This window comes from Triticum urartu, chromosome 6A (genome assembly GCF_056163025.1).
Source record: "Triticum urartu cultivar PI428250 chromosome 6A, HENAU_Tu73, whole genome shotgun sequence".
Lineage (NCBI taxonomy): Eukaryota > Viridiplantae > Streptophyta > Magnoliopsida > Poales > Poaceae > Triticum > Triticum urartu.
The window spans coordinates 119,093,732-119,165,820 of NC_141878.1; positions in this window are offsets into that span (position 1 = coordinate 119,093,732).

The window sequence follows — 72,089 nt, forward strand, 5'->3', positions numbered from 1 at the left end:
GCATCCCAATCTCGCTGACACTAGTCCGGCCAGGGCTCTCCTGATAAAGAGAGAGACTTTAGTGATTTTATAATATCGCCAAAGGGCGAGTGCTGAAAGATGTCCGCGGCAGTAAACTCCATGATCGGCGCCCAATCGGATTCGATCGGCAGAGGCGCGAATGGTTCAGAGTCCGGAGAGGAGTCCGGCTCCTTGGAATCATGAGTCTCGCGGAGTGCGGGGCTGGTGTTCGGCTCGATTGCCGTTAGGATCGCAGCCCCCGAGGCGGCGTCCAACCACCCATCCTCGATCGGTGCGGTTGGCTCCGAATTAAGGGTCGAAGCTGATGCGGGTGCAGCCTTTGCGGTACTGTTAGGCGGCAGAGCTAGATCATGCTCGTCGTGGCAGTGCGGCGCGCTCGGCAGTGGCTCGAATCCGTCGAAGATCAAGTCCCCGCGGATGTCAGCCGTGTAGTTTAAACTTCCAAATCTAACCTGACGGCCAGGGGCATAGATTTCGATCTGCTCCAGATGGCCAAGTGAATTGGCCCACAGTGCAAAGCTGCCGAAGACAGAGATCTGTCCGGGGAGACAAGTTTCACCCTGGACCGCATCACTATCGATGATCGTAGGAGCCATCAAGCTTGACAGCGACGACACGGAGGAACTCTCAATGAAAGCACCAATGTCGGTGTCAAAACCGGCGGATCTCGGGTAGGGGGTCCCGAACTGTGCGTCTAGGCCATATGGTAACAGGAGGCAAGGGACACGAAGTTTTACCCAGGTTCGGGCCCTCTCGATGGAGGTAAAACCCTACGTCCTGCTTGATTAATATTGATGATATGGGTAGTACAAGAGTAGATCTACCACGATATCGGAGAGGCTAAACCCTAGAAGCTAGCCTATGGTATGATTGTTGTTGTGTATGTTGTCCTACGGACTAAAACCCTCCGGTTTATATAGACACCGGAGAGGGTTAGGGTTACACAAAGTTGGTTACAATGGTAGGAGATCTGCATATCCGTATCGCCAAGCTTGCCTTCCACGCCAAGGAAAGTCCCTTCCGGACACGGGACGAAGTCTTCAATCTTGTATCTTCATAGTCCAGGAGTCCGGCTGAAGGTATAGTCCGGCCACCCGGACACCCCCTAATCCAGGACTCCCTCAATCACACTTCTATTTATTTACAACTCAATGATTACAACTCGATACTAGAACAAAATATGACTCTATACGAATGCCTCTGACGGTGTACCGGGAAGGGCAATGAATCAATAGTGACATGTATGATAGTTTATGCATGGTGGCTTTGCCACAAATACGATGTCAACTACATGATCATGCAAAGCAATATGACAATGATGAAGCGTGTCATGAATGAAACGGTGGAAAGTTGCATGGCAATAAATCTCGGAATGGCTATGGAAATGCCATAATAGGTAGGTATGGTGGCTGTTTTGAGGAAGATGTAAGTAGGTTTATGTGTGACAGAGCATATCATATCACGGGGTTTGGATGCACTGGCGAAGTTTGCACAAAATCTCAAGGTGAGAAAGGGAAATGCATGGTACCGAAGAGGCTAGCAATGATGGAAGGGTGAGAGTGCGTATAATCCATGGACTCAACATTAGTCATAAAGAACTCACATACTTATTGCAAAAATCTACAAGTCATCAAAAACCAAGCACTACGTGCTTGCTCCTAGGGGGATAGATTGTTAGGAAAAGACCACCGCTCGTCCCCGACCGCCACTCATAAGGAAGACAATCAAAGTACACCTCATGTTTCAAATTTGTTACACAACGGTTACCATACGTGCATGCTACAGGACATGCAATCTTCAACACAAGTATTTCTCAAATTCACAATTACTCAACTAGAACACTCTAATACTACCATCTTTATATCTCAAAACAATTATCAAGTATCAAACTTCTCATAGTATTCAATGCACTTTCTATGATAGTTTTTATTATACCCATCTTGGATGCCTATCATATTAGGACTAGTTTCATAACCCAAAGAAAATTACCGTGCTGTTCTAAAGGACTCTCAAAATAATATAAGTGAAGCATGAGAGATCAATAATTTCTATAAAATAAAACCACCACCGTGCTCTAAAAGATATAAGTGAAGCACTAGAGCAAAATTATCTAGCTCAAAAGATATAAGTGAAGCACATAGAGTATTCTAATGAATTTCAATTCATGTGTGTCTCTCCCAAAAGGTGTGTACAGCAAGGATGATTGTGGTAAACTAAAAATCAAAGACTCAAATCATACAAGGCACTCCAAGCAAAACACATATCATGTGGTGAATAAAAATATAGCCTCAAGTAAAGTAACCGATAGAAGAAGACGAAAGAGGGGATGCCTTCCGGGGCATCCCCAAGCTTAGGCTTTTGGTTGTCCTTGAATTTTACCTTGGGGTGCCTTGGGAATCCCCAACCTTAGGATCTAGCCACTCCTTGTTCCATAATCCATCAAATCTTTACCCAAAACCTGAAAACTTCACAACACAAACTTAAACAGAAAATCTCATGAGCTCCGTTAGTATAAGAAAACAAACCACCACTTAAGGTACTGTAATGAACTCATTAATTATTTATATTGGTGTTAAACCTACTGTATTCCAACTTCTCTATGGTTCATAACCTCCGATACTAGCCTTAGATTCATTAAAATAAGCAAACAACACACGAAAAACAGAATCTGTCAAAAACAGAACAGTCTGCAGTAATCTGTAGGTTTCGAATACTTCTGTAACCCCAAAAATTCTAAAATAAATTTCTGGACATGAGGAATTTATCTATTAATCATCTGCAAAACTAATCAACCTAATCTCACTCTCCAGTAAAAAATGGCAGCAAATCTCGTGAGCGCTAAAGTTTCTGTTTTTTACAGCAAGATCGCAAAGACTTTCCCCAAGTCTTCCCAAAGGTTCTACTTGGCACAAACACTAATTAAAAGCATAAAACCACATGTAAACAGAGGCTAGATGAGTTATTTATTAGTAAACAGAACCAAAAAGCAAGAAACAAAAATAAAATTGGGTTGCCTCCCAACAAGCGCTATTGTTTAACGCCCCTAGCTAGGCATAAAAGCAATGATAGATCTAGGTATTGCCATGATAATGATAAGGTAAATCGTGAAAACTCATCTCATACTCCCTATGTTCAGCAGCAAGCTTTCTTTGTGGCAAGCAAAAGTAATCAAAAGGGCTAAATTTAATGGGACAAAAGTCCCCAAGATCAAGCTCGGGAGGTATTGGTTCCTCCTTTGGCCTCTCATATTGCACAACCAATTCATCATTACAAGAATTCTTTTGGCAGAAAGTCACGAGCCTTTGTTCAAGGAGAAACCTAACCCATTATTATGGATAGGAAAATTATCATTAATTTCAGAGATCCTGTCAACAAGAACATCGGTAGGAACCTTTTTTCTAAGGTTTTCATTAAAAGCAACATGATCTAAAGATCATAAACGCATAATGTCTTCTTGATAAAAAAGGATTGCTTCTATGGGAGGATGGCCGGCATCCACCCTACAATGCGTAAAAATTTCATTGGCCTCTTTTATTACAAATCTGAACTCATGAGCCAAAAAGATGGTCGCTGCTCGCTTAACAGAAGAATGCTCAATAGTAGAAAATTCTAGGAAAGTCCTTTGTATGGAAGGATGCATATGTAAAAATTGTCTTTCAAGTTCAACTATGAGCAAAGATATAGCATCTGCGAGACTACTAGTTTTATGAAGAATAGACCCGCTCATGGTGGGCAAAGCACCGGCACAAGTAAAGAAATCTTGAAAAACTCCCTTCCCAATAATATTACCGCTACCAATTCGAAACTTTTTAGTGTGTAAAATAGTAGGATTTTTAAGAGGATCATCAATAGCATCAAAGTTTTCCATATTATTATCCTTATCAACGACAACCTCTCCACTTTCAGACATGATGGCAACAAATTGCAAAAAGAACAAGCACACAGAAGGCAAGAAGTAAAAAGAGGGCAAATAAAATGGCAAGGGTGAAGTGGAGGAGAGGAAAACGAGAGGCAAATGGCAAATAATGTAATGCGAGGGATAAGAGTGTGTGATGGGTACTTGGTATGTCTTGAGTTGATGCAGATCTCCCCGGCAACGGCGTTAGAAATCCTTCTTGCTACCTCTTGAGCACTGCGTTAGTTTTCCCTTGAAGAGGAAAGGGTGATGCAGCAAAGTAGCGTAAGTATTTCCCTTAGTTTTTGAGAACCAAGGTATCAATCCAGTAGGAGACTACACGCAAGTCCCTCATACCTACACAAACATATAAGAACCTTGCAACCAACGCGATAAAGGGGATGTCAATCCCTTCACGGTCACTTACGAGAGTGAGATATGATAGAGATAATAATAATAAGATAAATATTTTTGGTATTTTTATGATATAGATTAGAAAATAAAGATTGCAAAATAAACGGTAATAGAAATAGCTTGTTGACAGGAGATTAAATGGAGAATAAACCCGGGGGCCATATGTTTCACTAGTGGCTTCTCTCAAGATAGCATAAGTATTACGGTGGCTGAACAAATTACTGTCGAGCAATTGATAGAAAAGTGCATAATTATGAGAATATCTAGGCATGATCATGTATATAGGCATCACGTCCGAGGCAAGTAGACCGAAACGATTCTGCATCTACTACTACTACTCCACACATCGACCGCTATCCAACATGCATCTAGAGTATTAAGTTCATAAGAATGGAGTAATGCATTAGGCAAGATGACATGATGTAGAGGGATAAACTCAAGCAATATGATATAAACCCCATCTTTTTATCCTCGATGGCAACAATACAATACGTGCCTTGCTGCCCCTACTGTCACTGGGAAAGGACACCGGAAGATTGAACCCAAAGCTAAGCACTTCTCCCATTGCAAGAAAGATCAATCTAGTAGGCTAAACCAAACTGATAATTCGAAAAGACTTGCAAAGATAACCAATCATATATAAAAGATTTCAGAGAAGAATCAAATATTGTTCATAGATAAACTTGATCATAAACCCACAATTCATCGGATCTCGACAAACACACCGCAAAAAGAGTTACATCAAATAGATCTCCAAGAAGATCGAGGAGAACGTTGTATTGAGATCCAAAGAGAAAGGAGAAGCCATCTAGCTAATAACTATGGACCCGAAGGTCTGAAGTAAACTACTCACACATCATCGGAGAGGCTATAGTTTTGATGTAGAAGCCCTCCGTGATCGATTCCCCCACCAGCAGAGCTCCGAAAAAGGCCCCAAGATGGGATCTCTTGGGTAAAGAAGGTTGCAGTGGTGGAAATAGGGTTTCGTGGTGCTCCTGGATGTTTTCGGGGTATATGGATATATATAGGAGGAAGAAGTAGGTCGGTGGAGCCACATGGGGCCCACGAGGGTGGAGGGTGCACCCAAGGGGGGTAGGCGTGCCCCTTGCCTCGTGGCCTCCTCGTTGATTTCTTGACGTCCACTCCAAGTCCCCTGGATCACGTTTGTTCCAAAAATAACTCTCCCGATGGTTTTATTCCGTTTGGAATCTGTTTGATATTCCTTTGTCTGCGAAACACTTAAATAGGCAAAAAACCCAGCAATTTGCACTGGCCCATGGGTTAGTAGGTTAGTCCCAAAATAATATAGAAGTGTATAAAAATCCCATTAACATCCAAAATAGATAATATAATAGCATGGAACAATAAAAAATTATAGATAAGTTGGAGACATATCAGTACACTCACAAACGCAGCAGTCCCTTAACCTATAAGTCTTCAATACACCAAAATCACTAAGGGGCACTAGATGCACTTATAATCTCCCCCTTTTTGGTGATTGATGACAATATAGGTTAAGTTTTCAACGGGGATAAACATATGATGTGTAAATACTAATATTGAGGAATTTGATTGCAAGATATAGAAGAAACTCCCCTGAAGTTGTGCATAGTGAGGAATTTGCTTTTGAAGCAATGCACATTTGAAGAGTGGAATCATGGAGATCTCCCCCTATATCTTGTAATTCATACACGCATTTAACATATGATATGAAGAATTTGAAATGCATGATGAAATATGGTGACTGATGTAATTCAGCATGCGTGCATTATCATACATGAGGAAATAGCATGCAGAAGAACATAGCAAAAGTATCAGACCACCATCGGACTTAAGTTTACAACTCGATCCAACAAATCTTCAGAAGAACGAGAGTTGTAACTTAGCAAAAAGACGCCCATATAGAGATCCGCGTGAAGACTAACTCAAATTTCTCCCCCTTTGTCATCGAATGACCAAAAGGGACGAAAAATGAGGACTAATGCCCCTGAAGAATATCATCACGAAGTTAATGGGTGAGCACTAGCGTTGTTGGGGTCGGTTGTTGAAGTAGGGCCTACCGCAGTGTCATCGAAATCTTCATGTTCATCAGTCTCGCGCGATGAAGAATAAGAGCTGGCAACCAAGTGAGGAACTTTGACCTTCTTGAATTTCTTCGAAGGTGGCTGAGACCAGTCAAAGTGCTGCTTGAAGCCCATCTATTTGAGATCTTCTTCATCGTAGAGATGAGATAGAACAACCCAGGTGCGATCAAATACTTCATGCAGATAGTAATGGTTCTTCTTCACTGAATTCTGAGTGATGGTCATGTTCTGAAGAATTGAACCAAACTGTCTTTTTACCCACTTATGGTTGCGATCGTCCTTCTGGTGAAGACCAAGGAGAAGCTCACGATCAGTCAACACCCTTGGAGCTGTGCCTTGAGGATTTTGCTTTGAAGCATTGGTGACAGAGTCATCATTGGTGGAGTAAGATGCAGCTTTGCGGAACTGACCATCTAATGGACGAATGCCTTCATCGATAATAGCAGACTCGCCCTTCTCATCAGATGAGGAAATAGGTCGTTTGAAGACTTCAATGGGCGGCAAGTGACTGAGATGATTTTGAAAGTCAGCCTTGTAATTGATTGAAGACCTTGTTCTAAGGAATCTATAATCCAAGGAGCATAAGGCTTCAATTCAAAAGGCAACAATGCAACGTTTGCCAGAGTCCTCATGAAGAAATCATGGTAGTTGATTGGAACGCCATGGATGATGTTGAATAGCAAATTCTTCATGATGCCAACGACTTCTTCATTCGAGTCGTGGCCTTTGATGGGACTTAGTGTCTTGGTAAAAATGGATAGACAGTCCATGGCACATACAACAATTCCTTCACGAGGAATTTGGTCCTTGGGGCTTGACCAGGCTTCAGAGGTTTCATCAAAACTTGCATGTAATGGCCAGATAGCTCAGGTTCATGATAGATACAACATGCACCTTCAAGGGGAGGACAGACAGGCATGGCATGAAGAAATTCAGAGGCCGGTGCTTTAAAGTGAGTGTTTTCTGTCATCCAGTCCAACACCCAAGAATTCACATCTTCAGCATTTCTTGTGATGTGCAGCGTCGCGTAGAACTGAAGAATCAGTTCTTCATTCCAGTCTATGATGTCGGTGCAAAAGTTTAGCAGCCTAGCTTCATGAAACACACTGAGGACTGGTGTGAAGCAAGGCAGTGATTCCATGTCCACATGAGGAATATGCTCATGATCAAATACTTTGTCCTTATCGAAAAGCGGTGAAGAATAGAGGTTGGCTTGGCTTGCAGTCCAGAAAGGCTTCCTTCGCAGACGAGCAGAGTCATAAGGATTGTAATCTATGAAGAATACATGCTCATTGAAGAAGTCATCAGCCTTGAAGTTCTGCTTCTTGGAGAAGGGATTCTTCGGCTTGGGCTGAGGAGTGTCAGTCAAAGTCATCACACCCTCAGGAATCACATTCTCAGGAACCACATGCTAAGGAATTTCAGTTTCTACTTCAGTAGCAGCCTGGGTCTTCAATTCTTCATCAACATTAACATCAGCACTAGTGGCTGGAATTTCTTCAGGAATGAAAGGAGTGGAGTGATGATCTTCAGAACGCATTTGAACTTCAGTGTGCACTGGGGACTGAGGAATTTGTTGCAGTGGCATGAACAAGGGAGAGTTGGGGTGCTCACTATCCCAATAATCATCATTCAGCACTAGGGTGGAGCACCCAATGTCCATGTCTTCATCTTCTTCATTCAATTCTTCAACACCTGCCTCTTCAGCTGTGAACTGAGGCATAAGCGATGAGACGACTGGGGTTGAAGGAATATTATCCGCTTCAATTTCTTCTTCCAATTACTCTGAAGAAGCAGCAGAAGGAACGTCTTCATCAGATCCGCTTGGGATCACATTATCCTCACCAAGGGGAACGAGTTCCTTTGATGGCATGCTCGAGACAGTAACAACATCAATATGATGCTCAGAAGATCTTGTCAATGGCTTCATCTTCTTCGGTGCTAGGAAATCTGATGAAGCAAATGCTTTCTTTTTCTTCGCTGGTGGTCGCTCTGCAGCCTTGATTTTCTTTGCTTCTGATGCAGAAGGAAGAACTGGACTTGGTGTTGGTGAAGGAGGAGCAGAGGAAATTGGTTCATTTACCTCAGGCACAACTGATGCAGTTGGACTGGTTGGTTCAGTTTCATCAGCAGCCTGATTTTCATCAATGGTGCTGGCATGTTCTTCAGTGGGCTGAGCAGATGCTTCACCCTGTGGAGATTCAGCTTTTGAAGTGAATTTCTCAGCCAACTTCACAAATCTGACTTTGGCTCCAAGCCAGTCTATGCGGTATACGTTGAATTCATCACTGAGTCCTTTGATCCCAGTTTGGATAGCCACAAGTTCATCAGTTGTCATGTTGACAACATTTTTCTTTAGAAAATGCTCCTTCTTGTACTGCACTTTCTTCAACTGCCTGGCCTTCTCAAATTTCCACTTTTCTTCGCCAATGAAGGCGGTCAGCATGTGACTTTGGCCAGGAGTGAGATTGAAGTTAGGCAAAGGTGTGTTAAGATCCTTGTGCCAGAGATCAATATACTCAAGGATCAACTTGGGATCCAAATCAATGGCACATTTGTGCCTTTGGCTCTAGCGGCCCTTTGCTGTCTATCTCTAATGATTTCAGTGAGTTCATCATCATCAGGTTCGTCATCACTGGACGGTACTTGGAAGGCGACCTGCTTCTTGTGAGGACTTAGTCTAGTGCCTCGTCCAGCAGTGGCCTTGGTCTTCAGCAAGGTGGGGCCTATTGAGGAATTCGGAGGAGCTGAAGAACTTGCAGAGGCTCCTAAGGCAATTGAGATGCCTTTGGTCCTTTGACACGTGGCGAGATGCGCAGGTGCTGAGGACTTTGCGGGAGGAGCTGAGGACTTTGGAACTTGAGGAACTGGGGAAGCATGAGGAATTGGCCGTGAGGTCATTGAAGAGGTGCTTGGCCGTGAGGGCATTGAAGCTGAGGCACTGGGCTTGTGTGCGGGCTTCTTTGGCATGGCCTTCTTGGGCTTGGTAGCAGAGGCCTCAGCAGTGGCAGCAGCAACAGCAGCAGAGTCTTCATTGAATTTCTTCACTGCCTCTTTTGCCATCTTGGTCAGTTTAGCTTGACGCTTGGCCCATTCATCAGGATAATCCTCACCGCGCTTGAGGTTGGTGGGATCCGCTTCTTGGCCAGCTGCTAATGGAGGTCTTGGGCAAGGAGGGTGAAGAGCGAATTTCTTCATGTACTTTGGAGTTACATACTTGTAATCTCTCCATCCGCGTGCCCATCTCCTCTCAATTTTCTGAATGCGCACTTTGCTCTCATTCTTGGTTTCCTCGGGGGGTGTGCAGTACCCTGCATAGATGTCATCAGGGATTTCAAATGCAGTGTTGAATTCCATTCTCTTGCCTCCCTTCTAAGGTTTCTTGCCGTCATCCATTTTCTTTAGCTGAGGAATCTGAACAACAGAGTTCTCTGAAGAGGTATGCAACTTTTCTTCAAGGAACGCTGCAAATGAGTTAAGTTGATGAGAACCTAGTGATTCAGCAGTGGACATGTGTACCTGTGAACAGAGTATAGATGTGAAGAATTTGGAGAGGTCATATGCATTCTCAGAAGTTTTTGCAAAATGAACAAGTTTGAGGAATTTGACCAGATGTGTCTTGAGGAATTTCACTAAGCGTTCTTTGTCTTAGGTTCCAGAGTTGTATAGATTGGAAATCCACCCAATTGAGGAATCTTGAAGAAAAACATTGCTTAGGGAAACAGTTCAAAAACAAATGTTTGTGTGAGGTGTTTAGAGTGTGAAGATTGAAGAATAAACACCTTTCGAAGATTTTGAAGAAATCACTTGAATCAATAAGGGTAGTAAAAGTGATTTTAATTACCCTTGACAAAGAACATGACGGACTGAGAATAGTAGATTTGAAGCTCGTCGGTTCAAATCTTCCATGCCCTAACTTGGCTGAGGAAGACAGCTACGGTGGAGGAGTGAAGAAATCCGCGGCCGGTCGAGTATGACGGCGATGAGGCCAAGGAAGCAAAGCTCTTCCTCACCGGCGACGTTGGAAGTAGCGGAGATGCTAGGTTTTGAGAGCTCGAGCGAGGGAGTGAGGTCGAGCAGAGTAAAAATAGTCTGAGGAGGGTGAGAGGTATTTATAGACGAGGTGAAAAACTGCTCGCTGAGGAAAATTGATGAACGTGCCTGAGGGAGTCCTGGATTAGGGGGTCCTCGAGCGTCCGGACTATGGTACGTGGGCCGGACTGATGGACTGTGAAGATGCAAGAATGAAGACTCTCACCCGTGTCCGGATGGGACTCTCCTTGGCATGGAAGGCAAGCTTGGCGTCCCTATATGAAGATTTCTTTCTCTGTAACTGACTTTGTACAACCCTAGTTTCCCCCGGTGTCTATATAAACCGGAGGGCTTAGTCCGTAGAGACAGAGAATCATACTCATAATCAGATAGGCTAGACTTCTAGGGTTTTAGCCATTACGATCTCGTGGTAGATCAACTCTTGTAACCCCCATACTCATCAATATTAATCTAGCATGACGTAGGGTTTTACCTCCATCGAGAGGGCCCAAACCTGGGTATACATTGTGTTCCCTGTCTCCTGTTACCATCAACCTCAGACACACAATTCGGCACCCCCTACCCGAGATCCGCCGGTTTTGACACCGATATTGGTGCTTTCATTGAGAGTTCTGTTGTGTCATCGTCAAGAGGTTCGATGGCCCCATCAATCATCCACAACAACATTTCCCAGGGAGATACCTTCCTCCCCGGACAGATCTTCGTGTTCGGCGGCTTCGTACTACGGGCCAACTTGCTTGGCCGTCTAGTGCAGATCGATAGCTACGCCCCTGGCCATCAGGTTAGATTTGGAAGCTTGAACTATGTCGCAGACATCCGCGGAGACTTGATCTTCGATGGATTCGAGACCGCGGCAGTAGCCGCTCCCTGTCACCACGATGAACATGACTTAAATATGTCATCGAACCACACCCAGGAGATAGAACCTGCAACTACTCTGGCTCTAGATCCGGAGCAGATCACGCCATCCAAGGGCGGGAGGCTCAACCCTGCCACGGAGGCCGCACACTCAGTGGAGTTGGAGCCGCACACAGACCCAACCTCAAGTGAGATCTGTGTTACCAGAACTTCGGACACGTTTCCGGCTACATGTTCCGAAGCATGTGCGTCCGCGCACGACGAGCTTGATCGGGCGTTGATCGTTGAATTCAGCTCCGCGGACATCTTCCGGCACTCACCATTAGGCGACGTGCTAAACTCATTAAAAACACTCTCCTTAGCGGGGGACTCACAACCGAAGTATATCCGGTTCGAGCTGGAGGCTGGCGACGGAGAATTTTGCTTCCCGCCCCCCGCCCACTTAATAGCCACTGTCGAAGACTTAACTTACATGCTCGATTATGGCTCCGACGACATCGAAGGTATGGACGACGATGCCGGAGAAGAAGAGGCCCAAAACCCGCCGTTTACCAGACGCTGGACGACCACTTCCTCGTATGACATATACAAGGTGGATGCACCGAAAGAGAATAGCGGTGATAACAAGGAAGATCCAGTTGAGGATAAACCTCCCGAGATACAACCAAAGAGCCGGCGTCAGCGGCACCGCACTAAGTCACACAACAGCAAAGACAGCAACATCGGCATAGGAGAAGATAACACACCGGACGGTGTCGAAGACAATGAAGACCCCGTTGAGGCAACTTCCGAACAAGATGAACGGGAAGACGGGCAAGTTAGCCCTAATGAATAGGCCACGCACGAAGACTCGGAGGACAGTAATTATCTTCCGCTCTCCGAGGATGAGGCGAGCCTCGGCACCGAGGATTTTATCGTGCCTGAGGAACCTCTCGAGCAGGAGCGCTTCAAGAGCCAACTAATAGCCACTGCAAGGAGCCTGAAAAAGAAACAGCAGCAGCGTCAAGCTGATCAAGATCTGCTCAATGATAGATGGACTGATGTCCTGGTAGCCGAGGAAAACAGCCTCAAGCGCCCAGCCAAAAGTTACCCGAAGCGCAAATTGCTACCTCAGTTCGATGACGAGGCGTGGAGCCCGTACCATCATCGCGCAATGCGGCTGATCGACCAGCACGTGGTCGGGATAAAGCGACAACTCAAGCCGAACACCAGCCTGCCCTACCTCATCGTAAAGGCAGAGATAAAACAGCTCGGGGACACACATATGGCCTACGGCAGGACTTGGACAGTAGAGCAGGTCAGAACAGATCGATCTATGGATCACGGGGACGTGCCCCGACACACCATAACGGCTATCTAGCCGGACGGAATAGTCATTCTCACGCCCGGGCCGAGAACCGCAGATGGACTCCATCCGAGCTACTTCGCGACGTGGCCCGATATAGAGGCGCCACTCACCCACTTTGCTTCACCGACGAAGTAATGGAGCACGAATTCCCAGAAGGGTTTAAACCCATAAACATCGAATCATACGATGGAACAACAGATCCCGTGGTATGGATTGAGGACTATCTTCTCCATATCCACATGGCCCGTGGCGATGATCTCCACGCCATTAAATACCTACCACTAAAACTAAAGGGACCAGCTCGACACTGGTTAAACAGCCTTCTAGAGAACTCTGTTGGCAGCTGGGAAGACCTGGAGGACGCCTTTCGCAATAACTTCCAAAGTACATATGTCCGGCCACCAGATGCCGATGACTTAAGTCACATCATCCAGCAGCCCGAAGAGTCAGCTAGAAAGCTTTGGACTAGGTTCTTAATTAAAAAGTACCAAATTGTTGATTGTCCGGATGCCGAAGCCCTCGTGGCCTTCAAACATAGCGTCCGGGATGAATGGCTCGCTCGCCACCTCGGTCAAGAAAAACCAAAATCCATGACAACCCTTATCGCTCTAATGACCCACTTTTGCGCGGGAGAAGACAGTTGGCTCGCTCGTAGGAGCAACAACGCCAGTAACCCGGGCACTTCTGAAGTCCGAGACGGCAATGGAAAGCCACGACGCAATAAACAAAAGCGTCGTAATAATGATGAAACAACACAAGACACATCATTTAATGCCGGATTCAGCGGCTCCAAGACCGGTCAATGGAAAAAGCCATCCAAGGCAAATAGGGACAAACTATCCAACCTCGATAAGATATTGGATCGGCCCTGCCAGATTCATGGTACCCCCGATAAATGAGCTACTCATACTAATAGAAGATGCTGGGTCTTCAAACAAGCCGGCAAGCTAAAAGCCGAACACAAGGGGAAGGGGCCGCCTAGTGACAGCGATGATGAAGAGACTCGCTAGCCGAATACCAGGGTTCAAAAGCAATTCCCCAAAGTGAAAACCGTAAATATGGTATATGCGACGCACACCCCTACAGGGGAGCACACACACGCACTACAGGACACATACGCCATAGAGCGGGTTCCCCCAAAAATTAGTCATACATGTCCCGAAGGATCGACAACTCTGATCATCGATCCTATCATTGAAGGGTTCCACCTCACGAAAGTCCTTATGGACGGTGGCAATAGCCTTAATCTACTGTACCAAGACACTGTCCACAAAATGGGCATTGATCCTTCTAGAATCAAACCCACCACAACAATCCTCAAAGGAGCAGTACCCGGCGTAGAAGCTCATTGCACGGGCTTCACCACACTGGGAGTAGTTTTCGGTTCGCCAAACAACTTCCGAAGCGAGGGCTTGACCTTTGATATTGCCCGTTCTACAGTGGCTACGACGCACTTCTGGGGCATATCACTTTTGCTCGATCTAATGTGGTCCCACTCTATGCCCTCACAAAACTTAAAATGCCCGGTCCGCACGGCGTCATAACAATAAACGGAAACACGGGACACTCCATCCGTACAGGGGATTGTACTACGGCCATTATAGCCGAAGCACAAAGCGGCCTCGTCAAGCCGCACAACTCATCGGCCATTAAGCTGCCAGTTTCCATTAAATGGAACCAATCTGTCTCAGAGCAGGATTAGCAGTTCGGCCTCCGTTGTTCGCCTCACAATCACGCAAAGTTTATACCACACATGCATAATTATGCACTTAAAATACCCTAGCCATCGGCGGAGGCACAATACGAGCAAGCCTACAAGCACTCCCATTTCCTCCTTTTCATTTCTAACTATTTCTTTTTATCTTATCACAGGTGACGCAAAATATGGTCATCTCATAGACTCTTTCGGAGTTCCGCTTCATACACTTACCCCAAGGTTGTTCCTATTAAATGAATCCTTTAACCGAGGCAAGGTGGTGCAGACGTGCGACAAGAGGTCCAAATAATTTTGTAGACCGCACTCTCTATTTTGAGCCTGTAAAGTGCCTTCTCCCTCAGCCTTCGACCACCGGCATGTCAAATAGCCTGGGTCGTGGCATTATTATTTGTAAAATGGAAATTGACAGATCGATAAGATCCTAGTAAACATAATCCATATCTAGTATTCATTTTTTCTAAAAAGATGAATTTCTCTGGTTGTTTCACACTCGAACCTCGGCACGGGTCGCCAAGGGCTCGATATGGGAACAAATGAATTGGCGACAAGTCCGAACAACTTTATAGCACACTTCGGCGTCACGAGTTTGGCCTTATATGCATCAGCTCTGAATCATGTCTTTGATCAATAGTTGGGTTGCCCGGCTCCTGTGCTTACTACCTTACGTTCCGCTATATCGGCTAGGGTAGTAAAGGGAGAACTACTACGATTGTGTCCCAGTTAATCCGGATGAGCACCTCAATAGAGAAAGCCGAAAACTAACTGTCATGATGCAGCGAGAGCTGGTCAACCACTCGATGACTTATTAGAATCTTTCGTGATTCCTTCCGTATTGCATGAAGGACCGTTCTTCTGGTCACTCATGTAATGCACCGTATTCGGATAACTGCGTACATACCAGGGGCTATATCGTAGACCCACCGTCAAACTCATATGGCTAAGTGAAAGTGCTAAAGCCCTATAGTCTGATTGCCTAGTTCGTCTCATTGACACCTCCTTCACGGACCAAGACGTTGGATCAAGAGTGATCAAGTGCTTTTCCGAACACCCCCGTATTTTATGCGAGGGGGCTAAAGCCGACGACTGGAAAACTTTCAGATTATACACAAACGGCCGCACAGGAGGAGACACAACTTCTAGTCATAATCTTAAAATATAATAATATTGTTTTTACAATTTCAATACATTTTACTCGAACATCATCTCTTTCGAGCACTCACCCTCTATCAAGCGGGCACCCTCTAAGACATCCTCAAAATAATACTCTCGTGTGTGATGTTCCTTGCCCTCGGGTGGACTTTTCGCTGCAACATCGGTGGCCTTCATCTTCGCCCAGTACGTCTTCACACGGGCAAGGGCCATCCGTGCACCTTCAATGCATGTGGACCGCTTAACAACGTCGATACGCGCCACCGCATCACCTAGTCACCGTACCAAACCGAAATAACTCTTCGGAACTGGCTCAGTCGGCCACAGCCGGACTACGACGTCCTTCATGGAAGAACCAGATATCTTGTGGAGCTTGGCCCACTGGGCCATCTGTTCGTTCACCAATAGTGGGCGCTTCGGCGTGCCGAATTGTGACCAAAAAAGCTTCTCCATTGCATGCCCTTCCTGCGCTTCGTAAAACTTCCGCATCGGAGGCACTCTTCGGCAAGTCCAAAAAGGCGTCTGGGGAGCTCCACATTTGTTTAAGCGGGGCATACTTCGGATCGCCGAACTTAGCCTGCAATAAGAAAGGCTTACCGGCCGCTATCTCCCCAACTTGCCGGATCTCTTCCCGAGCCGCTCTAGGCTCAGATCGTGCTTCTCTTGCCTCTTGTAATGCCTTGTCAATATCGGTTGCTTTGGCCTTGTTATCCTTCTCGAGGAATTCGCACCGGACAGTGGCTTCCTTCAGCTCGCGTGCCATAGTGGCCATTCTCTCCTCACACTGGCGCTGAGCAGCCTGTCCGGCTTCTAACTCATCAGCTGCCTTTTTGGCAGCTGCATTACTCATCTGGGCTTGCTCCTTGGCTCGGGCAAGTTCAGCCCGAAGGGTCTCAACCGCGGCAGCACCATCTGCAGATACGCATGTCTCATAACATAATTCTAGCTTCGTGTTCATGTTACTATACATACTCTAACGCATACCTTGCGCCTCGTTGAGTCGCCTGTTAATAAGCGTGATGTCGTTATCCGCCACATCAAGCTTATGCTCCAGACCTGCAACCTCTGTAGCGTGGGCAGTCGTCATGGAGGTAACAGCCTGTGTTTCCAGTCATTATATTATTACCTGAGGACATCTTTTTCGATCCTCTGATTGCCTACCTTTGGGCGCCAACCAGAGTCTCAGGGGATACTATCTATACACAGGTGCATTTTGCGTATACAGTACAATCGAAAATATAACATTACATACCTCGAAGCTTCTTAGCAGGCCCATGAAGGCTTCATTCAATCCGCTTTTCGTGGACAGAATCCTATCAAACACCGTACCCATCAAGGTACGATGCTCCTCTGAGATTGACGAATACCGTAACATGTTTGTCAGTGTATCCGGCGCATCCGGATTCCCGGAAGCAGCTGTGACTGTATGGACCCTAGAGCCATCTCCAGCTGTAAACCGGATAGTCCAGAGCCTTTATTGTTAATCCTTGTAGGGACCGCACACTTCGAACCCTGGGCGGCCAAAGTTTCACCTTGGGGCGCTGGTTCCATTTTCCCCTGATCGGGAGAGACCCTCTGGGACGACACCTCGACGCCGTCCGCCCTGTTGGGCGAGGAAGCCTGTGGAGGCGTTTCTCTTTCCATCATCTCTGGTAGAAGGTCCCCCGAGGAGGAGGATTGTTGAGGAAGACTATGTGCCGGACTACGAAACACATATTCTAGATGTTACCTTTGCGAAGAGAAAAGGAACAGGGTATGTTTAAAATATCTTTGTTCACTTACGATTCGGCTGGAGGCTTGTCCTTACAAAGGGATTTGTGCGACAACGACACCTTCCGAGCCTGAACCACCCGACAGGGGCGTTTTGCCCGCTTAGGAGCCCTTACCTCCCAACTCTCGGGGGCGGCCCTTTTCTTACCATAGGAAGAAGGGATGTCAGGTTCTCCTTCTCTTTTGTCTTTGGAAGAGGGAGCCCTAGTCTCCTCGGACACAGTGTGTGGTTTGCCTCCAGGATGGAAGCCACCTTTGGCTCCCCCGCCCCCTCATTCTCCTCTTCCACCGGCGCCTGGTATGGCGCCGGGACCAACATCCTTGTTAATACGGGACTAGCTGAGTCTTCGGGAAGAGGAGCCGAACACTTGATTCGCTCCACCTTCTTTATCCAACCCTGGAAGAAGATGGTTTTCTCAGCATCTTATTATGAGGTGCGTATCTAAGCTGTATTCGAGAGTCAAGTGCTTACCGAGGTATTCGGATGGTTGCAGTCAAGGCCGACGTCCTCTGTCGTATCTGGCCACTATTTTGGTTTCCCAAAAAATAACTTCCACATTCCTCTGTGCGTCGCACCGAAGAAGTGCTGAAGGGTTCGTGGTCCTTCTGGATTAAACTCCCACATACGAAGGCGCCGTCTTTGGCACGGGAGGACCCGGCGGACTAGCATTACTTGAATCACGTCGATGAGTTTGGTGTTCTTCTCAAGGAGACTCCGTATGCGGCTCTATAGAGTCTTCATCGGTTGATCCCCAGTACAACCCCTTATTGACCCATGATGCGAGCTGAATTGGAGGGCCAGATCGGAACGCAGATATAGCTGCCCACTTGGTGCCATGGGGTTCAGTGATGTAAAACCACTCCCGTTGCCATAAGTCAGAAGATTCTATGAAGGATCCTTTTAGCCAGGGAGTGTTGATAAGTTTGCCCACTATAGCACCACCGCACTCTGCTCGTCCCCCGTTGACTACCTTCGGCTTCACATTAAAGGTCTTAAGCCACAAGCCGAAGTGTGGGGGAATATAGAGGAAAGCCTCGCACATAATAATGAACGCCGAGATATGAAGGAAGGAGTCCGGAGTTAGATCGTGAAAATCTAGCCCGTAATAGAACATAAGCCCTCAAACAAGGGGGTGGAGGGCGAAGCCTAGCCCTCGGAGGAAGTGGGAGATGAATATGACCCTCTTGCTGGATCTGGGAGTAGGAATAACCTGCCCTTGAGCAGGAAGCCTATGGGGGATTTCCGCGGTCAGGTATCTGGCCGCCCGGAGCTTCGCAATGTCCTCCTTTGTGAGGGTGGAAGGCACCCACCAACCTTGAGGACTGGGGCCGGCCATGACTGGGAAGCTTGAAACAATCGAAACCTTGGGCGCTGGAGCTCAAGGTTGGAGAGGATGTGGAAAGGGTTGGCATAAAGAATCCAGACGGGCTTTAGTCCCTTTAGAAAGGTAATACCTATCGAACACCTCCTCTTCGACCTTGAAACTTGCCTATTCTTAAGGAATCATGCCAACCGGACGGTTGGAATACCCACGCTCGTGTTGATGAGGATCTCACAATAAGGGGACACGATCTCTACTTCGACAAGATGTGCCAATGAAACCGCATCTCGAAACGTGGAACGGCAAGTGAAAAAAAACGGTTCGATATAATAACCAGGGGTGACATGATATCACATCATAGAAAAATTGTTAGCAGATTGGACTCACAAAATATTATTTCCTCTATGGTGGTGTGTGGTATTTGTTTTGCAGAGCCGGACATGTTCGTTGCGTCCGAAGACTGTGTTGGAGTGTTTGGAGAAGGAACCCGCCTTGCAATGCCGAAGACAATTTACGCGTCGGACACCTCGCAATTGAAGCCTGGTTCAGGGGTTACTGAGGGAGTCCTGGATTAGGGGTCCTCGGGCGTCCGGACTATGGTACGTGGGCCGGACTGATGGACTGTGAAGATGCAAGACCGAAGAATCTCACCCGTGTCTGTATGGGACTCTCCTTGGCATGGAAGGCAAGCTTGGCATCCCAATATGAAGATTCCTTTCTCTGTAACTGACTTAGTACAAGCCTAGTTCCCCCGGTGTCTATATAAACTGGAGGGCTTAGTCCGTAGAGACAGAGAATCATACTCATAATCAGATATGTCATGGAATTGTCACGACACATGTCCTAGCAAAAGGACTTAGTCGTAGGGCCATCGCAACTAGGAATCTTAAAGGGGTTAATCGGGACAAAGGACACGAGAGATTTTATACTAGTTCGTCCCCTTATGATGAAGGTAAAAGCCTACGTCTAGTTGTGTTGATATTGCTGGGATTTCGATCGCCAAGAGGCTAGTTCGCCGGCTTGGTTATCGATCTCTTGTTTCTTGCCCTAAGCCGCCACCGGGTCATCCCCTTATATACACGGGTTGACGCCTGGTGGCCTACAGAGTCCCGGCTGGCTCATAAAACGTGTCCGGCTCGGTGACTTCTTTTACATGCCTTTCCTTACAAGTCTTCCTTATATACGGCGGTTTATAATATTGGGTCTTAAGCCGCCTCTGAGACTTTAGGCCTTCTATAAGGTTTAATAAACTATCGTCTTGAGTGTTTACTAGGCTTCCTTCGTGACCCGCCATTGGGGTTGACCCGGCCCCTCCTGGGCGGGTCATAGCTGATAGTTATATCCCCAACATTAGGCCCCAGGTTGACTTCGAACTTTGTTCTGTGTCAATCTTCAATACTTAGACAAAATCCATCTTCTTATCCTCGCAGAGGTTTTTGTAACCCGCCATGACGTCATCTCTGGAAAACACGAAAAACTTTTATGACATCATCTCCCAACGGATCTTCATCTTTAATGCCTTCCGAGAATCGAGGCGTCCATCTAGTTAGATAACTATTATTCGGCTCTTCCTCGATTTTTGCGCTTGCCTGTTCGCTTATTTCCTGATAAATAGGAACGCTGAGGGAGTCCTGGATTAGGAGGTCTCCAGACAGCCGGACTATCTCTATTGGTCGAACTATTAGACTATGAAGATACAAGATTGAAGACTTCGTCTCGTGTCCGGATGGGACTCTACTTGGCGTGGAAGGCAAGCTAGGAAATACGGATATGGATATCTCCTCCTTTGTAACCGACCTTGTGTAACCCTAACCCTCTCCGGTGTCTATATAAACCGAAGGGTTTTAGTCCATAGGACAACAATCACAACATACAATCATACCATAGGCTAGCTTCTAGGGTTTAGCCTCTCTGATCTCGTGGTAGATCTACTCTTGTACTACCCATATCTTCAATATTAATCAAGCAGGACGTAGGGTTTACCTCCATCAAGAGGGCCCGAACCTGGGTAAAACATCGTGTCCCCTGCCTCCTGTTACCATCCGGCCTAGACGCACAGTTCGGGACCCCCTACCCGAGATCCACCGGTTTTGACACCAACATTGGTGATTTCATTGAGAGTTCCTCTGTGTCATCGCCGTTAGGCTTGATGGCTCCTACTATCATCGATAGCGATGCGGTCCAGGGTGAGACTTTTCTCCCCAGACAGATCTTCGTATTTGGCGGCTTTGCACTGCGGGCTAATTCGCTTGTCCTTCTGGAGTAGATTGAAAGCTACGCCCCTGGCCGTCAGGTCAGATTTGGAAGTTTGAACTACACGGCCGACATCCGCGGAGACTTGATCTTCGATGGATTCGAGCGGCAGCTGGACGCGCCGCACTGTCCCGATGGGTATGACCTAGCTCTGCCGCTGAGCAGTACCCCAGAGGCCGCGCCCTCATCAGCTCCGACCCTTAGATCGGAGCCAACTGCGCCAATCGAGGATGGGTGGTTAGACACCGCCTCAGGGGCTGCAGTCTCAACGGCGATCGAGCCGAACACCAGCCTAACCCTCTGCGAATCCCGTGATTCCAAGGTGTCGGACTTTTTTCCGGACTCCGAACCATCTGCGCCCCTACCAATCGAATCCGGTTGGGCGCCGATCATGGAATTCACCGCCACAGATATCTTTCAGCACTCGCCCTTCGGTGACATTCTGAATTCACTAAGGTCTCTCTCTTTGTCAGGAGAGCCCTGGCCGGACTATGGCCAACAGGGTTGGGATGCGGATGACGAAGAAATTCGACGCGCACCCACCACCCACTTCGTAGCCACTGTTGATGATTTAACCGACATGCTCGACTTCGACTCCGAAGACATCGACGGTATGGACGACGATGTAGGAGACGAACATGAACCAGCGCCTATAGGGCACTGGAAAGCCACCTCGTCATATGACATATACATGGTGGATACACCCAACGAAGGCAATGGCGACGAGATAGCGGAGGATGACCCCTCCAAGAAGCAACCCAAGCGCCGACGTCAGCGGCACCGCTCTAAGTCCTGCCAAAGCAAAAGTGGTGATACCGACACAGGAGATAATAACACTCCGGAAGTGCCGAAGGCAACAACAATCCCCTCCAGCAAGATTTGGAGCAGGAGGATGAAGGAGCCAGCTCTCCTGAGAGAGCGGCAGACGGAGAGGAGGAGTATGACAATTACATACCCCCTCTGAAGACGAGGCAAGCCTCGGCATGGTGAATTCGCCGTACCAGAGGATCCCGTCGAACAAGAGCGCTTCAAGCGCCGGCTTATGGCCATGGCAAATAGCCTGAAGAAAAAGCAGCAGCAGCTTCAAGCTGATCAAGATTTGCTAGCTGACAGATGGACCGAAGTCCTCGCGGCCGAGGAATATAAACTCGAGCGCCCCTTCAAGAATTACCCAAAGTGCAGGTTACTACCCCAACTGGAGGAAGAAGCGTATGATACGGCTGATCGGCCACCTCGTGGCCGCGATAGAGAGGCATTCCAGCCAAAAGCTCAGACTCCACCCCGACGCCATTCAAATAAAAAGGCATGGGGAGATACGCCAAACCTGCGAGACATATTGGAGGACAAAGCAAAGCATGCAAGATCGATCTACGGATCACGACGGCGCACCACTCTGCGAGACGATAAACGTCACGCCGGATACAGTAAAAGCAAATCCATCCGGGCCGAACACAGCGGGCAAGACCCATTCGAGCTGCGTCGCGATATAGCCCAATACAGAGGCGCCGCACACCCCTTATGCTTCACAGACGAAGTAATGGAACATCAATTCCCAGAAGGTTTCAAACCTGTAAATATTGAATCATACGACGGCACAATAGATCCCACGGTATGGATTGAGGATTTCCTCCTCCACATCCACATGGCCCGCGGTGATGACTTACACGCCATCAAATACCTCCCACTAAAGCTCAAAGGACCAGCGCGGCATTGGCTTAACAGCTTGCAAGCGGACTCCATTAGCTGTTGGGAAGATCTGGAAGCCGCATTCCTCGACAACTTTCAGGGCACTTACGTGCGACCACCAGACGCCGATGACTTGAGCCACATAATTCAGCAGCCAGAAGAGTCGGCTAGGCAATTCTGGACTCGGTTCCTTACAAAGAAAAATCAAATCGTCGACTATCCGGATGTGGAGGCCTTAGCGGCTTTCAAACACAACATCCGAGACGAGTGGCTAGCCCGGCACCTTGGTCAGGAAAAGCCGAAATCTATGGCAGCTCTCACGACGCTCATGACCCGCTTTTGTGCGGGAGAAGACAGCTGGCTGGCTCACAGTAATAACATATCAAAGAACCATGGTACCTCAGATACCAAGGAGGGAAATGGCAGGTCACGTCGCAATAAACATAAGCGCCGCATTAACAACGAAATTACTGAGGATACGGCAGTCAATGCCGGATTCAAAGGCTCTAAACCCGGTCAGCGGAAAAAGCCATTCAAACAAAGTACGCCGGGACCGTCTAGCTTGGACCGTATACTCAATCGCTCGTGTCAAATACACGGCACCCCAGAAAAGCCAGCCAATCACACCAACAGGGATTGTTGGGTGTTCAAGCAGGCCGGCAAGTTAATTGCCGAAAACAAGGACAAGGGGCTACATAGCGACGACGGGGAGGAGCCCCGGCAACCACACACCGGAGGACAGAAGAGGTTTCCCCCACAAGTGCGGACGGTGAACATGATATACGCAACCCACATCCCCAAGAGGGAGCGGAAGCGTGCGCTCAGTGACGTATATGCGCTGGAGCCAGTCGCCCCAAAATTCAACCCTTGGTCCTCCTGTCCGATCACCTTCGATCGTAGGGACCATCCCACTAGTATCTGTCATGGCGGATTTGCCGCACTGGTCCTAGACCCAATCATTAACGGATTCCACCTCACTCGAGTCCTTATGGATGGCGGCAGCAGCCTGAACCTGCTTTATCAGGACACAGTGCGCAATATGGGTATAGACCGCTCAAGGATCAAACCCACAAAAACGACCTTTAAAGGCGTCATTCCAGGTGTGGAGGCCCATTGCACAGGCTCAGCTACACCGGAAGTGGTCTTCGGATCCCCGGATAATTTCCGAAGCGAAGAGTTAATCTTCGATATAGTCCAGTTTCGCAGTGGTCATCACGCGCTGCTCGGGCGAACCGCATTCGCTAGATTCAATGCGGTACCGCATTATGCATACCTCAAGCTCAAGATGCCAGGACCTTGCGGAGTTATTACAGTCAATGGAAACATAGAGCACTCTCTCCGAACAGAGGGGCACACCGCGGCCCACGCAGCAGAAGCGCAAAGCAGCCTCTCAAGGCAATCAACCAGTTCGGTGCTTCAAAGCCCGGACACCTTCAAGCGCGCTCGGGGCAATCGGCAAATAGACCGCCTGGCGTGATCTGAGATCGCATAGCAATACGACGGCCACCCCAATCCCAGCCCAACGGCAAAACTCGTGCCGCGCGTACATAATTACGCATTAAAAATATCATGGGCATAGGTGGGGAGGGGGCACAACTGCGGCACGCCCCAAGACGCGGCTTAAACCGCACTAGGGGCTTCCCGTTTGGTTATTTTTCTTTTTTTTCAGGACCTTAATCTCTGGAAACACTGTCCGGCAGCACTATTGCCGAACACGTGATGCAGCAACCAAGGAGGCAGACAGCTACGTCATACCACGGAATTCCCAGGTTGATTACAGTAACAAGCGAAATATTCGATTTAATATCATTCCTCAGCATGCCCTTGGAAGGGACATAGTCCTAGTCTTTGCTTATCGCACTATCTGTATCAACTTTAACGCAATATTTTAATAAACAATGCATAACATCACGACTATTATTGCATTCTTGTTATATATATATATATATGTTCATTAACGACGCCTTGCAACCGTACACTTTGGTACGGCCAATACACCAGGGGCTTACGTACCCCACAATATGGTGTGAAAAGTCCGAACACTTTCACAAGTGTGGCACCCCGAACTTATAGCATTATATGCATCAGCTCCGAATCATGTCTTTGGTCAAATGTTGGGTTTGCCCGGCTCCTATGTTTTGGTACCTTACGTTCCGCTCTATCGGCTAAGGTAGTGCTAGGAGAACTACTGCGATTGTGCCCTGGTTCTGCCGGGCTTAGCACCTTAGTAGAGAAAGCTAAAACTGACTGACATGATAAGGCGAGAGACTGGTCGCTGTTCGGAGAGGTTTTTCGAGTCCCTAAAGACTTATGCCGCTTAGGGCGAGGGGCCGGCCCTGTTCGGCTTACAGGCGTGTATCGCACCCCGAATTCAGCCTTCTGAATACCAGGGGCTTTGCCGAAATTTAAAATTATAGAATTCTATGGCTAAGTGAGAGTGATAAAGCATTATTAGTCTGGTTGCCTTGTTCGTTGTGCTGAGCACCTCCCTCGAAGGACCCAAATATGGGAACAAGAGTGCTTAGGTTTATCCCGAACACCCCAGCACTCGTGGCATGGGGGCAGAAGCCGAGGACTAGCCATCTCTCAAATTGGATAAGCGGCCAAAGAGAAGGTAATATTTTAAATTCACACAAGCGTTGCATAGCGCATATGAAACAAGTTTTCATCATACAAGATCACACAAGCCTCTTGTTTTCCCACTCGGTGCACTCCTTGGCCGCTTTATCTTCGGCCTTGGTTAGCGCTTGCTTCAGGGTCGCCACCTCGGTCGTGGCCCCTGGAAAATATACGATGATCCTGTCATTTTGCAATCACGTCCTCTTTTATATATACATATCTATAGATAGGGTATTACTTACCCTTGTTCTCCTCGGGCTGCCTCTTGGCAAGGCCGAGCTCTTTCCTAGACCCCTCGAGGTCCTGCTTCAGTACGGCGACCTCCGCAGTCAGTGCGGCGGACGCCAGCAGCGAAGCCTGCATATGCATATTGACACACTTATATTAGACTCCTGCGATATTATTTGATCCTCTGCTCGGCTTTTCTTTGTGAACACCGAACAAAGCATCAGGGGCTACTGTCTATGCGGTAATATTTCTAATACATTTTAAAACACTTACCTCGAAGCCTGTTAGAAGGCTGGCACAGGCTTCAGTCAATCCGCTCTTGGCGGACTGAACCTTCTGGATCACCGCACTCATGATAGTGTGGTGCTCCTCGTCGAAGGAAGCACTGTGAAGTGCTTCCAGCAGGCTGTCCGGCGCCTCTGGATGGACAGAGGTCACCGGCGCAGGCGTCTTGCCCCTCTTAGAAGGAGGCCGCCTGCCCGAGCCCGGAACCGCTGGAGGGTCCGGTGCGGTGTTCGGCTGAGGGCCGAACTCAGAGCTTTCAGGGGCACCGTCCCCTCGACTCCCGGAGTCCGGAAGGTCGCCTTGAGGCGCCTCCGGGACTGTCTCCCCTCGATGAGGGGAGGTGGCGGTCGGGACTGGATCGCTATCCATGTCCGACAAGCCCAAGGAGCCATTCAATGATACCTCGATATTGGCTCGTGGCGGCCTGCATAATTATGTTCGGTAATTAGGGAAAACAGTGCGACAAAGGAATTCCATGAGTTACTCTAGTATCCAAATACTTACGATCTCCCTGGGGGCTTGGCCCTGGGCAACCACTCGTCTTCGCCTTTGTCGGCGGTGGTGGAACTGTCCGGAAGGAGAGTCCTTCCCTTCTTGGACCCTCCGGCCTCCCCAGTTGGGGCGGCCTTCCTTTTCCTGTCTCCCCCAGTCGGTGGGGTAGTATCTTCTTCTTCTTCTTCTTCCTCGTCTTCGGGGGAAGAGTGCGCCGTAGAGTCATCGGACAGTGAGTCCGATGACGCTCTGGTGTCGGGAACTCTTTCGGGTTCCCTTGGCCTTCTTGCTCTTCTCCGGCACCGTATAAGGGGCCGGAGTCAACATCTTCGCCAGAAGAGCGTCTGCGGGGCCTTCGGGCAAAGGAGCCGGACAGTCAATCTGTCTGTCCATCTTCTGCCAGTCCTGTCAAAGGTACGGGAGTTTAGATCCCGCATAGAGTCAATCTATAAAAAAATAAGTATCCTGTGAAAGGTAAAGCATCTTACCGCACTGGCTTGGCGCTTCACGCTGAATCCGCGATCCTCGGTAATAGGAGGGGGGACCTCGGCACTTTTGAACAGCACCCTCCAGGCATCTTCATGAGTCGTGTCGAAGAGCCTGTTCAGAGTTCGGTGCTGCATCGGGTCGAACTCCCACAAGTTGAACTCCCGTTGTTGGCACGGGAGGATCCGGCGGATGAGCATAACTTGGACTATGTTGACAAGCTTGAGCTTCTTATTCACCATGTTTTGAATACATGTTTGGAGTCCGGTCAGCTCTTCCGAACTACCCCAGGACAGGCCCTTCTCTTTCCAGGAGGTGAGCTGCGTGGGGATGCCAGATCGGAACTCGGGGGCCGCTGCCCATACAGGGTCGCACGGCCCGGTGATGTAGAACCACCCCGATTGCCACCCCTTTATGGTTTCCACAAAGGAGCCCTCGAGCCATGTTACGTTGGGCATCTTTCCCACCATGGCGGTTCCCCACTCCGCCTGGCGGCCGCCCACCACCTTCGGCTTGACATTGAAGGTCTTTAGCCATAAGCCGAAGTGGGGCTTGATGCGGAGGAAGGCCTCGCACACGATGATAAACGCCGAGATGTTGAGGACGAAGTTCGGGGCCAGATCGTGGAAATCCAGGCCGTAATAGAACATGAGCCCCCGGGCGAATGGATGGAGAGGGAATCCCAGTCCGCGGAGGAAATGGGTGAGGAATACTACCCTCTCATGGGGCCTGGGGTGGGGATGAGCTGCCCCTCATCTGGGAGCCGGTGCCCGATGTCGTCAGGCAGGTATCCGGCTCTCCTCATTTTCTTGATGTCTCCCTCCATGACGGAGGAGACCATCCACCTGCCTCCCGCTCCGGACATGGTTGGAGAAGGTTGAGGTGGGAAGTGTGGACTTGGGCGCTAGAGCTCGAGTGTGCGAAAACGGATGAGCAAAGGAGGAAGAAGGCGTGGATAGAAAGGTGAATCCTTACCCCTTTATATGGGCGGACGAAGCTAAGCGTCCCCACTTGCCTGGTAAAACTCGCTTATCCCCCAAGCGCTGCAATTGATGGCGCAGTTGGGTTACCCACGCCCGTATTGATGAGAATCCCGTAATAAGGGGACATGATCTCTGCTTTGACAAGACGTGTCGAAAAACTGCCTCGCATTATGTGCGGGGCTGGTTAAAGGGAACGGTTCGAATAATCACCGGGCCATGACATGACGTCATACTGTTAAGACAAGTCAGCAAATTAGATCTGCGAAAATATTATTCTCTCTACGGTGGAATGTGGAACTTATTTTGCAGGGTCAGACACTATCCTCGTATTCAAATTCTTCTGTGATGTATTCGGAGAAGGAACCCGCCTTGCAATGCCGAAGACAATACTGCGCGCCGGACTCATCGTCATTGAAGCCTGGTTCAGGGGCTACTGAGGGAGTCCTGGATTAGGGGGTCTCCGGATAGCCGGACTATCTCTATTGGCCGGACTGTTAGACTATGAAGATACAAGATTGAAGACTTCGTCTCGTGTCCGGATGGGACTCTACTTGGCGTGGAAGGCAAGCTAGGCAATACGGATATGGATATCTCCTCCTTTGTAACCGACCTTGTGTAACCCTAACCCTCTCCGGTGTCTATATAAACCGAAGGGTTTTAGTCCGTAGGACAACAATCACAACATACAATCATACCATAGGCTAGCTTCTAGGGTTTAGCCTCTCTGATCTCGTGGTAGATCTACTCTTTTACTACCCATATCCTCAATATTAATCAAGCAGGATGTAGGGTTTACCTCCATCAAGAGGGCCCGAACCTGGGTAAAACATCGTGTCCCCTGCCTCCTGTTACCATCCGGCCTAGACGCACAGTTCGGGACCCCCTACCCGAGATCCGCCGGTTTTGACACCGACACACGCCCCGGTCTTTTCTCATTCCTCTCTCTTCTTCATCTTCTTCCTCTCACAACTCCACTGCAGCTCGAGCCCCGCCGCCATCGTAGAGCACCTCGTCGCCGACCTTGGCCACTGCATCAACTAGACCTGGTTCAGAGAACAGCGGCGATCTTCCTTGGAGGATCCGTAGCCGTAAGTTCTCGTTCTCTTGTTCCTCAGATCCGCATTTAAAGCTTCTAGGTTTTCCGCATGTTCTTCATAGTTCTTCACGGTTTCTGCGTAGTCCTTCCACTGCCTCCTCCTCTTAATCCAAAAGAGATGTATGCTTAAGCGGTAGTTGTTTGGTGCCTACTTTTGACATTAGTAGATCCCTTTTTCTGGTACAAGGGCCGCATTTAGAACTGATGAACTCATCTGAGATATATTTTTAGGTCTAGGAAGTTTTTCATTTTGAACGGCCATTTGATCCATATTAATATCCAGAAGTTAAGAAACCTATTTGTCTCCATACTTAACCAATTCTACCGCTGGCATTTCTCAAATGTCTGTAGTCATGGCGGCTTACTGTGCCGGCTTACTTTTCCTAATATGACATTAGCCCTTAATTAAGCCGCCATTACTCCCCTGTATCATCTTTTACTTTCATCATATTTATTGAATTGAACCGGCATGTTACCTTCCTTTCAGTACGTTTTTGAACACCATAACATCCAAAACACCGACTGTCTGCAACTGGGTTCCCTCAACCGTAAATGAGGAACGTTTGAAGGAGTTCTTCTCCATAGGATTTTTGCCAGGAAAAATGTCATGTCTTACCGTGCACCTGACCCGGACAAAGAACGGCCCAATCCAAGAGATGGTGAAGTCATTGTCTTTACTGACCACATGAACTGTGGCTTTTCACTGCCCGGCTCAAAGTTCTTCAGAGATGTCCTCCATTTTTTCAAACTCCACCCTCAAGATATTGGGCCCAATTCCATATCCAATATCTGCAACTTCCAAGTGCTTTGTGAGGTGTACCTTCAGGAAGAGCCGACCGTGGAACTCTTTAGAGAGTATTTTTATCTGAACGGTAGAACGAGTGCACCAACGGCCTTAGCTTGGAGCTTGGAGGCATCTCCATTCAGCGTCGATAGGGTGTTGTCTTCCCCCTTATAGTCTTGCCGAGTCATCCAAAAGACTGGAACTAGACTTGGTTCTATTGTCAAGACACTTCACCAGCAGACGAGAAGCCACTGCCGGGTTATCGCGCCGAGCGTCTTGACTCCAAATTTGTGCTCCCTGACAAGCTTACTGCTGCCGAACGCAAGAAGCTGATCCCATCAATCAAAAGGATTAACGCCTTATTAGGGAACGGCTTAACCGGAGTTGACTTGACCTGCTGCTGGGTCTCATGGCGGGTCATCCCTCTAAGCCGCCAATCAAAACTGATGTGTGAATATGGCGGAGGCCCAAATGATTCTCTTCGTCACAGCTCCATCCAATTACCCGAAGAAGATATTGTTGCAATGTCAACCCTTCTGGTAAACGGAAAATGTGAAGACTGCAGTAAAGTCGGGTTAAACCCCTTCTGCAAACTTAACCCGGCGCCAGAGGTAAAAAATCTCTGACCTCCTTCTTTGTATTTTTCCCAGTCGTGTTAAGTACCTACCTGATCTTTCGTCTTTGTTTATTCATCTGCATGCCAGATCTGATTTCTGGAAAGTCAAGTACGACCACGAAGCCGCCAAGAAGGCTAGAGCCGCTGCTATCAACACCAAGAAAACGACCCGGAGGTCCAAGAAGAAGAAAAGCACTGCTGAGGACCTGATGAGGCTTGATGATACTTCTGAGTCGGAGGTAGCCCTTGACTCCCGTGGCCAACTTTTTAATAATCTTATTAACACTGATCATTGCCAGGACGACACAGGGGCCAGTCAGGCCGTGGAAGAAGAAGTAACTATTTCCTCCGACTCAGCCCATTTTCCAAGACAGAAACTTCAAGTCGTAACCCGGAAAGTAAGGTTTTCACACCCTTTGGCTTATCTGGACCCTCATTTTCTTTTGAGAAAGCAGCAACATGAAAGCCGCCGTCAGGCCCGGAACGATGATGAACCACCCGCTGTCCTTCCACAGACTCCTCAAAAAACGCCCGAATGAGGTTTATTTCATGGTCTTTGAATTTCTGTTAATGGATCCTTTTCCTTGCATTACTTTAGCTTTGTTTTATCTTTGCAGGAGGTGTCTCGCTCTTCTGGCGACTCGTCTTAGACTCAATTTCCGGCCTTCAAGACTGCCCCTGGGTAAGGAAAAAAATCATCTTTCCTCCATGTTTTTTAAACTGCATCTTTATACTGACAGTCTCATAACATTTCTCTTAGTGGTCAAGCTAAGTCCAAGAAGGCCAAGCTAACTAAGCCGATGGAAAACCCGCTAGTCCTTGCACCTGAACCGGCCATGCCACCTTCTCCTCCACTAACTGAAGCTCCAGAAGACCCGGTTGTCAATGCTGAAGTAACTCCTCCTGAACCGTCAGTTGATCCTTCTGCAACTGGACCATCCAGCTCGGCCAACCCGCCATCACCGTCTGCACAAGACGTACTGATCACCGGAAGTTGTTGAGCCAGGGAATCCCACCGTGTTGGCTCGTCACACGGCGAAACAAGAGGTGTTGGAGAGACAGAAAGTGTGTTTTGACATTTCGCATTATGGCCATCTGAATGCCAACGATATATTATCCGGCTATCTCAGCCATGTGCACTCCAGCCGCGACTCAAAGAACGAAATGGTCAAGCGGTTGTAGCTAAAGTATGAGGTATATTCTTCCGGCTTACTGATATTCTGCCAGCCCCCAAGTCTTCAGATTATGAGAAAACCGGAATGATCTGTAGACTTTATGATATAGGATAAGACTGTACATTTAGATTTTCCTGAAATCCAATAAAATTTGAACAAAGCTTCACCTGTAGTCCCCAAGGGCCGGTTCATTTAACCACAAATGAACCGGTACTTTGAATATCATAACTGTCTTGTACCGAATCCAACAAATACTGTAATCCAGTTTAACCTTGAGAAACTTTGCTGACTATCATACATTAGCCCCCAAGTGCCAAGTGATGTTACTTTGTAAAGTATTTGGGACTTGAAGTATTTTAGAGCCATAAGAAATTGTTTTGGCATACATTAGCCCCCAAGTGTCAAGTGGTTTTGTAATGCAAAAGTACTTGAGACTTGAATCTTGACTCTTGGACTTTAATTCAAACCTTGATACATTTGTGTACATTTTCTAGAATGCTTTATCTGAATTGAGCTAGCAATTAACTGATGTGAAGACCCGGCTGGTGGATCAGGAAGCAGAAATCAAGTCTGCTGACTCCAAACTGCAACTGAGTCTTGCTGAGACGGAAAATTTGAAAACCAGCTTGACTGTGAAGAAGAAAACCTGGGTTGAGGAAAAAATGTTGTTAACACAACGCGCCGAGAAAGCTGAGGCAGCCCTTGAAGAGGTTACAACGGAGCTGACCGGATTAAAGGACCGGGTGTCTCAAATGGTGGCCGCCATCTTTGGTAAGCCATCTGTATTTGATATTGTGTACTTTCTGTTGATCCAGAATATGACCGCCAGCTGACTCTTTGTTTACAAAATATGTGCAGGCCCACGAAGTAAGAATCTGAGCCAAGATAGTGCGATTAAACTGAAGGTGGTGTATACCTTAGTGGAGCAATTGTATATTGGCGCACAACGGGCACTTGCCGCTATCTCTCCTGCCAATCAAGGACCCAACCGGCTCAGTGACGTCTTAAAAAAGCTTTCAATCTTACCCGCCAGGTTCCAAGAAGTGAAGCGCTCCTGTGCCACAGCCGGAGCTTTGACTGCCCTGAGCCGCTATAAGGCTTGGGTGCCAGATCTAGACCCGGGAGACGTAGCCAAAGGGTATCCTACCGTGAAGGAAGACGGATCTCCCTTTGAACAAGATGACTTCATGGCTTGCATGCGCGGAGTTCGACCTTAGGCGACTATTCTTAGAGATGAAACCAATATCGACAAGTATCAGCCAGGTTTTGATGTGAAAAATAAGAACATGGCAACTCCCTCGTACAAGGTGACAGATTTAATCCCACCTGTTCGTGAACATACATTTGCTCCGGAAGTTGATCCGGCCGGCCTGATTGACGAAGAAGCATAATTTATTGCCGTGAACGGTTTTGATTGGTCAAAACCGAGCTTCCAATCTTCATGGGCTTGTAAAAGCCTTGTGAGGGAGTCCTGGATTAGGGGGTGTCCGGATGGCTGGACTATACCTTCGGCCGGACTCCTGGACTATGAAGATACAAGATTGAAGACTTCGTCCCATGTCCGGAAGGGACTTTCCTTGGCGTGGAAGGCAAGCTTGGCGATACGGATATGCAGATCTCCTACCATTGTAACCGACTTTGTGTAACCCTAACCCTCTCCGGTGTCTATATAAACCGGAGGGTTTTAGTCCGTAGGACAACATACACAACAACAATCATACCATAGGCTAGCTTCTAGGGTTTAGCCTCTCCGATCTCGTGGTAGATCTACTCTTGTACTACCCATATCATCAATATTAATCAAGCAGGACGTAGGGTTTTACCTCCATCGAGAGGGCCCGAACCTGGGTAAAACTTCGTTTCCCTTGCCTCCTATTACCATCCGGCCTAGATGCACAGTTCGGGACCCCTTACCCGAGATCCGCCGGTTTTGACACCGACATTGGTGCTTTCATTGAGAGTTCCTCTGTGTCGTCGCCGTCAGGCTTGATGGCTCCTACGATCATCAATGGCGATGCAGTCCAGGGTGAGACCTTCCTCCCCGAACAGATCTTCGTCTTCGGTGGCTTCGCACTGCGGGCCAATTCACTTGGCCATCTAGAGCAGATCGAAAGCTATGCCCCTGGCCATCAGGTCAGATTTGGAAGTTTAAACTACATGGCTGACATCCGCGGGGACTTGATCTTCGACGGATTCGAGCCACTGCCGAGCGCGCCACACTGTCACGACGAGCATGATCTAGCTCTGCCGCTGAACAGTGCCCTGGAGGCCGCACCCGCATCGGCTTCGACCCTTAATTCGGAGCCAACTGCGCCGATCAAGGATGGGTGATTGGACGCCGCCTCGGGGGCTGCGATCCCAATGGCGATCGAGCCGAACAACAGCGCCGCACTCTGCGAGACTCGTGACTCCAAGGAGCCGGACTCCTCTCCGGACTCCGAACCCTCCGCACCCCTGCCGATCGAATCTGATTGGGCGCCGATCATGGAGTTTACTGCCGCAGACATCTTTCAGCACTCGCCTTTTGGTGATATTCTGAAGACACTGAAGTCTCTCTCTTTATCAGGAGAGCCTTGGCCGGACTACGGTCAGCAAGATTGGGATTCGGACGATGAAGAAATTCAAAGCCCACCCACCACCCACTTTGTAGCCACTGTCGACGACTTAACTGACATGCTCGACTTCGACTCCGAAGACATCGACGGTATGGACGCCGATGAAGGAGACGATGAAGAACCAGTGCCTATCAGGCCCTGGAAAGCAACCTCGTCATATGACATATACACGGTGGACACCCAAAAAGAAGGAGATGGTGATGGAACAGCGGAGGATGACCCCTCCAAGAAACAGCCTAAGCACCGGCGTCAGCGGCGCCGCTCAAAATCCCGCCAAAACAAATACGGTGATTCCAGCACGGGAGATAATAATACTCCGGAAAGTGCTGAAGAAAACCCCCTGCAGCAAGATTTAGCACAGGAGGATGGAGAAACCAGCCCTCACGAGAGAGCGGCAGACAGAGAGGTCGAGGACGATAATTATATGCCTCCCTCCAAAGACGAGGCAAGCCTCGACGACGACGAATTCGTCGTGCCAGAGGATCCCGTCGAGCAAGAGCGTTTTCAACGTAGGCTTATAGCCACGGCAAGAAGCCTCAAGAAAAAACAGCAACAGCTTAGAGCTGATCAAGATTTGCTAGTCGACAGATGGACTGAAGTCCTTGCGGCCGAAGAGCATAAACTCGAATGCCCCTCCAAGAGCTACCCAAAGCGCGGGTTGCTACCCCGATTAGAGGAGGAAGCACTTGATGCGGCCGACCGGCCACCTCGTGGCGGCGACAGAGAGGCCTCTCGGCCCTCCACTCAAGCCGCACCCCGTACCAAGGCACGGGAATATGCGCCGGACTTACGAGATATGTTGGAGGACAAGGCAAGGCAAACAAGATCGATCCACGGAACGCGTGGGCGCCCCACGGCTCGAGACGGTAACCGTCACGCCGGCCACAAATTTGGCAGGGCCGAACACAGTAGACAAAGCTCATTGGAGCTACGTCATGATATAGCCCAGTACAGAGGTGCCACACACCCACTATGCTTCACAGACGAAATAATGGATCATCAAATCCCTGAGGGTTTCAAACCCGTAAATATCGAATCATATAATGGCACAACAGATCCTGCGGTATGGATCGAGGATTATCTCCTTCATATCCACATGGCCTACGGTGATGATTTCCACGCCATCAAATACCTCCCACTCAAGCTTAAAGGACCAGCTCAGCATTGGCTTAACAGCTTGCCAATAGGATCAATCAGTTGTTGGGAGGACCTGGAAGCCGCATTCCTCAACAATTTCCAGGGCACTTATGTGCGACCCCCAGACGCCGATGACCTAAGTCACGTAATTCAGCAGCCAGAGGAATCGGCCAGGCAATTCTGGACACGGTTCCTACCAAAGAAAAATCAAATAGTCGACTGTCTGGACGCTGAGGCCCTAGCAGCCTTCAAGCACAATATCTGTGACGAGTGGCTTGCCCGGCACCTTGGACAGGAAAAGCCGAAGTCTATGGCAGCACTCACAACACTCATGACCCGCTTTTGCGCGGGAGAAGACAGCTGGCTTGCTCGTAGCAACAATATGACCAAGAACCCTGGTAATTCGGATACCAGGGACAGTAGTGGCAGGTCGCGTCGCAACAAGCAGAAGCGCCGCATTAACGGCGACAATGCTGAGGATACGGCAGTTAATGCCGGATTCAGAGGCTCTAAATCCGGTTAGCGGAAAATGCCATTCAAAAGGAATCCTAGGGGCCCATCCAGTTTGGACCGAATACTCGACCGCTTGTGCCAGATACATGGCACCCCCGAAAAGCCGGCCAATCACACCAACAGGGATTGTTGGGTGTTCAAGCAGGCAGGCAAGTTAAACGCCGAAAATGAAGACAAGGGGCTGCATAGCGATGACGACGAGGAGCCCCGGCCGCCAAACAACAGTGGATAGAAGGGTTTTCCCCCACAAGTGCGGACGGTGAACATGATATACGCAACCCACATCCCCAAAAGGGAGCAGAAGCGCGCGTTAAGGGACGTATACGCGGTAGAGCCAGTCGCCCCAAAGTTTAACCCATGGTCCTCGTGCCCGATCAGCTTTGATCAAAGGGACCATCCCACTAGCATCCTTCATGGCGGATTCGCCGCATTGGTTCTAGACCCAATTATTGACGGATTTCATCTCACTAGAGTCGTTATGGACGGCGGCAGTAGCCTGAACCTGCTTTACCAGGATACAGTGCGGAAAATGGGCATAGATCCCTCGAGGATTAAGCCCACCAAAACGACCTTTAAAGGCGTAATACCAGGTGTAGAGGCCAACTGTACAGGCTCAGTCAAACTTGAAGTGGTCTTCGGATCTCCGGATAATTTCCGAAGCGAGGAGTTAATCTTTGACATAGTCCCATTCCGCAGTGGCTATCACGCACTGCTCGGGCGAACCGCATTCGCCAAGTTCAATGCGGTACCGCACTACGCATACCTTAAGCTCAAGATGCCAGGCCCTCGAGGAGTAATTACGGTCAATGGAAACACCGAACGCTCCCTCCGCACGGAGGAGCACACGGCAGCCCTTGCAGCGGAAGTACAAAGCAGCCTCTCCAGGCAGTTCTCCAGTCCGGCCATTAAACGACCGGACACCGTCAAGCGCGCCCGGAGTAACCTACAACAAGACCGCCTGGCACGATCCGAGCACGCATAGCAATGCGGCCCCAACCCCAGCCCTCGCAAAAATGTGACACCAGTACTTCGCGTACATAACTACGCTCTAGAAATACCATGGGTACAGGGGGAGGGGCACCATCACGGCATGCCCGAAACACGGTTTAAACTGCACCAGGGGCTGCCGATTTTTTAACTTTCTCTTACTTTCAGGACTCCACTCTTCGGAAGGCCTGTTCGGCAGTTCAATTGCCGCACAAACGATGCAAGAACCAGGGAAGCAGACAAGCCACGCCGCATTACGGAACTCCCAGGTGGTCTCTATCATGAGCAATATACCTGTTCCGCATACTATTCCGTAGCTAGCCCCTGGAACGGACATGTTACATAGTCCAACCTTTTGCTTATCGCATTATTTGTATCGTTCTGCTTTGATCGCAGCCCTCTTTAATAAACAGTGCATAGCTTTTGTCTATTTTTGCATTACCTTTATATATATATATATATGTTCCTTAATGACATATTGCACCCGTACACTTTGGTACGGCCTAAATACGCCAGGGGCTTTAGTACCCCTCAATATGGTGTGATAAGTCCGAACACTTTAACAAGTGCGGCACCCCGAACTTATAGCATTATATGCATCGGCTCCGAATCATGTCTTGGGTCAATAGTTGGGTTTGCCCGGCTCCTATGTTTTGGTGCCTTACGTTCCGCTATATCGGCTAAGGTAGCACTAGGAGAACCACTGCGATTGTGCCCCAGTTGAGCTAGGTCGAGCACCTCAGTGGAGAAAGCTAAAACTGACTGTCATGATGAAGCGAGAGCTGGTCGCTGTTCGAGAGGTTTTTCGAGTCCCTAACTACTTATGCCGCTTAGAGCGAGGAGCTGGCTCTGTCCGGCCAAGGCGTGGATAGCGCCCCGAACTCGGTCTTCCGAATACCAGGGGCTTCGCCGAAATTTAAAATTATAGAATTCTATGGCTAAGTGAGAGTGTTCACGCATTATAGTCCGATTGCCTTGTTCGTTGGGCTGAGCGCCTCCCTCAAAGGACCCAAACATGGGAAAAAGAGTGCTCAGGGTTATCCCCGAACACCCCAGCACTAGCGGCACGGGGGCAAAAGCCGACGACTTGCCATCTCTCAGAATTGATAAACAGCCGCACAAAAGGTAATATTTTAAATTCCAACAGCATTGCTTAGCGCAGATGAACAAGTTTTCAGCGCACAGGACAAAACGAGCAAGTTTCACTCAAAAATTACATCCCTAAAACATTCATCCGCCACAAGGCAGGCACCCTTCAGAACATCCTTATAATAATTCTCGGGCTTGCGATGCTCTTTCCCCGGCGGTGGCCCGTCCTTCACAAGCTTCTCAGCATCCAGCTTGCCCAGTGCACCTTAGCACGGGCAAGGGCCCTACGGGCACCTTCAATGCAGACGGAGCGCTTGATGACTTCGAGCCTTGGACAGGCCTCCACCAGCCACCGCACCAGCCCGAAATAGCTCCCAGGAAGAGCCCCTCCAGGCCACAGCCGAACTATGAGGCCCTTCATGGCCTGTTCGGCCGCCTTGTGGAGCTTGACCAGTTGCTTCAGCTGGTCGCTCAGGGGCACGGGGTGTCCGGCCTCAGCATACTGAGACCAGAACACCTTCTCTGTCGAGCTGCCCTCCTCGGCTCTATAGAATGCGGCGGCATCGGACACACTCCAGGGAAGATCTGCGAACGCTCTTGGAGAGCTCCGGATTCGGGTAAGTAACAAGTAACTCATGTTTATGTGTCTGCTTTGCATAAAGAATGCCTTACCCGCCGCTATCTTCTTCACCTCATCCAACTCCTGGAGGGTCTTCTGGGATTCGGCCTTGGCAGACTTGGCATTTTCAATAGCCACCGCGAGCTCGGACGCTCACGTCTTTGAGTCAAGCTCCAAACTCTCATGTTTTTCCATGAGAGCCTGGAGCTCTTGCCGTACCTTGCCAACCTCGGCCTCATACTTCTCCCGCTCGGTGCGCTCCGTGGCCGCCCTCTTCTCGGCCTCGACCAGCGCTTGCTTAAGGGTCGCCACCTTAGACGTGGCCCCTACAATAGCCACGATAATCCTGTCATTTTTTGCAATTGCACCTTTTTATATATATATATATATATTTAAACAAGGTATTTCTTACCGCCATTGTCCTCGAGCTGCTTCTTGACACGCCCGAGCTCTTGCGCGGACCGCTCGAGGTTCTGCTTTAGCGTGTCCACTTCCGCAGTTAGTGCGGCAGATGCAAGCAGAGAAGCCTGCATACACATATTGACTCCTTTTTTAGACTCCTGCGAATTTAATTTGATCCTCTATTCGGCTTTTCTTCCCGAACGCCAAACAGAGCATCAGGGGCTACTGTCTAAGCGGTAATATTATTTACACATTCTTTACTTACCTCAAAGCCTATTAAAAGGCTAGTACAAGCTTCAGTCAGTCCGCTCTTGGCGGACTGAACCTTCTGGACCACCGCACTCATAATGGTGCGATGCTCCTCGTCAATGGAGGCGCATTGGAGCGCCTCCAACAGATTGTCCGGCGCCTCCGGTTGGACGGGGGTCACCAGCACGGTGGGCTTCCTCCTCTTGGAAGGAGGTCCCCCGCCGGACTCTGGAACCTTTGAAGGTTCTGGAGCGGTGTCCGGCCTAGAGCCGGACTTGGAGCCCTGGGGGGTTTCATCCCCTTTACTCCTGGAGTCCGGGAGGTCGCCTTGCGGCGCCTCCAGGACCACCTCCTCCCGGCTTGGAACCTGTTGGGGTAACACTTCGGTGTCGTCCGTAGGGCGGGGGGAGGAAGCCGTCGGAAGCGATTTCACATCCGACGAGTCCAGTGAGCCGCTCGACGACGCGTCGAGCCGGTCTTTGGGTGGGCTGCATAAACATATTCGACATAAGGGAAAGCTATGCAATAAACGAATACTATGAATTACTCTGGTATCCGGATACTTACGATTTTGCCAGGGGCTTGGCCCTGGGCGATCACTCCTCTCCGCCGTCATCGGCATCGGTGGAGTAGTCCGGAGGAAGGGTTTTCCCCTTCTTGGACCCTCCGGCCTCCCCAGAGAGGGCGGCCTTCCTTTTCTTCTCTCCTCCCGCTGGAGGGGGAGAGGTCTCTTCTTCTTCCTCCTCGTCTTCACGGGAGGAATGCGCCTCGGAACCGTCGGATGATGGATCCGACACCTCCTGGCGCCGGGCACTCTTTCGAGTCCCCGTGGCCTTTTTCGCGGCCTTCTTCTCCGGCACCACATAGGGTGCCGGAACCAGCAGCTTCGCCAAGCGAGCGTCCGCTGGGCCTTCGGGCAAAGGAGCTGGACAGTTGATTTGTCCGGACGTCTCCTGCCAATCATGTCAAAGGTAAGGGAGCTTAGATCCCACATGGAGTCAAACTATGAAAAACCGGTACCCTGTAAAAGGAAAAAACAGCTTACCACATGAGTGTGACGCTGCGTACTGAATCCGCGATCCTCGGTAGCGGATGCGGGGGCCTCGGCGCCCTTGAAAAGCACCTTCCAGGCATCTTTGTACGTCGTGTCGAAGAGCCTGCTCAGAGTTCGGTGCCGCGCCGGGTCAAACTCCCACAGGTTGAAAGCCCGTTGTTGACACGGGAGGATCAGGCGGATGAGCATAACCTGGACTACGTTGACAAGTTTGAGCTTCTTGTCCAGCAGGGTTTGGACGCATGTTTAGAGTCCGGTCAGCTCTCCTTTTTTACCCCACGACAAGCCCGTCTCCTTCCAGGAGGTGAGCCGCGTAGGGGGTCCGGATCGAAATTCGGGGGCTGCGACCCATTCGGGGTCGCGCGGCTCGGTGATGTAAAACCACCCCGATTGCCACCCCTTCAGGGTCTCCACAAAGGAGCCCTCGAGCCATAAGACGTTGGCCATCTTGCCCACCATGGCGCCTCCGCACTCCGCCTGGTTGCCGCGCACCACCTTCGGCTTGACATTGAAAGTCTTGAGCCATAGGCCGAAATGGGGGCGGATGCGGAGGAAAGCCTCGCACACGACGATAAACGCCGAGATGTTGAGGACAAAGTTCGGGGCCAGATCGTGGAAATCCAGGCCATAGTAGAACATGAGCCCCCGGACAAATGGGTGAAGAGGGAAGCCCAGTCCGCGGAGGAAATGGGGGAGGAACACCACCCTCTCATGGGGCCTAGGGGTGGGGATGAGCTGCCCCTTTTCGGGAAGCCGGTACGCAATGTCGTTAGACAAGTATCCGGCCTTCCTCAGTTTTTTGATGTGTCCCTCCATGACGGAGGATACCATCCACTTGCCTCCCGCTCCGGACATGGCTGGAGAAGGTTGAGGTGGGGAGTGCGGACTTGGGCGTTGGAGCTCGAGTGCGCGAGAATGGATAAGCAAGGGAGGAAGAAGGCGTAGGTGAAAAGGTGGATCCTTATCCCCTTATATGGGTGGACGCAACTACATGTCCCCAACAGCCTGGTACAACTCGCTTATCTCCAAGCGCCGTAATCAATGGCGCGGTTGGGTTACCCACGCCCGTATTGATGAGAATCCCGGAATAAGGGGACACGATCTCTACTTTAACAAGACGTGCCAAGGAAACCGCCTCGCATGACGCGCTGAGGTGGGATAATGAAATGACTCGGATAAAGGCTTGGTCGTGGTGTGTCACACTACGGAATACGTCAGCAGATTAGATTTGTGTAAATATTATTCTATCTATGGCAATATGTGGAAACTTATTTTGCAGAGCCGGACACTATCTTTGTGTTCAAAATCTTCTATGAAGTACTTGGAGGAGGAACCCGCCTTGCAATGACGAAGACAATCTGCGCGCTGGACTCGTCGTCATTGAAGCCTGGTTCAGGTGCTACTTAGGGAGTCCTGGATTAGGAGGTGTCCAGATGGCCGGACTATACCTTCAGCCGGACTCCTGGACTATGAAGATACAAGATTGAAGACTTCGTCCCGTGTCCGGAAGGGACTTTCCTTGGCGTGGAAGGCAATCTTGGCGATACGGATATGCAGATCTCCTACCATTGTAACCGACTTTGTGTAACCCTAACCCTCTCCGGTGTCTATATAAACCGGAGGGTTTTAGTCCGTAGGACAACATACACAACAACAATCATACCATAGGCTAGCTTCTAGGGTTTAGCCTCTCCGATCTCATGGTAGATCTACTCTTGTACTACCCATATCATCAATATTAATCAAGCAGGACGTAGGGTTTTACCTCCATCGAGAGGGCCCGAACCTGGGTAAAACTTCGTGTCCCTTGCCTCATGTTACCATCCGGCCTAGACGCACAGTTCGGGACCCCCTACCCGAGATCCGCCGGTTTTGAAAACACTGCATATTCTGCCTATGCCATCGCTCATAAGACACCGTCTGTTACTCTGTGCTTTCTGATGTTAATATACGCATCATGTTTATGGTTGTCCCTGCAATACTTCAACTATGTTCCTGTATATAAAAAGGAAAAAGCTGGCTTGGTGACTTAGTACCAAATGGGTCAGAACACCTGGTTTATAGCCAATATTTTTATCATAGTAAAAAACAGAACCAGATGTAAAAAGAAAACAAGGCTGAAATAACCTTTGATTAATACAGAAAGCAACTGTTCATAAACAATAGCCACACATGTACCTTTGATCTCCGGACCACCGGTTCAAATGACCTGGGTGATGAAGTTGATAATCCAGTCTTTTTTGAGAAGTCAATGTTTCTGAATACTTAATGATTATCATGCCCTGGCGGCTTGTTGTCAAATAGTCCAGCCGGTGAAAAGACCATGCTGATTATTTGTGAAATTGAGACAACAAAAAACCCATAAGGCAAATAACAGGTGTTAAACAAAATTAACCTTGTAATTAAAGGTTGGGGGTTTCTGATTCGAATACGATCAGTAAACCGGACCAAAGGGGTTAAGCTAAGGTTCGAATACGACCATATAGCCCCCAGTGGCTTTGGCATTGCGCCGATCAAGAGGGTACCGACAGCTATGTTCTCTTTGGTTCGAATACGACCTATGTTTGAACAGGAAGCCCCCAAATGACCTTGAGAGGTTTTTAATGACCCTGATTCGAATACGATCCAAGTCGGACCCAAAAGGGGTTAAACTGTGATTCGGATACGATCAAGAAGCCCCCTAGTGAGTTTGGCTTTGAGCCGATAAAAAGGGTTACGACAGCTATGTTCTCTTTGGTTCGAATACGACCTATGTTTGAACAGGAAGCCCCCAAGTGACCATGATAGTTGCAGCTAGATTCGAATACGATCATAAGCCAGACCAAAAAAGGTTAGACTTGATTCAAATATGATCAGCTCCTTAATAGTCATCTAAAAATAGTAGTGATAAATAATAAAGATGTGTAATCTTTCTAAAAAGAAAAGAGACCGATGGTCCTGCTTTATTACTTATCATAGTATATATAACATCAACGTATGTACATGATGAGAGCCGGTGGCTCAGGTGTAGTATGGCCGAAGTTGAGCAATGTTCCACGGCCGGCGGGTCTCCTCTTCCGACTTACGTGAGTCTTTGTGCTCTCAAACGTCAATGAGGTAATATGACCCGTTGTTTAAGTTCTTGCTGACCACAAAGGGTCCTTCCCAAGGTGGGGATTGCTTGTGTGCATCCGATAGATCCTGGATGAGCCGGAGCACCAGGTCACCTTCTTGAAAAGTCCTGGACTTAACCCGGCGGCTGTGATAACGGCGCAGGTCCTGTTGATAAATTGCTGATCGAGCCGCTGCTAAGTCCCTTTCCTCATCTAACAAGTCAAGTGCATCCTGTCTGGCTTGTTCATTGCTAGCTTCAACATAAGCCGCCACACGGGGCGAGTCATGACGGATGTCACTAGGCAACACTGCTTCTGCTCCATAAACCATGAAGAAAGGTGTATAACCTGTAGATCTGTTAGGGGTGGTGTTGATACTCCACAACACCGAGGGTAACTCCTCTACCCAATAACCCGGTGCTCGCTATAAGGGAACCATAAGCCGGGGCTTGAGACCATTCAATATTTCCTGATTTGCTCTCTCAGCCTAACCATTGGATTGAGGATGAGCTACAGAAGAGACATCAAGCCGGATATGCTCGCGCTGATAGAACTCCTCCATAGCCCCTTGGGATAGATTGGTACCATTGTGAATGATAATGCTGTGTGGAAAACCAAAATGGAAGATCACCTTTTTCATGAACTGAACCGTTGTGGCCACATCACACTTACTCACTGGTTCTGCCTCAACCCACTTTGTGAATTTGTCAACTGCCACTAAAAGATGTGTCTTTTATCCTTAGACCTTTTGAAAGGTCCAACCATGTCAAGCCCCCAGACCGCAAACGGTCAAGTGATTGGAATCATCCGCAACTCTTGAGAGGCACATGTGCTCGTCGTGCGAATTTTTGACATCCATCACATCTACTGACCAGATCTTCTGCATCAGCGTGAGCCGTCAACCAATAAAAACCATGACGAAAAGCTTTGGCCACCAGAGATTTTGACCCGGCGTGATGACCACAATCACCTTCATGGATCTCACGAAGTATTTCTTGGCCTTCTTCAGGGGAAACACACCGCTGAAACGCTCCAGAGACACTGCGATGGTATAGTTCTCCGTCAGAAATCGTCATTGACTTAGACTGCCGGGTTACCTGTCGGGCCAGGGTCTCATCCGCTGGCAGCTCGCCCCGGGTCATGTAAGCCAAGAACGGTACTGTCCAATATGGGATGACGTGAAGAGCCGCCACCAACCGCGCCTCCGGGTCAGGAACGGCTAGATCTTCTTCTGTAGGTAACTTAATAGACGGGTTATGCAAAACATCCAAAAAGGTGTTAGGTGGCACTGGCTTATGCTGAGATCCCAACCGGCTTAAAGCATCAGCCGCTTCGTTCTTCCTACGGTCAATGTTTTCCACTTGATAACCTTTAAAATGCCCTGCAACAGCATCAACTTCACGACGATAAGCCGCCATGAGAGGATCTTTGGAATTCCACTTGCCTGACACCCGTTGAGCTACCAAATTTGAGTCGCCAAGACACCAGACCCGGCTCAAGCTCATCTCTTTAGCCATTCGAAGACCATGGAGCAACGCTTCATATTCCGCTATGTTGTTAGTGCAAGGAAACATCAGCCGCAACACATATCAAAATTTGTCACCTCGAGGGGAGGTTAAAACAACTCCAGCCCCCGAGCCTTCCAACTGTCTGGACCCATCAAAGTGAATATTCCAATATGTGTTGTCTGGTTTCTCCTCCGGCATCTGCATCTCTGTCCAGTCATTAATAAAATCAACCGGTGCTTGAGACTTGATCGCAGTACGTGGTACATACTTCAACCCATGAGACCCAAGCTCAATGGCCCACTTGGCGACTCGTCCAGTGGCTTCTCTATTTTGAATGATGTCTCCCAAAGGAGCAGAGCTAACCACAGTGATTGGGTGACCCTGAAAGTAATGTTTGAGCTTCCGGCTCGCCATGAACACCCCATATACGAGCTTTTGCCAATGTGGATATCTTTGTTTAGATTCAATCAACACCTCACTGACGTAGTAAACCGGCCGTTGAACCGGATGTTCCTTGCCAACCTTCTTGCGCTCCACCACAATTGCCACACTAACAGCTCATGAGTTGGCGGCTACGTATAACAATAGCGACTCTTTCTCAACTGGAGCAGCAAGGACCGGCAGCTCAACCTCTTGTCAGATCCTCTCCTGATCCACCAAGTTAAGGGCTCCAGCCTGTCCCGGCTCATGCCTGTGCGGCCGGTTGCGGTGTTGAACATTGCTTGACATGTCAGCTAAATCCATACGCCTACTGTAGCTTGGGCTCTGGCTCGGGCGAGGGGTTGAATGGATCTTGTCTCGACTATAAGAGTACGCATCCTGCTGTGCCAGAGCTGTTTGAAGAAGTTCTCTCACCCTTCATGTTTCGATCGCCGCTGGAGAGTCGCCCTCCATCGGGAGAGCCGCCAAACAAGCCGAAGGTGCAATGAGGTTTTCCAAGGGATTGGAGAAGTGACCTGGCGGTGTTGGTACACAATGAGGCAGGGTGGTATGTATATGAGGCGGTTCCATGGCGCGCGGCTGAACCAGTGCCCCGGGTGTCGTGATCCGATTTGTCGCTGGCGGGTTACTTGCCCCGGCCCCGGGCATATGAAAAAGGTTCCTAGGATCGAGCGTTAGAGGTAGATGTGACTGAGTTTTCTGATGCCTTCTTCTCATGACCTCGTTTGACGTGTTCAGATCCACCGAGAGCCGAAAGTCTCTGCCTGAAGCTGCTGAGCACGAGCGTCCAAAGCCGCCCACTCCGTGGCCATCCTGACCTCCTCTGCTGCTAAATTTTCTTTAGCTTGTACCATCTCCTCACGTACGTGTGCCACCTCTGCGTCATGCTGAGCTTGATTCGCCGGCTCTACCATGGCAGTCAACTGGGTCATCAGTTTATCCATGAGGTCCATCAGAATCTGAGCCCGGGGGCGTGCGGGGTCTGCTGAGCCGGCTGTGGCCGACCCGGTGGTTGTTGCTGCCGCTGCTGTGGAGTTCTGCCCCGGTTGTGTTCCTCCCATGAAGACTCCGGCCCAATTCGGCGGCTCAAGGGGGTCCGGAATACTGCTGCCATTGGAACAGCCCCCGAGCATGCCATCCTGCAGCTGATACAAAGAGTCCGTATCTCCCGTTGATGATGTGGCGTCGGAACAGACATCCGTCTCACAGCCATCCACCGATTCTTCAGAGTATTCACCTCCATGGATGCAACCCACAAAGGCATGCTTCACGCCAGATTGAACACAGGTGGACCTCGCGCGCTGAGTCGTCTCGATGAGGTTGGTGTGACCGTCCGGCTCAGGGCCCGACTCGCCGATCCGGCCGATGAAGACATGAATTCCGCCAAAGGGGACCCAGTACCCGTACTCAATTGAGCCGGCCTCGGGGCCCCAGCCTTCATCGTCGGTGTAGAGCTTGCCGCGATGACTCTTGGTCATCCGGCCCACAGCGTATCCCTTGAGCCCTTCGAAGTTTCCCTTCAAGAACTCGAATCCACCGTACGCTAGACCCACGGTGGGCACCAACTGTCGTGAAATTGTCACGGCAGATGTCCTAGCAAAAGGACTTAGTCGTAGGGCCATCGCAACTAGGAAGCTTAAAGGGGTTAATCGGGACAAAGGACATGAGAGATTTTATACTAGTTCGGCCCCTTACGATGAAGGTAAAAGCCTACGTCTAGTTGTGTTGATATTGCTGGGATTTCAATCGCCAAGAGGCTAGTTCGTCGGCTTGGTTATCGATCTCTTGTTTCTTGCCCTAAGCCGCCACCGGGTCATCCCGTTATATACACGGGTTGACGCCTGGTGGCCTACAGAGTCCCGGCCGGCTCATAAAACGTGTCCGGCTCGGTGACTTCTTTTACATGCCTTTCCTTACAAGTCTTCCCTTATATACGATGGTTTATAATATTGGGTCTTAAGCCGCCTCCGGGCCTTTAGGCCTTCTATAAGGTTTAATAAACTATCGTCTTGAGTGTTTACTAGGCTTCCTTCGTGACCCGCCATTGGGGTTGACCCGGCCCCTCCTGGGCGGGTCATAACTGATAGTTATATCCCCAACAAGATATGCTAGACTTCTAGGGTTTTAGCCATTAGGATCTCATGGTAGATCAACTCTTGTAACCCCCATACTCATCAATATTAATCTAGTAGGACGTAGAGTTTTACCTCCATCGAGAGGGCCCGAACCTGGGTAAACATTGTGTTCCTTGTCTCCTGTTACCATCAACCTCGGACGCACAGTTCGTGACCCCCTACCCGAGATCCTCCAGTTTTGACACCAACAGTGCCCCTGACCCTTCTCATTCGTGCGACATGTGTCACCCACGCACAGAGCGGTGACGATCGTGTGAGATCGTGGGTGAATAGATAAGTATTATCATGGGATGTGGAACGGTTTAGGCGGCAACAGCCGAAAATTTAGATTAGAATATTTTAAAGTTTTGTTCGCAAATTCTTCAGCTGACAAGGACACAGTGAATATTTTGAACGAGTTTCAAATAGAACACACATGAAGAATCTGTGAACAGACTGGGTTGAGTATAGCATAGAGGGGGAAGGGTCCGATCACATTCACTTAGCATAAAAAGCAACTTGAAGAAATAGCAATAAGCGAATGTTGTAGAGGACATAAATTCTCATATATATATATATATATACACATAGGACAGCACTATTCTAATCCTGGGATTAGAATAGTTATTTGGATCACAGCCCCCACGACATGTTCCTGAGATCGGGCGAGAACAGAAATAGCGCAAAGCGCCCCAAACCTTATCTCCGTCCCTCCCGTCGCCATCCTCCCCCTGCGACCTCCCCCAACCCGCCAACCACCTCCGGCCGCCGCCCACCCTGCTCCGACGCGCCCCCGGGGCCCTCCTCCTTTCGGGCGCGCGGGCGCACCGCTGACCCCGCCACCTCCCGATGAGCCACCGCCCCGCCTTCTTCCAGTGCAAGGCCGCGCCCCCACCTCCTCCTAGCACGCCGTCGCCTTCTTCCGGTGCAAGGCCGCCGCCCCCACCTCCTCCTAGCACGCCGTCGCCCCCGCCTCCTTCCGGCGCAAGGCTGGCCCTTTCCTTCAGGGCGAGGTGGGTTTGGACTTCAACCCCTCCCGCTCCTCCCATGCGCCGCCGCGCGTACCCACCCAGATCCCCACTTGTTCCTGTGCGCCGCGGTTGGTCCCTACCATGCACCCCGCCTACTCTCATGCGCAGCCGCGCCCACCCGCGCTGAACCCTGCCTCCTCCCGATTTGCTCGGCCCCTGCAGCAACTGCTGCAAGATCACGCGTGAGGCCTGTCCGCGGTGTCGTCCTGCTCCTCCGGCTAGCGGGACAAGACTATGTCCTGTCGTGAGTGTGAGAGCGACACAGAGGATGTCGCCGACGACGATGCAACGGAGCCGGGCAAGTACATGATGTGGGCGCGCCGCTGGTGCCTTGTCTCATAGCCCTTGTTCGTCTCTGTGATGCTACAGGAAGTTCGATTCAGCAGTGCGAACCCGTTCAAATGCATGAACTAAAAAGTTCGAGCCACCTCTCATGGTCATCCATCAGTGAGATGCCTGGAGGACTTCTCCGTCGACTTGCAGGTTCAACAATGGATAAGGAAGCTGCTCTTGACCATTTTCTCATGTACAGGCTGCATGAGGCGCACAGATCCAACTCCCCCGCCCGGCAGCTATGGCATGTGGCTGCCTAGCACATCAGCGCCCCCACAAGGTCCATTTCTAGGTGATTTTCTTGTCTGAAGTTCAGACGTACTTGCAGGTGCAAAAAAGTTGATGTTGTGATATATTAGTTCATTTTCACTGGTCCTTCAATATTGGAAAACATGAGTTTTCTTCTCCAAAATGCATCAACGCCGTGGAGTGCTAATTCTTCTTGGGTGCCTCTATCGAGCCTTGTGTTTCAGGCTCCACCATGATGAACCGGCTCATCCTATTTTGGACAGTAAATCAGACAGAAGATTTTAGGCAGAATGCAGTTAAGAGATAATGGGGAAATGAGGGTTCAAAGATATTTTTTAGTACATGCAGAGAGCTTTTTCAGTGCACTGTAGCCAAAAATCTGCTCTGAAGGCCAAACTACTGACATGTGGCTTGCTAGCACTAGTAGATCTTGGGATATCAGCACACCAAGAAGAAGACGGAAAAGAAAATGGCTAGTTGGAGATCGCAAGTTCACTGCTCAAAAGGATAAGATCCCTGCTGGTTTTATATAGGGAACACCCAGCGGGGGTAAAAAGAGCCTCGCTTTGTCCAAGTCCACCAATCAAATTTTTGCTCTGTCTAAAGGTTTACGTCACTGTCTAAAATTGTTGATTGTTTCTGTATGTTTGAGCATCCGACTTAAGTTTCATTTGTGAGGCGGTTTAATTACAGTAATTTTGTCCGTTCAGTAATATGTGTACGAGTTACTGTATACAAATAAAAAAGCTAAGAAATTTACTCAACAGTTGAAGAAGAAGAAGTTGTGTGATGTGGCGCTAATGGGGCTTGTACTAGGTTGTAGTTTAAGCAAAGTTTTTTTTAAAAATGGATTTTTCTTGTTTTAGAAAAACAGAGGTTCAAATTTAAATAATGGAGAAATTCAAATATTTATTACAAAACAAAGAAGCTCATATTACATAAAAAGGGAAGTTCAAACAGTTTATACAAACGTATTTTTCCGTTTCTAAAGAAGCCTAGAAGATCAAATTTAAATAAGTACGAAGTTCAAAATTTATAAAAACCTAAGACTTACGTTTTCAAAAAAGAAAACAAAAAAGATGTCGCATTTTTATAACTGCTTATAAACAATAACGATTTTAACAAAATGTCTACATGAAAAAAGTTAAATCTTTCATAAGCTTTTCAACAGTATATCATATGCTCTATTCGGATAAAAGATTCAAACGTATGGTGTATATCGTTGGAATCAAGTTTTAACAAATTATTTTTTTAAACCATGGCAAATTTGAGAAAAATGATTAACAAGAAAAAATTTATATCTTTTCAGCAGGTTTCTGAAGGTATACCATGTTTTTTTCCTTTTTGGAAAATGAATTTTCCTCATTTCTAAATAATAACTAGAAGTTCACATTTAAATAATGAAGCGGTTCGATGTTTATTACTACATTAGGATTTTCCCCGTTACTAAAGAGTAAACCAAGGAGGCCAAATTAAAAAATATAAAGCAGTTCAAAATTTATACTACCGTTTTGAAGTAAATTAGAGACCCTCTGGTAGAAATGAAAAAGGATATCAAATTTTTCATAAGCTTTCCAACGCCATATCATTTACGTCCAACCAATGAAATGAAAAAAGATATCAAATTGTTTCCGTTACTAAAGAATAAAATGAAGAAGTTCAAATTAAAATAAATGGTACACCTAAAAAAAGTTCAAATGAAATTTCCCTGCTTTAAAAAACTAGAAGTTCAAACTAAAATAATGAAGTGGATCGATATTTACAAAACCCAAGGTTCTAAAATTAAAACAAATGGTACACCTAAAATGAGTTTATTTTAGTGAAAAAATGGTTATTAGAAGTTCAAGTGCTCGGCGAGGAAAAGTTCTGAGAGAGGTTCACCGTGTATTTAGATGTCCAAAATACATAAAAAAGATGTTGTTTTTTGTGTTTTAAAATAATTCTCTCAAAGCAGAGAGAATCTTGGAGTAATAACAACCGGAAGTTCACGTACTACATGGTGTGTGTTTCCTATAAGAAAAGGACAATAAAGTGAAACAGAGTGAAGTTCAAACAGACATGCCCCAGAAGATCAACTACTTCACGCAGTGCAAAAAAGAGCGTGTCAAAAACAAAGTGAAGTTCAAACATCCATGCCCCAGAAGTTCAACTACTTCACGAAGTGCATTTCCATTCGAGATGAAGGCAGAAATCATCATCTCGTCATTTTCTAAAATGGCGGGAATATCATTTGTGTAACTTCAAGTCCTCGGTCGTAGAAAGTTAAAAAAGAATTGTGAGAGAGGTTTGTACAAAAGGAATATCATTTGTGTAACACTGACGAATGGATGAGAAAATTACAAAAGAAAATACGTCACATTAAAATTTAAAATAACCGAGAAGGTCAAAAAATGTAGAAGTTCACATTGGACAACCCTAGAAGTTCAATTTCAAATAACCAAGAAGCTAAAAAACTAGAAGTTTAAATTTAAAAACCTAGAAAATTGTTTGCTTATGTAAAACCATATTTTTCTAAGAAGTTCAAAGTAAAAAAATTCAAAGGTAAAAAAACATAGATGTTTTGTCGTTACTAAATAACAAAATGAAGAAGTTCAAATAAAAAAGGAAAAACTAAAAAAAGTTCTAAAAGAATTTTCTCGTTTTTTAACCCGAAACAGAGAGAAGTCCAAATTGATAACTGTCGGAAGTTCACGTATTGCATGTTGTGCATTTCGTATGAGAAAAAAAGAATAATAAAGGCAAAGTTTAAGTGCTCTTCCCTCGAAAGTTCAAAAATTCTTGTTATTAAAGAAAACTCAGATTTTCCTCGTTATTAAAGAATGGAAAAAAGAAGTTCAAAAATTAAATAACAAGAAGTTCAACTTTTAATAATAGAGTGCTTCAAAATTTCATAAAAAAGATTAAGAAAATAACCAGGAAGTCCATATTAAAAAGATGGAGAAGTTCGATACTTATAGAAAACTCAGACTTTTCCTCACTATTAAAGAATGGAAACAAGAAGTTCAAAAATAAAAAATAAGAAGTTCAACTTTTTAAAAATATAACGCTTCAAAATTTCATTCAAAAATATTAAGAAATAAAACTGGGAAGTCCATATTAAAAATATGGAGAAGTTCGATGATTATAGAAAACTCAAATTTTCCTCGTTATTAAAGAATGAAAACGAGAAGTTCAAAAATAAAATAACAAGAAGTTCAACTATTAAAAATAGAGTGCTTCAAAATTCATAAAAAAAGATTAGGAAAAATAAGATTAAAAATTCATAAAAAAACTCAAATATTTTCATGTAACCGAGAAAAGTTCAGGTTGATAACTGCTAGAAGTTCATGTAATACACGGCGTGCATTTTGTATTAAAAAAGAACAAAAAAGAAAAGGCAAAAAGTTTTGTTTTTATAAGTTCAAGTCCTTCGTCGAAGAAAGTCAAAAAAATTATTGTGAGAGAGATTTGTACCAAAGGAAATAACATTTGTGTAACACTGACGAATGGATGAGAAAATTACAAACGAAAATACGTCACAGAAGTTCAACTGAAAACAGCAGGAAGTTCACCTACTACACTGAATGAATTTCGGATAAAAAACTTTTAAAATCATCGCGAGTATGAAAAAACGATCAACACGGGAAAGTTAAGTGCTTAAAGCAGCTTTCCACCGGTATATCACTTGCTCAATTCCGGTGAGTGGATGGAGACCTACGAGAAAAAAAATCGCGTGAAAAACATAGTGAAGTTCAGGTACATGCGCCGAGAAGTCCAGGTTCTTCACGCGGTGCATTTTCGAAGAATCTGTTTCGCGATAAAGGTAGAACGCATGATCCCGCCGTTTTCGAAATTACTTGAAAACGGCTAGGAATCAGAGAAAACCATCAACATGAAAAAGTTTCGCATTTTCTGTAGCTTTTCAGCGGTATATTATTTGCCCCATTCCGATAAAGTTTGTAGAAATTACGGCAAAAATACGTTTTTAACCATTTTCAAGACTGACATAAAACCGTAGTGAATTAGGAGAAACAATATATACAAAAAAGTTTTGCATTTCTTCAAGCTTTCCAACGCCATATCATTTGCTGCATTTAGACGTATGGTTAAAAAATTAGCTCAAAAATACGAACTCAGTGGAACTTGTACCATTTTCTAAATTACTTTTAAACCATTCAAAATTAGAAAAAAACTTTTAACATAAAAAAGTAGCGCATTTTCATAAGCTTTCCAACACCATATTATTTGCCTCAATTGGATTAGCCGTTTAGAAATGGCGTCAAAAATACGAACTCGGGTGTTCGGTTTACGAAATTTTACGATTTTCCGAATTACTCTTTAACCGTAGGGAATTAGAGAAAACTTTCAACATGTGGAAGAAGCGGTTTTGCAGCAGCTTTCCAACGCCATATTATTTGCCTCATTCCGATAAACGGTTTAAAAATGCAAACGAAAATACGATTCACGTTTTTTGTATGAAGAAAAAACGGTTTTCAAAACTGCTCTTAAACCGCTTACATTTTGCCAAAATTTTAACTTGGGTCATGATACTTATGTCCATAGCTATCCAACGGTATATCACAAGCCCCATTTGGACACCTTTTAGCTGAAGTTCAACCTAGTACTCTGGGAAGGTCAGGCGCGTTACTCGGGAGTTCATGTTGTGATCAGAATATTATTCTGATCCCGTGATCAGAATAGTGTTTATGTATATACATATATATATATATATAGCCAATGAAGAATAACGACTGAGAGAGTGAAGACAATGCAAAGTTGAAGAATTTGAACAACTGAAGAAATACTCAAATTGAAGATTTTCAACTTTTGTTCGTGGCGTGACCCACCGTATAAGAATGCTGATTTCAGACGCTGCGTACAATTGTTGTAGGGCTCTGAGAATCAAATTCTTTGTTAATTTCTTCACACTTAAAGGGTTAGTCTTCATTGATTGAAGAAAAACATTACTTCGTGTGTTGCACATCTAAGTCATCAATTTTTCATAAGTGTTAGGATGTGTGTCCTTTTCAAAGAACATTAGAAGATTCTAAGATATTTAGCTCAAACCGCAACTTGCTAAATATCTTCTCATCCAAAGGCTTTGTGAAGATATCGTCTAGTTGTTCTTCAGTCTTCACATGCTCGATGGACATATCGCCCTTCAACACATGATCACGAAGAAAATGATGACGAATCTGAATGTTGTTTGTCTTCATGTGCTGAACTGGGTTATGAGCAATCTTGATGGCACTCTCATTGTCACAATAGAGTGGCACATTCTTCACATTGATGCCGTAGTCCTTGAGAGTTTGCTTCATCCACAGCAACTGAGAACAGCACGAACTAGCAGCAATGTACTCAGCTTCAGCAGTAGAAAGTGATACGCAGTGATGTTTCTTCGAAGACCAACAAACCAAGGATCGTCCGAGGAAATGGCATGTGCCGGATGTTGACTTGCGGTCCACACGATCACCAGCATATTCAGAGTCTGAATATCCAATGAGATCAAAAGCAAAGCCCTTGGGATGCCATAATCCAAGTGTTGGAGTGTGAGCTAGATATCAAAGAATATGCTTCACAGCCTTATGGTGTGATTCCTTCGGTGTAGCTTGAAAGCGGGCACACATGCAAACACTAAGCATAATATCTGGTCTAGATGCACATAAATACAATAGAGTGCCAATCATGGAGCGGTATACCTTTTAATCAAAGTCAATACCATTTTCATCAGTGCATAGATGGCCATTTGTGGGCATAGGGATTTTGACGCCTTTGCAATCTTGCATGCCAAATTTCCACAACACATCCTTGAGGTATTTCTCCTGAGATTTGAAGACGTCGCTTTTTTGTTGACGAATCTGAAGACCTAAGAAGAATTTCAATTCTCCCATCATAGACATTTGATATTCTTCACTCATCATGTAGGCAAATTCATCACTGTAACGTTGGTCAGTACAGCCAAAGATGATATCTTCAACATATGTTTGGCACACGAATAATTCATCATCATAAGCTTTGGTGAAAAGAGGGGTCGAGTGAACCGGGTTTGAAGCCTTTCTTCATGAGGAATTCCTTCAAAGTATCATACCACGCCTGAGGGGCCTACTTGAGGCCATAGAGGGCCTTATTGAGTCTGAAGACTTTGTCAGGATGCTTTGGATCCTCAAAACCTGGGGGTTGAGCAACATATACTTCTTCCTCAAGCTTGCTATTTAGGAATGCACTTTTCACATCCATTTGATATAAGATGATATTATGATGGTTAGCATAAGCAAATAATATGTGAATAGCTTCAAGTCTAGCAACAGGTGCAAAAGTTTCATCAAAATCAATTCCTTCAACCTATGTGTAGCCTTGAGCTACAAGTTGTGCCTTATTCCTCACCACAAGGCCAGTATTCTTGAACTCAGTTCCATTGTCACTTCTGATGTGCTTGATCGTCACACCAAAGTTGGTTGAAGCCCTCGAGGAAAATCGTTTGAAGACTTTCTGCACTTCTGTTTTGTAAGTGATGATATGCACCCATGTATAATGAGAATAGTCATCAACAATGACAAAGCCATATAGAGATGCAACATTGGTAAATGTGGCATAATGAGTAGGGCCAAAGAGATCCATGTGAAGCAATTCAAATGGACGAGTGGTAGTCATGATGATCTTTGAGGGATGCTTAGCCTCGGTCATCTTTCTAGCTTCACAAGCTCAACACAACTGGTCCTTGAGGAATTTGACACCCTCGATGCCAATGGCATGCTTCTTCTTCGCGAGTGTGTGCAAGTTCCTCATGCCAGCATGACCAAGTCGTCAATGCCATAGCCAGCCTTCTGAAGTTTTTACAAGTAGACATGTAGCAGGTTGTGGTCCTGTAGAGAAATCAACAATATACAAATCTCCTCTCCTAAAGCCTTCGAAGACTTTGTAATTGTCAGCTTCCATGATCACAACACAACGATACTTGCGAAAGACAATAACCATATCAAGATCACAAAGCATTGAGACAGACATGAGGTTGAACCCTAAGGACTCGACAATCATGACTTTGTCCATGTGTCAATCCTTTGAGATTGCAACCTTACCTAGACCCAATACCTTGCTTTTGCCTTTGTCAGCGTAGGTGATATGCTTTAGAAGCGATGGAGATAAAGCAGTGTCCATCAATAAGCTCCTGTCACCAGTCATGTGATTTGTACATCCACTGTCGAGGACCCACTCAGTGGCTTTGGGTTGATCATCCTGCAGATGAATTAGTGCATCTTACGAACTCATATACTTCATCAGTGAAGAATATGACATCAGTTTCATCAAGCGATAGAACAGGTAAAGCAGTATGAGGACGTGAGAGATGGAAATTCATTTCTTCATGATTAGCTTGCGTCCTTTCAAGCATATTCAGGTCTCCAGCAGATTCTTCAGACGTTTAGGTTTGTTTGGAGACCTGACCCTGCATAAGAGATTAGTTCTTTTTCTTCACCACCCACATCTGAAGGGGTGGCAAAAAGTTCATTCTGCGAGCACCATAAGAGAAGGGTGGCATTGAAGCCAGTCCACTTCGTTTCATAGAAGAAGAGTTAGGGTAAGCATATGAATAAGCAGAGAAATTCTTCAAGGACTTATGAACATAATGGTTTGAAGAATAATGCACATATTCATAGCCCTTAGTTCTTCCCTACGAAACAGAAGTGTTAGCACGATGATGTTCATATGAGGACTTTGATCCTTTTGAGGAATTTGGTCCGTATGAGGAATTGGATCTGGGGTTCCTATTCTTCACTGGGGGTGTCATGATGACATTCACCTGAAGACTTTCAAGGCACCTTTTGGGAACCCAGATTTTCTTCGTAGGAGGGCCGTTCCTACAGTTAGTGCCAACATATCTAGCAAATACTTCACCATTCTGATATTTGAATAGTTTATAATTGGAGTCAAATGACTCATTAGAAGAATATGAAGATTCACATATAAAGCCAGATAAGGTAGATGGATCCACTGAAGGTCCCTTTGCAACAACCCATGAGGTTTTGGGATACTGCTCAGGTTTCCAGTAGGTCCCATCAGCATTGAGTTTCCTCTCAAAGGCAATACCCTCTTTCATAGGGTTCCTGTTGAGGATCTGCTTTTTAAGCACATCACAAAGTGCCAGATGCTCTTTGAGGCTTTTGTACATGCCTGTTGAGGGAGTCCTAGATTAAGGGGTCCTCGGTCGTTCGGCCTATGTGACGTGGGACGGACTGTTGGGCAATGAAGATACAAGATAGAAGACTTCCTCCCGTGTCTGGATGGGACTCTCCTTTGTGTGGATGGCAAGAATGGCGTCCGGATGTATTATTTCCTTTCTCTGTAACCGAGCTTGTGTAACCCTAGGCCCTTCCGGTGTCTATATAAACCGAAGGGTTTAGTTCATAGAGAACAATCACAATCATACAGGCTAGACTTCTAGGGTTTAGCCACAACGATCTCGTGGTAGATCAACTCTTGTAATCCTCATACTCATCAAGATCAATCAAGCAGGACGTAGGGTATTACCTCCATCAAGAGGGCTCGAACCTGGGTAAAACATCGTGTCCCCTGTCTCCTGTTACCATCGACCTTAGACGCATAGTTCGGGACCCCCTACCCGATATCCACCGGTTTTGACACCGACCTTGGTGCTTTCATTGAGAGTTCCACTGTGTCGCTGCCAGAAGGTTCGATGGATCCATCAATCATCCGCAGCAATGCTACCCTGGGGGAGGTTTTTATCCCCGGCCAGATCTTTGTATTCGGCGGCTTCGCACTGCGGGCCAACTCGCTTGGCCATCTAGAGCAGATCGACAACTACGCCCCAGGTCACCAGATTAGTTTTGGAAACCTGGATTATGTCGGTGATATCCAAGGAGACTTGATCTTCCAAGGATTCACTACCCCAACTTCTGCTCTGGCCTTAGATCTGGAGCGCGTCGCCAGGTCTGAAGACGGGATTTCCAAGCCCGCCGGACTATTTGTGGCTACTAAGCCCAGTATGGGAGAATCGGAGGAAGCAGTGTCGCTGGCAACCATCACAAAGCCAGACTCTTCTCCGGACAGTGGCTTCGAACCCTCGGAGTTAGCATCGTGTGAGCTCGGCCGTGGAGTCCCCTTCCTGCCGTACTCCATGAATTCTTTTCTCCCTGGATAAACCTCGCCTTTAAGCCCAGACTAGGGGCTGAGAGCGGGGAATTTTACGTCCCACCCTAGGCTCCGAAGACATCGACGGTATGGATGATAATGCCGGAGAAGAACAGGCACAAAACCCGCCGTTTACCGGACGCTGGATGACCACCTCTTCGTGTGATGTGTACATGGTGGATACACCAAAAGAAGGTGGTGGCGATAATGAGAAAAATCCAGTCGAGGATAAACCTCCTGAGATACAACCAAAGCACCGACGTCAGCGGCGCCGCTCTAAATCACGCCATGCAAAAGACAGTGATACCGGCACAAGAGACAACAACACTCCGGACGAAGCCGAAGACCAAGAAAACCCCATCGAGCCAACCTCCGAACAAGATGATCGGGAAGATGTGTAAGTTAGCCCTGATGAACCGCCATAAACGAAGACTTGGAAGACAGTAATTATCTTCCACTCTCCGAGGAGGAGGTGAGCCTCGGCGATGAAGGCTTTATCGTGCCCGAGGAACCTCTCGAGCAGGAGCACTTTAAGCGCCGACTAATAGCCAATGCGAGGAGCCTGAAAAAGAAACAATAGTAGCTTCAAGCTGATCCAGATCTACTAAATGACAGGTGGACTAATGTCCTGGCAGCCGAGGAGTATGGCCTCGAGTGCCCAACTAAAAGTTACCCGAAGCGTAAACTGCTACCTCAATTCGACGACGAGGCACTTGAGACCATACCGTCAGCACGTAATGCGGCTGACCGGCCACCACGTGGTCGGGACAAAACGACAACTCAAGCCGAACACCATCCCATACTATCTCGCCGTAAAGGTCGAAACACAATAGCTTGGGGCTATACATATGACCTACAGTAGGACCTGCAAAATAGAGGAGGTCCGACCAGGTCGATCTACGGATCGCGGGGGCGTGCCCCGATGCGTGACGACGGCTATGTAGCCGGACGTGACAAGCATAATCACGCCCGGGCCGAAAACCGCAGACGGACTCCATCCGAGCTACGCCATGACCTGGCCGGATACAAAGGCACTGCACACCCCCTCTGCTTCACCGGTGAAGTAATGTAACATGAATTCCCAGAAGGGTTCAAACCCGTGAATATCAAATCATATGATGGAACGACAGATCCTGTGGTATGGATTGAGGACTTTCTTCTCCATATTACTATGGCCCGCGGTGATGATCTTCATGCCATCAAATACCTCCCCCTAAAACTCAAGGGACCAGCTCGGCACTGGTTGAACAACCTGCCTGAAAACTCTATTGGTAGCTGGGAGGACCTAGAAGACGCCTTCCGCGACAACTTCCAAGGCACATACGTCAGACCTCCGGATGCCGATGACTTAAGTCACATAGTTCAATAGCCCGGAGAATCGGCCAGGAAACTCGGTACAAGGCTCCTAATTAAAAAGAACCAAATTGTCGACTGTCCGGATGCCGAAACACTCGCAGCCTTCAAACATAGCGTCCGCGACGAGTGGCTCACCCGCCATCTCGCCCAAGAAAAGCCAAAGTCCATGAAATCTCTCACCGCACTAATGACCCGCTTTTGCGCAGGAGAAGATAGTTGGCTCGCTTGTAGAAGCAATAGCGCAGGTGATCCTGGCACCTCAGAAGTCAGGGACGGCAATGGCAAGCCACGACGCAATAAAGACAAGTGTCGCAACAATAATGCAGAAACCCAAGACACAAGGTTCAACGCCGGATTTAGTGGCTCCAAAACCGGTCAACGGAAGAAGCCATTTAAGGCAAACAGAGATGGTCCATCCAGTCTAGATAAAATACTGGATCGGCCCTGTCAGATCCTTGGCAGCCCCGATAAACTCGCCAACCATACCAACAGAAATTGTTGGGTTTTCAAACAAGCCGGCAAGCTCAATGCCGAACACAAAGGGAAGGGTCCGCCCTGTGACAGTGAAGAAGAGGAGGCTCGCCTACCGAGCACCGGGGGACAGACGCAATTTCCCCCTGAAGTAAAAATACTAAACATGATATACATGACGCATACCTCTGAAAGAGAGTGCAATCACGAACTACGAGATGACCACGCCATAAAGACGGACGCCCAAAAATGCAATCCAAGGGCGGCCTGCTCGATCACTTTTGATCATGAGGACCACCCAACCCGTATCTGTCATGGAGGTTCGGAAGCCCTGGTCCTCGATCCAATTAACGGAGGATTCCATCTTACGCGAGTCCTCATGGACAGCGGCAGTAGCCTCAATTTACTCTATCGAGACATTGTCTGCAAAATGGGCATTGATCCTTCGAGGATCAAGCCCAACACAACAACCTTCAAGGGAGCAACACCCGGCACAGGCTCAATCTTACTGGAAGTTGTCTACCGTTCACCGGAAAACTTCCAACGCGAAGAATTGATCTTTGATATTGCCCCATTCTAAATTGTTGCCACACACTGCTCGGGCGGACCGCTTTTGCTTGTTTCAATGCGGTCCCAAACTACACCTATTTAAAGCTTGAGATGCCCGGTCCCCGCGGTACCATTACGATCAATGGAAATGCGGAACACTCCCTCTGCACTGAGGGGCACACTACGGTAGTCACAGCCAAAGTTCAAAGCGGCCTCCTTAAGCCGCATATCTCATCGGTCATTAAACCGCCAGCCTCTACTCCGCAGGACCAGTCAATTTCAGAGCTGGATTAGCAGCTCTGCCTCTGTCGCTCGCCTCTTATACCCACGGATTTTGCACCGCGCATGAAGGAAATATGCCCTAGAGGCAATAATAAAGTTGTTATTTATATTTCCTTATATCATGATAAATGTTTATCATTCATGCTATAATTGTATTAACCGGAAACTTAGTACACGTGTGAATACATAGACGAACAAAGTGTCACTAGTATGCCTCTACTTGACTAGCTCGTTGAATCAAAGATGGTTATGTTTCCTAACCATAGACATGAGTTGTCATTTGATTAACGGGATCACATCATTAGAGAATGATGTGATTGACTTGATGAAAGTACATGTAAGTCCCCATGTGTGGTTTTGGTAATTAAATGACAATCCTTATGGACTAATGTTTACATTGAGATATACATTTGAAGGTTAGTCCCATTGGAAAATGATTGAAGAATATTGGAAGACAACTCCTTTGAAGCAATAATTACATCTAGATGATCAAAATGGAGTTCATTGGAGTATCTGAAGGATTACCTGCATAGAGCTATGGTTTTGAGCCACAATGGATCAAGATCCTAAAAGGATGATTTGAATGATGAATTCTAGGATATGATCATAATGGACTCATGTGTTGAGTCATGATTAATCAAGTATTCAAGCAAGCTATTTAAGTGAAGAATTCAATATACCCTTCAAGTCGACAAGATTAAATAGGGAGTAGAGATATCGTTCAAACAAGAGGAAGCTCAAAGATCGAACACCAAATGGTCAACACACGAGCGCGAAAGATGCACCACATAGGATCCTGTGGTATGATAAGCAATTGTCAATTGCACTTTGTGTACTAACCCATACTATGTGTTGTCTATGTTTTGAGGGTTAGGTGATTCTCATGGGCTCGCATCAAGAGAGAGATTTCAAGTATCCATGAGAGGATGGCATCAAGTGTTGATGATCATGGTTGACAAGGGCAAGTTCAAGATAACCATCACGGAGGATTACATGCTTGAAGCTTGTGGATGATCACATGATGGACACTTGAAGATGAATACAAAGCAAAGCTTCCCACATTGTGTATGGGGGAGCTACTTGAAGACTTCACCAATGTCTTGCCTTCAACTTGAGCCAAGAAGAAACATCAACATCAAGCTCAAGTGAAAGGCTCGAGTCAAAGGTATTAGTTCCTTTGATGTTAGTGTTGTGGAGTGATGACCACCGAAGAAACATATACACTCAAGAATGGATTCTCGATAGCTATGTAGTGTAGCTATTTTATGATTCTTGAGTTATAGGGATCCCGCACTATTAAGAGGGGATCAAAGTGGTTCGTGATGGATTGCTCAAGTCAACATCTTCTCTGCACAATTCCACTCCTATCCTATATACCAAACAAAATCCAAACCCAAATAGGTTTCCCAAATATATGATAAAACCTTTGCATATTTGGCATCCTCCTTTTTGGTTGATCTTGGATGGTTCTCTATGTGAGGACCTAGGGTTTTTCCATAGCTTCAAAACGAGCCCAATATCATCAAAATCGGAGTTCGTATGAAAAAGTTATGCATGTTTTACTTTCGGTATGCTGGCTGTTTTCTGCGGGGACGGAAGTTCCAGGGGCCGGAAGTTCCGGGCAAGTTCCGGGGAAAGTTCCGGGTTAACCAGAGTGTTTGCACAGATCTGGTCCAAAGGGAGCCTGGAAGTTCCGGGCCTCCCGGAAGTTCTGGGGGCCAGAAGTTCCGGGTAGATTCCGGGCCAAGTTCCGGGCTAACCAGATAGTTTGCACATATGTGTCCAAATGGGGGCCTGGAAGTTCCGGGCTGCGTTTTCTGTGCGTAACGGGCAGATTTTGTGGGACATTATATAAGGCACCCTTCTTCCCCAACGAGTCAGAGCTTTTTGGATCTGAGATTTCCCCATTCTTTTGAGCTCTATCCTCCTCCCCCAAGCCTCAAAACTCCAATCCATTTGGGGAAAAACTATCCCATGGATCTAGGGTTCATTTGTTGACCTCCTCCATTGTTCCTCTCCTCTCCCATCCCTACATAGCATTATTTGCTTTTGGTGGGATTTGAGAGAGAGGGATTTGAGCCTTCTCTTGCTAGACCCCGAAGAGATTTGTGAGAATTCTTGAGAGAGATTTCATCCAAGCATACACCCACTCCTCCTCTCTCTTTTGACCAAAACAATTTGTGATTTGAGCAAGTCTTGAGCATTTCCCCCTTGATCTTGTTACTCTTGGAGGTTGGAGACTCCTAGGCAGAAGGAGTGCTCCGGTGAGGAATCAACTTGTGATTTCTCCCCCGGAAAGTTTGTGAAGGTTTGGAGACCGCCTCAAGGTCTACCACTAGTGGTTGGGAATCACCTTCGTGGTGATATCTCAAGGAGAATAGGGTGAGCCTTCATGGCGGTGGTGTGCCTTCGTGGTAACATCCACCTCTCTAACGGTGACTAGCTTCCCTCCAAGGAAGTGAACATCGGGATACATCCTCGTCTCCGTGATTTTGGTTATCCCTAACCCTAACTCCTTACTTGTGGTTTACTTTCGTCATTTGACCGTGCATTCACTATATCTTGTTGTCCTCATTATATTGTGGTGGTTGATTATATTGTGTTGGCCATTTGCTTGTAGAGATTATTTAGGCCTACACTTCATATTCCGCAATTCATACTTGCTACTATTGATATACATTGTGATTAGTGTGAATTGCTAACTTGTGTTATAAACTTCCATATATTGTTATATTGCTCAAGTAAGTTTGTGTAACTTACCTGAGTTTTCTTGTATCATTCAATTCCATATATTGTGATACAATTTGTGTAAGCTTGTATTGCTTACTTGTGGTGGTGTGTATTATTCATTTCCATATCTCGTGATATACACTGAGTAAGTTTATGTGACTTACTTGTGCTTACTCATATCCTCGTTGTTCTCATCTTGTTTATGCTAAGTTGTTGGTGCACTTAGTGAGCCTAGTATATTTAGGATTTGTGCTTGAAAAGTATCCGCTTAGTTTATTTCTGCATTAGGATATAGACAAATCCGTAAAAGATTTTAAAACGCCTATTCACCCCCCTCTAGGCGACATTGTTGTCCTTTCAATTGGTATCAGAGCTAGGTCTCTCCTTATTAGGCTTAACCGCTTAGAGAGTAACGATGTCGACTAGTGAACAAGTGCACGATGACACATTTTGTTTTAATGGCACAAATTACATTATGTGGAGATTACGCATGCTTTGTCACTTTCGGGCCATGGGTACAAATTCTTTGCGGATTGTGGTTGTAGGGAATTCAAATATAAAGGATGGACAATCTCCGTCACTTGATGATATGCATCTTGATTGTGAAGCTTTAAGTGTCATTCATCAAGCTATAACCTTTGAGGTGTTCAAGTCAATCTCGTCTTGTTCGTTGGCTCATGAGGCTTGGACCAAAATTGAAGATATATATGGTGGGTCCAATCTTGATGAAGACAATATTATTTTCGGGGAGTTAATGGAGGAGTTCTCCACATTTCTAGATCATGAAGAGCTCTCTATTGCTTCCACCTCCGATTACTTGCATACCTCAACATCTTTCACTTCACCAACATGTGGCATACCACAAGGTAATGACATGGTGAGTGAAGAAATATCTCGTGATGATGGTATTAAGCTCATCATTGATAATCTTGCTTATGTTGATACTAGTGATGTATCTCCTATGGACACGAGCATATCTAACACCGAAAACATCATACATTCTTGTGTAGAGAGTCCATGCATATCATCTAATGATGCACTCATAAATTCTTGTGATGATATGCTTGGTCGTTTGTGTTGCCATATTCAAAATATCGTGATTCCCTCTAGTTCTCTTTGTGAAACTAACCATGTAGAGGAAATCAAGAAAAGTGAGGCATGCTTGGTTGATGAATAACCCTCTTCTCCAAAGAATCATCATCAACCCCCTATGTTCACATGTGCCTCATGGCAAGAGGTAATGATGAGGTATCATCTTCTCTTAGCGACAATGATGATAGTTGTAATGAGGAAGATGATGAAGTCTTGACTCAAAATCTCTATGAGATTGGGAAAACTCTTCGTAGAGCTAAAAATAACACTTATAAAAGGTTACAAGATGTTCTTGCTTGCTTTCAAAAACGTAATGACTTATTTCTTTACAAGCAAGCAAAAAGTGAACAACTTGAACATGAACTTGCTATGGCTCATCAATGTCTTAGTGACTTGAGGTCTTTAAAAGAAGAGATTGAAGTTACACATTGTAAACTTAAAGAGGATTTTGAGCCCCTTGACCTTGACTACAAGAAGGTCAAAGGAGAGCTCATCAAACTCTCTAAGTCTCATGAGGAACTTCAAGCTACTTATGCGGAGTCTCTAGCTTCTACATGCTCCTCTCATATTGATAATGATGCTTGTGCCACTAACTCTATCTTGTGTGAAGAATCGATATTAAAAGAAAATGTTGAGCTAAGGACTCAACTTGATTTGCTAACTAGCAATTATGGGAAATTGGAAGAAAGTTATGAAAAGCTCTCGGGCACTCATGAGGATCTTATAATCTCTCATGATGGGATAAAGTTAGCTCATGAGGCTATGTGCACCAAGGTAAAATCATGTGAGTCTCATGTGGATATTAGCACATCTTCTACTCGAAATGCCTTATTGCCATGTGCTAGTCCTTGCAATTCCTCTCTACATGATATTGGTACATCTTGTGATGAATTGCTCACCATGCCTTGTTGCTCTAACAATGAAGTTTCTACTTCCTCTAGTTCTTTTGTTAATACTAACCTTGTAGAGGAAAATAAAGAGCTCAAGGCCCAACTCACCAGTTTGAAGAAAGACTTGGAAAAATATTGTGATAATATCTTGAGGGTGCAAAAGGACCCTCAAGACAAAATTGGACTTGATTTCATCTCCAACAAGAAGAAGTCCAAGAACAAGAAGAAGGGACGAGATCAAGTCAAGAATTCAGCCAACATTGTTTGCTTCAAGTGAAGAATGTTGGACACCATGTGATATCTTGTCCATTGAAGAAGAAGGCTTCAAGTGTGAAGCATCAAGGGAAGTGGCCTCAAGTTCAATCTCAAGATAATGAAAGGCCTCTTCCCATGCCTAACCATGATAATGTTCTCCATGTTGAGAAGGTAAATAAGAAGAGAAAGGGGAGCACATGTTGCTATATTTTCCGTGAGAATGGACACATATCTTCATCATGTCCCAACGGTAATGTCTCTAAGCCTCCAATTGTCAATGATCATTATTCACTTAGAAAGGATAATGTTGGAAATCTGTTTGCCAAGTTTGTTGGTGCCCAAAGTGGTTTGAAAGTTGATAAGACCATTTGAGTTGCCAAACCTATTGTGACTAACTTCTTAGGACCCAACTTGGTTGGGGACCATCAAGCTCAAACTTGATCAATAGGTGTGTGGAGGACATTGGAGACTTGGTTAGTTTATGTAGAAAAAATATTTTCACCATGTATTATGGTTCAAAGCCAAGTCAAGTGGATTATCATCATATTTGCCATTCCAATGCTCCTCCTGGCGGTAATTTGTATTTATATTGTCTACATTGAAAGTTACTAGTCCCTCTCATGTTTAGGTTTTTTACCTAGCATGTGTTTGTATATGGTGTGCCTCCTATTATGCTTGATTTGAGTTATCTAGCATGTGTACATTGCAATGCACTTCATATATTTGTGTGTGTGGTTCCGGGACTTTAATGCTTCATTAGTTGAATCATATTGGGCTCTTTTGAGATATTAATGGATCACCACATTATGGGGGAGTGATATGCTTTGTGCATATCACAATCCTTGTTAAATGTGTACAATTATGGGGTGCCACTTAGAATATATTTCAGATTATCTTATATCTCTGTGGCATGCAATGCCTTGTTTACATATGGCATTATTGTGCGGTTTTGCCCATGGCTATCTTCAAAATCATATTCGGAAAATTGTTTGATTAAAGCTATTCCAATTGTTGCTTTGTATGATGATCTATCTAATTGGAATGTTAATAATATATTATCCAAGCTCTGTGTTTATTTCTAAACTCTCATGTTATGCTTATGTTAGTATAGATGATCATGTACTTATGTGGTTTCTATGCCAAATGATAACTTGAAATACCATTTTGTTTGAGTTCATCTTATTGGTTTGTATGGAGTTATGGGAGTGTGTTATCTCATTGTTTATAGTATCATATATCTACTTGAGTGAGATATTCCTATGAGTATGTGTGCAATGCATATCTTATATGCTCATTGGTTTTCCTTGGTTCATATGTTGAACTTTGTGTGCTATTATATGTTGATTTTTTCACTTTGATTTATTTTAGACAACATAAATGACTAGTGATGCTATTGGAAGTATTAATGGTTATGTGTTTATTTGTCCATTTTGTATCTCCCTAGATTTTGGTAGGAATGTGCATGCATAGTTGCCATGTGTAAATTCGCATGCCTTGTTTGCTTTATTTGATCCCATATATATCTGGTAAATCCATGAAATTCTTAATAGCTAAGATGTGCATGAAATTCAAATTCATATCGATATGCACATACTTAAGTGGTTTTACCCTATGTGTTGTAGTTATGCTAACTACTTCGGACCCAATAAGTTTAGGGACCATATTGTACTTAAAATGTTTTAGGTACATCTGAGAAGCATTGGGTGCTTGGCTTATTCGTGGAGGTGGTGGCACTATGAGGAAATTAGAGCCAGGCTTGGACATATTATTGATCTACGACTTCATACCAATGCTATCTTGGTAACAAGTATTTACTTCATGCATGTATATAGAAATGGGGTCAACCTTGTGTAGGTTGCATCATGGCATGAATTTCTTGACTCGTTCCTGTGATACTTGTTTCCTTTCTCAAAGCATCCCAACAATGATCTCTTGTTGCTAGTTGTGATGTCTTTGATGGTTGTGTGTTTGGAGTTCATTAATATACAATAAGATAATATTAAGCCATGTGCTATGCTTTCAAGCAAAGATCTCATTGGTATATTTTATGACTCCCATTTGGATATCTTATTCTTTCCTTTTGTAACCATTTATGTGTACATCCTTCGTTGTGGATATATATCACCATGATTGTCATCTACCTAGAATCTTATACACGTGAGAGAAGTTACATCTCTAATTGATATCCTTATTCTTTCATGTCCACTGTTTCACTCTCATTTTGTATCTATGGTGGCATGGAAGCATTTGTTGTATGAGTGTGTGTCTTACTTTTTTTGCGTCTTAGTGCACTCATGTTTTGTGAAGATTGTTGTCCTTGTGTTTGTCTTGACAAGCCTATTATTTATTATGTTCACCATGGGTTTTCACATGCTTTGTTTCATTAATTGGCTATTAGTGAGTTTATGAACCCATTTACTTCATGCGTGTGGGAAGAACATGTCTTGCAGCTTGTATCTCAGTTACTCAAGACTATGTTGATGCTTGATTCTCATCCTCATATTAGTCTTCTCAAGTGCTTTGACGTGACTCACGCACATCATCTTGGTTGTGCCTATTCTTAGGTTGCCTCATCTACATGTTGCTCAACCATATATTTGTTGAAAATGCTAGGCTTCTTTTCTTATCTATGCTTGCTTGCAATTGTTCCTATTTAGTATTTTTGAGGGAACATTTGTTCTACATTTAGCTCCTCATTGGGTTGGAAACTCTTACTTATCGAAAGAGGCTACAATTGATCCCCTATACTTGTGGGTTATCAGGGATCTATATCCATCTCAATCCGATCAGTCTCCTCCTCGAAGTTCTAACAGAATTCTGTACAGAGAGGAAAGAAAAGATTAGTTATGCCGTTGCATTCAAGGTTTGCAGAAATTCACTCGAGCAAAAAGAGGTACCTTCAAGCATGCCATACATCTTCTTTGCAAAGCCTCCCAGATACTTCTCCAACGCATCCCTCTTCTGAATGAGCTGGTTCACCTTGTCGTTCAGGGTTGTTTTCTCCGTTTCAAAAGCACTGACCCGATCGTCATTCTTCTTAGGCTAGGCATCCTCCTTTTTCGCCTCCTCAACAACAGCCTTCAAGGACGCATTTTCCTCCTCCAACTTTTTAACGGAAGCTAGCTTTGCCTTAGCAGCCTCAGTCTTCTCCCTAGCCATCTTCTGCGCCCCTGCAAGTGCATTGTCTTTATCTTCCAGAGCCTACTTCATGGTGTGTAAAGAAATAACATTCCTGAGTCACGCTTGAAGTTGACGGTTTTCATTACGCACATCTTTTCGAGTGAAACTACTCAGCTCAAAGAACGGAACGAAAGAACAACAGTGCACTCTATCGACAGGATTTACCTCCCAAGGTGTAACATCCCAAATTTTCAATTTGGATGTTATACATAGGTCATCCTATGCATATCATATTTTATTTCCATTTTGTTTGTGATCCTATAAATCTTAAGAAACTCAAGGACCCACGGAGAGAGTTGGGGATTTCATAATTTTCATATTTGAATTTTCTCAAACTTGAAAAGAGGGTCATTTTGGTTTTAATAATTTTTCTCTCCGAATATTTCAAATACCAAAACAAAAGAGAGAAGATAATATGACTTATTCATAAGGAAAGAAATATTAGAGGAAAAAATTTAAAATCAAATAAATATTTTAGATGGATTTTATTCGAGATTTTATTTGAATTAGAAAAAAATGCAATTTTTAAAACTGCATTTTTTAGGCTAGAAAAATGTTCACTTTGTTCTAAATATTTTATTTAGATAGCGAAAATTGATTTTGGAATTTTTAGAAATTTTTGTTTATTTATTTTATTAGGATTTTGTTTTTTGGCGGAATTTATTTATTAAAAAAAAAGCTTTCCTGACCGACTGGGCCGAAACCTAGCCGGCCCAACTCCCGCGCCGTGCCGCGCACGGACGCCGAGGGGAGTCCGAGCTGGACTCCTCCCCGGGCCGGCCCCCTCCCCAAGTTAGCGCCGCCCCTGCCCCCTTAAAAGCCGCCGCCCCGCCGCCTTTCCTCCCACCCCGAGCCGCAGCCCCGCCGCCGCAGCCTACCGCGCCGCCGCCACCGCCTGCTGCCGCCCGCGCCGCAGCCCTGCCGCCCCGACGGATCGCGTCGCCGCTGCCGCCGGTTTTTCTCAGAGAACCGGTAAAAACCACCGCCGTCGCTGTTCTTTTTGGTTTAGATCTAGATCGGTTTTTTTGTTAGGGTTTTCTCAGTTTTCCCAGTTTTCTCTAATCGACTCTATTTAACGAACGTTCGTCCGAACGCTTCTGTTAGCGAACGCGTTCGTTTGTTTGTCTCTGATAACGAACGTTCATTCATTTATCTTCTTCTTTTATTTTATTTTCAGCCAGGGACCTATCTACGATTACTTTTATCGCAGATTAGCCCCTGGTCTTCGAACACCCGCAACTTTTTAATCGTTTGTCCAAATCCAGTGAAACCAACGCCAAAATCTTCTCCTCGAACCCCTCTTTCTCGTTAACCAACTTGAACATGATTTTGATAATTTAAAATTTGGTTTCAAGAAGATTTGAATTCGAACTTCTTTTGATCATAGTTTGAGTTTCGTAGCTCCGTTTCGATTGATTCTTTTTGCTAATCAAAACTCGTCCCTTGTATTTTTGATTTGGATCTTTTCTTCTGAGTTTTTCCCTTGCATCTATGCTTGAGTGCTTATGTATGATATTTTTTGTTTGCGATAGAGTTTCCGGAGTGTGAAGCGTGCTACTACGAGTCTTTAGGGTTTTCAGATCGTCAGCAAGGCAAGTAACACTTTGATCATACCCTTTATTACCAAGTTTTCTGCATTAGTTTCAACCCTCAAACATTGCATGAGTAGGATCTGCTTAACATGTGGGTTTTGGGAAGTAGATGATGAGGTAGAACCTATTGCCCTTTTTATATCAAACCCTGGGAGTTACTTCTACGTTATGCTTATATTGCTACGCTATGCTCGTAGATGTGGTTTGGTTGAGTGTATCCATGACAGATGTGAGAGTTGTTAAATAATGGTTAACTTAAGGTGGCTACTTTAATACACATCTAGGTGGATTGGTTGAGGCACCTTGAAGCACCCAGTGGTTGTCTGGGCACCTGGAGCAATCCAGAGCTGTCCTGGGATATCCCGGAGTAGCCGTGTGATCATCCTATGGTTTTCCACCCAGGCTCAAAGGGATCATAAGATTATTCATGCTGGAAACTTCCGTGTGCAGCCACAAGCCATTATGGGCTTTGGCGTAGTTGAGTAAGTTGTGGGAATCCTTTCCATGATGGGCTAGCAGATGTAGAGGATTGTAGGTGTACCGGCCTATCTATTGGTTAAGGGGACCTCTTCCGAAAGACTGTGTCTCGGTCATCCATTTCTCAAACACCATGTAGTGCGAGAAATCAACGGAGAAGATCGAGTCTTGTGGGGAAAAGTGTGCAAACCTCTGCAGAGTGTATAAACTAATCATGTTTAGCCATGTCCGTGGTTATGGACACCTTGAGTATCTGGTGCTTGAATTATTGATTTGATCTCATCACTTTTAATTAATTTTGTTGGGCTGTTAATTACTTTTAATTGGGATTGAGTTGGAGGAACCTTATCAATGTTTTATCAACCAACTTGATAGTTCAATAAAATTTATTCCTTTGCAGTAGGGAAAAATTGCCTTTTCGCAAAAACTTTCAACCTTAGAGACTCCACTAGCCATATATACATGTAGTGATAGCAGATATTCTTGTTCATTGCTCTATAGTGTTATTTTGCCAGCATATTCCATGTGCTGAACCGTTTCGGGTTGCAACGTATTATGTTGCAGACTTTTCATATGAAGAGTATGGTGCGTTAGGTCGTTGTCGTGCACTCAGCTATGCCGTTGGAGTTGATGGACTCACTTTATCTTTGAAGCCTTCCGTTGTCATCTTAATTAGATGGCCTTAAGCCATATTATTGTAATAAGTTATCTTTTTAAACTATCGATGTAATAATTAGATGGCCTTTCAAGTATTGTGTGTGTCAGCATTACCGATCCAGGGATGACACTTATGCACAGAGATTTGACTGTTTGAGGTCAGATCGCTACAAGATGGTATCAGAGCACACGCTGACTGTAGGGCACGTCCACTAAGATAAGCCATAGGTCACTGTTCTCTACTCATTTCTGACTCCTCTCCATTTTCCACTCTATAGATGGCGGACCCAAGGAACAAGTTTGCTCAACTAGGTACCTAAACATCAGAATACCAAGCTTCACCGGGACCTACACCGCCACTCTACCTGAAGAAGAGCACTGGACTATTCAAGTACAAGTTCCAGGAAGAACATTCATACCAGTGATTGAGCCCATAGAGTTTTCCTTTGATGCACCAACCTGGATTCTAGGAAAGAGCATGGCAGCTCACATCTCCATGGGACGCATCGGCGAAGTTCATCGCAAGAATCTTAAGGACACCATCTACCAGATATGTGGGAGCCGAGATGAGCAATGGGAGATGATCAGCACCAGGAGGGACAAGTCCATTGCAGATCTACTGGAGAAGAATGAAGACCTGAATAAAAAGCTAGGAGTATTCATGGAAG